Source organism: Simochromis diagramma, unplaced genomic scaffold (assembly GCF_900408965.1).
Source record: "Simochromis diagramma unplaced genomic scaffold, fSimDia1.1 OVJJ01000734.1, whole genome shotgun sequence".
NCBI classification, from domain to species: domain Eukaryota; kingdom Metazoa; phylum Chordata; class Actinopteri; order Cichliformes; family Cichlidae; genus Simochromis; species Simochromis diagramma.
In genome coordinates this window covers 3928-75856 of record NW_024387513.1, presented here as the reverse complement: position 1 = coordinate 75856, position 71929 = coordinate 3928, and the positions used below count along the sequence as shown (strand labels likewise).

General features: G+C 42.8%; 2 protein-coding genes and 3 long non-coding RNA genes across 9 annotated transcripts; 2 read left to right on the top strand and 3 right to left on the bottom strand.

Annotated features, from left to right (window-relative positions):
* Window positions 1-2805: 2805 nt before the first annotated feature.
* Window positions 2806-4255, bottom strand: LOC120725807. The gene is made up of 3 exons (XR_005694220.1): window positions 4046-4255; window positions 3908-3969; window positions 2806-3293 (listed from the first exon to the last, which is right to left on the bottom strand). It is a non-coding gene; the product is annotated as an uncharacterized LOC120725807 (long non-coding RNA).
* Window positions 4256-15281: 11026 nt separating this feature from the next.
* Window positions 15282-22604, top strand: LOC120725801 (butyrophilin subfamily 1 member A1-like). 2 transcript variants are annotated; one of them, XM_040018842.1, is made up of 5 exons: window positions 15282-15465; window positions 20524-20862; window positions 20959-21240; window positions 21347-21469; window positions 22052-22604. In XM_040018842.1, exons 1-5 carry the CDS (start codon window positions 15297-15299, stop codon window positions 22168-22170), a joined length of 1032 nt encoding a protein of 343 aa, XP_039874776.1. In that variant the 5' UTR covers window positions 15282-15296; the 3' UTR covers window positions 22171-22604. The 2 variants fall into 2 exon arrangements, with proteins under 2 accessions (XP_039874776.1, XP_039874777.1); XM_040018843.1 differs by lacking the exon at window positions 21347-21469 and having other exon boundaries at window positions 22052-22600.
* Window positions 22605-28430: 5826 nt separating this feature from the next.
* Window positions 28431-28780, top strand: LOC120725797. Its single transcript, XR_005694216.1, has 2 exons — window positions 28431-28613; window positions 28733-28780. It is a non-coding gene; the product is annotated as an uncharacterized LOC120725797 (long non-coding RNA).
* Window positions 28781-51603: 22823 nt separating this feature from the next.
* On the bottom strand, window positions 51604-57644 carry LOC120725824. 4 transcript variants are annotated; one of them, XM_040018874.1, is made up of 3 exons: window positions 52480-57644; window positions 52139-52198; window positions 51604-51705 (listed from the first exon to the last, which is right to left on the bottom strand). In XM_040018874.1, the coding sequence occupies exon 1, from the start codon at window positions 57609-57611 to the stop codon at window positions 52983-52985; it is 4629 nt and encodes a 1542-aa protein (XP_039874808.1). In that variant the 5' UTR covers window positions 57612-57644; the 3' UTR covers window positions 51604-51705; window positions 52139-52198; window positions 52480-52982. The 4 variants fall into 4 exon arrangements, with proteins under 4 accessions (XP_039874808.1, XP_039874807.1, XP_039874806.1 ...); XM_040018873.1 differs by having other exon boundaries at window positions 52139-57644; XM_040018872.1 differs by having other exon boundaries at window positions 51604-51760; window positions 52194-57644.
* A 4175-nt stretch (window positions 57645-61819) lies between these two features.
* LOC120725826 lies at window positions 61820-62584 on the bottom strand. Its single transcript, XR_005694223.1, has 2 exons — window positions 62414-62584; window positions 61820-62336 (listed from the first exon to the last, which is right to left on the bottom strand). It is a non-coding gene; the product is annotated as an uncharacterized LOC120725826 (long non-coding RNA).
* Between the last annotated feature and the right edge of the window lie 9345 nt (window positions 62585-71929).

The window sequence follows — 71929 nt, the reverse complement described above, 5'->3', positions numbered from 1 at the left end:
TTAGTGTGTCATTTATAAATACAAATAGTTATTATTAGCAGTGATGTAAAAACAGTGATAGATGTACATTGTGCATACAAATACAAATATCTGCATTTAGTAATGGCGTACTAAGGAGTACAGTGCTACCAAAATAATTGTAATCATCAGAGCTTCCATTGTTCCCTGAAGACTATACTGAAATGTACAAGCCTTTATACTGGGAGGTAGAGGAGATGACTGGTTAAATATCTCACTTTGATTCATATTTTAGGATCTGAATGAGTTCCACTGGTGTCTGTTAACCAGTGAATCATCATTACAACATTTTAAACAGCACTGAATCTTTCCTGCTGCTTTGTTGCAGACACATCAGAGTCAGAATTAGATGACTTTATTTATCCCAGAGGGCCAATTAACAAACAACCGAGCAGCATAACATTGAAGATGAGGACAATAAGAACAGGCAATAGGAGTGAGATAATAAATACACAGAATATACAGTGTATACAGTTTTAAAATTACACCGTTTTAAAAATTAAAGTGACTGAAAGGTGAATAAATAACTGTAAGTGATTAAAAGTGAATAAAGTGTCGGCAGTGTAAAAAGAGTGCAGAGTAGTTTATGTTTATGGGTGGAGTTAAAAAGCAGGGTGGCTTTGGGGACAAAGGTGGCTCTCCTCCTTCAACCAACCATATGAACCATGATTTGTGCCCTGATTCAAAACAAGTTGGAGCTTTGTAGAAAATGTAAATAAGACGGTGATTTTCAAATCGCATAAACTCAGATTTGATTCACAACATAGAAAACAGTGTTTAATCTAAGACGTTTCACTGTTTATTTAAAAAATGTCAGCTGATGGCAGCAGTTAGTCGAGAGCAAAAATAGTTTAGAGAGTCAGAGCTTCATCTGTCAGCAAAAACCTGTTTCTACTAATTGTGGGACAATGAATGAATGAAATGAATGAAATTCAGAATGAAAGTGCAAAGACTTTGAGTTCTCCTTCAGTAACATCTACTGTGTGAGATGTTTTTATCTTTATGTGGAGGAGGACTGATCACGGTGCTGCTGCAGTGGGTTTCTTCATCCTGCTGATCCTGGGTGGAGCTGGTGGATACTGACTTAGACGGAGGTCAGTCTCTATCAGAGCACTTTCATCAGATCTTACAGTTTCTGTTGTTCCATCTCTGCTCTGAAGTTTGTTTAACTTGTGATATTCAGTTTTTTCTTTAAACAGAGTGACTCCTGCTCACACCAGTGTAAAGGCCTTGATGAAGAGAGCCTCAGCATTTGGAAACCAACAGCTGGACACGGAGTCAGAAGGAGAGATCCTGGAAGCTGCTGAAGAGAAGACCTGAAAATTTCTTCTTCAGTAGAAGTTTGGATTTTAGCTTGTATCTCGACACCAGTCACTCATTAGAAGCTGTGAGCTGATGTCAGAGTCAGGAATGAAAGGAAGGAAACACAGATCCTGATCTGATCACAAAGACCTCTGATGTTTGTCTTTTGAGGTCAGAAACTTTGCCGATGACCTGGAGCTACAGGCTGGTTCACCTGAAGACTTCAGAGGCTGAACAAGCAGAGCTCCAGCTGTGCTGTGTCCTTTCGGTGCAATACCAGAGCAAGATGCTAGAGGTCACTGTTTAATTTCTGTGTCAAAACATTAAACACACTGACACTGACTTGTTCCACACATGAGTGTGAGTCCTTGCTTCCAGCATATAAACATGTCTCTGTGTGACTGCTGCAGGCAGAGTGGGAGTTCTTACTGTGGGTGAAGGTGCTGCAGGCCTGCAGGGGGCGACAAACAAACTGTATCTAAAAGCACTTTTAAAGTATTTTAAAATAAATCTTATATACTTGACATAATTTTGAGTATAATTTATATGAGTATATTTTCTATCTATATGGACATGTGCAGCATTCATTTGATTTTAAGTAAAAAAAATCATATCAACTTTGTTAATAAATATCTTCGTCATGGAAAAATGTCACCGATATAGAGGCAGCAGAATTTGAATTACAGATAAAAAAATACATTTTATGAAAGTTTGACCATATTTGACCGTAAAGAAGAGATCAGAGTTCCAAAGAAACCTGATATTTACAATCCCCCTACATGCCTGTATCTTTCACCAGCAAAGATACATAGTTTAAAACATAGTTTTAAATAAACAGCTTTATATTTAATTATATAAATATTATATATAATTACTTTGACTTTCAGGTTGATCTATTGGCCTTAGGGTGAGTTCAGAGGTAAAATGTGACATATTTTAAATCTTTATACGTATAAATGTTGACATTACACAGTGCGCTTTTAAGGAGGCTTTTTGTCAATCTTTCAACAGCAAGTCATAAAGTTGACCATGAAGACCTCGGTGGATGTAAATCAAACTTTATTGGATCATTATAACATGATCCTGCTACAGCACAGAGTTTTATCAGAATACATTCAAAACTTTCAGAGCTGTTGTGTTTACAGACAGAATGAAATGCAAATTCTACGAAAAACGTGAGTTTTTTTTCGTTGAAGATGAGAAGAAACTGCTGAAACCATTTTAAGCTAATTTTTGGTTTACACATGATCTGTACTGATCTGACGCAGTATGTAATAAAGTGAAACCTTCCCTGCGTTTGTCATGATCAGTGTTTACCTGATGAATAAGCCTTGCATCAAGGAATGTTAGAAACTGATCTGACCTGAATGTCTGGTGTAGCGCCTCTACTCAGCACCAGTACACACTCACTTTAAATAGAGACCCTAGACATCTTTCTAGGTTCAGGAGGAGGTTTTGTTTTGGAGACTCACAAAAGGAGTTGGCTTGGAAGTGAATAACTGGGACCTTTATTGCCTCAGTACCATTTATACACATATACAACACAATAACCCAAATTGCACACTAATAGTGCATTTTAAAGGTGACATGTAAAACAAAACAAAATAAAGACACTTAAATGGAAGATTTATACTGAACAGTATCAGAGCTCTTGGGAATGAATGAAACAGATTAAAGTGTTCCTGTTGTGAAGTTTGAATTGTCCAGTCTGAATTGTCCTTTAAAGTCGTTGAAAACCCAAACAGGTGTACTGTAGGGGAATTGTCAGTGTGCAAACCCTATTATCCGGGTAGGAAAAGTAGTGCATAGGGCTTATCTGTAATCCAGGGTTGCTTGAATCAGTTTCTCAGGCAAATCCCACAATCCGATCGCATGGCTGGCCACACCATTTCACGATCATCCAGGATCTCATTTGGGCTGTTCTCGCCGTCAGTGGTTCTCCAGAATCCTTCTAGTAGTTCAAAAAAACCAATCTACACAAACAGTGCAGAACAATCAATTTATTTTCCCATTTTGTGTTCTTAACATGAGCTCATTAACTTCTTTTCCAAATGTATTAATCACAAATGGCATTCCCTTTAGCTTTACCAAGTTACACGAGTTACAGTAACTTGTTTGTACCATTATCAACAATTTTACCAAAATTATATCACAACAAAGAACATCAGCAGCTTAAACAGTAATGTAAACAGTCATAGCAATGAAAGTGACATTCATCCTTAAGGCTGACAAGCAAATGTAACTTAATTCAGTGCAAATACTATTAAACTTGAAATATGAATATGCTCATTCTAATATAAACAGAGCTAGTGCTTCTACTTGAATACCTCCCCCCGATCGGAATATGGCTTCAGTGGGGTGGGGTGGCTAACAGCTATTAGCAGCTAGCATCGCATCTAGCATCGGCATCGTTTAGCTCAAAGCATACAACACTTATAACACACTGTAAAAAAAACAACAGAAGTAAAACAACACGCCAGATTCTCATAGCTCCCGATTGGTTTTTGTTCAAAGGTTTCTGAGCTGAATCGGCTAGTGAAATACATTATCTAACTTAACAGGTAGCTAACGAAAGCACGTGACTCACCGGGATTTTCAGACACAAATAACTTGACAGACGTTATTCCCTTTGTGGTCAGAGTTCGGGACCTAATAAAAGAGTACCTTATTAGCATTTATACGTAAAACAATCTGGTCTCATTAACCGGGTTGCAGTATTGCATACCAAGATACTTTTTCCATGCGCTCCGACACGTACTTGACCGCCGTCAGAGGGAAGATCTCACAGGAAGAGACAGGTAATACTTCCTGCGCACTAGACGCAAGGTCGTCAGAACACAAGACTGCATCACAGCGCCCCCTTGTGACAATAACAGGCTATAGCCTTAGATTACAAAAAGGGATTTTGCAGCCCTGTATTTCACATGGGTTACACCCTCCCCCTTTGACCCAACATGAGCCCCTTCATGCGTCACGCTGTGGTCTACAGATGAACTCTCATAGTCACCTATTGTGTAAAGTGCTTGGTTAAAGCTCTCTATGAGGCTCTGCGCAAAAGAAATTAAGGGATTTCCCAACTCAGGATAATGGAAGTGCCCTGGTGGTCGACGTGTCCTTTCTGACTTACGAACATGATCATTTTTTTCTCCACTGTCAACAGTTTCCTTATGCTCCAGAGCTACCTCAGGGGTTTGTGGGTTCAGATCAATGGTTTCCATAGCTATAGGAGCCTCTACATCAATGGACGGTACATCAATGCTGTCTTCGGCCACAGCTGATTTTTGATTAGTCATAGTTGGTAAAGTTACATCGTCTTCAGTAGGGTGTTGCTCAGCCACAACATCTGGCTCCTCTCCTTCAGCTACTTCAGGAGGCACCCCTACAGGCTCTGCAGGCAGCAAAGGAGAGCTGCCTCTGCAAGGCTCATCCTGAGGCTGAGGGTTTACACAGTCTGCTGGCGTAGCTGGTATACAACTACCCTCCGGTACTGTTTTTCCTGTTTGCTGTCGTCTCTTCGGGATTTCAAACACCTGAACCAACTTTCCAGGAATGACAGAAGACTGCCTAGGATAGACAGGTGAGTCATCTTCAGATTCTGATTGCTCCTCCAGTAACAGAGGCTGACTGCGCCTCGTTCTTGGCCTGCAACTCTTTGGCTTGACCTGGTCAACTTCCTCAGCTTCAGATAAGTCACCACAAGGGAGTAAGAGATCCCTGTGAAGAGTTCGAATAGGACCATCTCCATTCATAGGCTGTACAACATACACAGGTAGGTCTACCATCTTTTCCACCACTCTGTACATGGTTGACTCCCACTTATCTGCAAGTTTGTGTTTATTCCGAAGTCGCAGGTTCCGCACTAGCACTTGATCACCTTTCTCCAAAGTTGACTCCCTGACAGTTTTGTCAAAACGGCGTTTATTCCGTTCAGCAACCTTCTGAGAGTTTTTGGCAGCGATCTGATAGCTCTCTTGAAGGCGAGCCTTCAGAGCTCTCACATACTGAGAGTGAGATGTAGGAGAGCCATCTTTAACTGGCAGGCAGAAAGCAATATCCACGGGAAGCCTCGGCTGGCGACCAAACATTAACTCGTATGGGCTAAACCCAGTGGTTTCGTTCTTGGTGCAATTATAGGCATGAGTTAGTGGTTTCACATAATCGCGCCAATGAGTTTTCTCTTTGTCTTGTAGAGTTCCTAACATGCCAAGAAGAGTTCGGTTGAACCGTTCAACTGGGTTTCCCCGTGGATGATAAGGACTGGTGCGCACCTTCGTGATACCAGCTAGGGCACAGAGCTCTTTAATGAGTTGGGACTCAAAATCCCTGCCCTGATCACTAAGCAGGCGCTCAGGAAAACCATAATGCACCAGAAACTGCTCCCAAAGACACTTCGCAACTGTTGTAGCCTTTTGGTCTTTTGTTGGCATAGCAACAGCGTATTTGGTGAAATGATCAGTTATGACCAGAATGTCTTTGGTGTTGTGACTGTCAGGCTCCAAGGATAAATAGTCCATGCATACCAGTTCCATGGGACGGGTTGTTTGGATACTCACAAGAGGTGCTGCTCTTTCAGGAAGGGTCTTCCTTCTAACACAATGTCCGCAAGACTTAATCTTTCTCTCTACATCAGTTGCCATTTTAGGCCAATAAAATCTTGACCTAACCAAGTCGAGGGTTCTTTCCAAACCCATATGCCCCATGTCGTCATGAAGGCAAGTGAGAATGGTGGACCTTAAAGACTCAGGGACGACAAGCTGAAAGGTGACATCTTCACCTGATTTGCGGGTTCTGTAGAGGAGACCATTTTTCAGTTCCAAACGTTTCCACTCTTTGAGCATTAGTTTAAGCTCTAAGGATGCAGAGTTAGGATTGGAATTTGCTTCACCTCCATTTTCTAACATGTTGACCACATACCCAATAATTGGGTCAGACCTCTGATGTTGTTGGAGTTCTACCTCACTATAGGTAGGTATGACAGAACAACCTAATGTTCCATCATCTGCGTAGACGTCTGGCACCGCATCGGTATGTAGAGCAAGGGACTCTACCAAAGTGATAGATGGTAGGCTATTGTCAGATTCACCTAAGAGATGACGGTGGCACAAGACACTGAATGTGTCAGCTGTCACATCTTGTCTGTTGGGAGATGAAGAGAGATGATGGGAAGCGAATTGTTTCATTCGCTCTTTTTCTTCAAGAGAAGCATAGTCATCATCCACAGTATCATGTGGCCGCCTAGAGAGGCCATCCGCATCTTGATTGCGCTTACCAGCACGATACTTAATATTAAAGTCGAAGGTGGAGAGAGCGGCCAACCAGCGATAGCTGGCAGCATCAAGCTTGGCTGACTTCAAAACATAGGTCAATGGGTTGTTGTCCGTTAAAACCGTGAATGTGTTCCCGTAGAGATAATCTTGGAATTTCTCTACAATGGACCACTTTAATGCAAGAAATTCCAGTTTATGAGCTGGATACCGCTTTTCACTGGGTGAAAGTCCTCTACTTGCGTAGGCAATAACCCTCACTTCACCATCCTGTTCTTGATACAAGGCTGCCCCTAACCCAGAGGTGCTCGCATCAGTATGGAGGACGTATGGTAATTTTGGGTTAGCATATCCAAGCACTGGAGCTGATGTCAGTTTCTCTATGATTACCTCAAAAGCTTCCTGACAAGCAGGTGTCCAACGGCTGGAAAGAGGCTCTTTAGGGTTCAAGTATCCGCTAGGACCGGGTGTCACCTTTCTGCCCTTCCTGTATGGTGGGTAGCCTTTGGTAAGATCATTCAGGGGTTTGACAATTTTTGAATAGTCCTTCACAAACCGTCGATAGTACCCTGCAAAGCCTAGGAAAGACTTGAGGTCACTGAGCGTCTGGGGTCTTGGCCAGGTTTTGAGAGCTCTGACCTTCTCAGGATCGGTCTCTACACCTTTGGTAGACACGATGTGTCCTAGGTATCGCACAGAACTTTGGAAGAAGGAGCACTTTTTGGGAGAAAGTTTCAACCCATATTCTCTCAGTTGCTGAAGGACACGTAGAAGCCTGGTTTCATGTTCCTCCAAAGTGCTGGAGAACACGATGATGTCATCTATGAACACCAGAACTTCTTTCAGATTGAGGCTGCCCATACACCGTTCCATTAAGCGCTGGAAGGTGCTGGGAGCGTTGGTGATCCCCTGGGGCATACGGTTAAACTCGTAAAATCCCAAAGGGCACACAAAAGCTGTCTTGGGCTTATCACATTCCTCCATCTCAATCTGGTAATAACCAGACTTGAGATCCATTACTGAAAACCATTTGGATCCAGCAAGGGCTGAGAAAGCCTCTTCAAGGTTTGGAAGTGCGTACGCATCTCGTATTGTTAACGCATTGAGCTTACGATAATCAATACAAAGACGGACCTCTCCATTCTTCTTTTTAACCACCACAATCGGTGAAGCATAAGGGGACTCTGATTCACGGATTACTCCTGCATCAAGGAGTGCTTGCAAGTGCTTCCTCACAGCTTCATAATCATTTGGGTGGATTGGCCTGGACTTTTGCTTAAAGGGTGCTTCGTCCTTTAAGTTTATGTGATGTTTGACTTTAGATACATGTCCAAGATCCAAATCATGCTGGGCAAAAACATCAGCATAGGCACTTAGACGCTGGGTAACCCTCTCTTTCCACTCCTGCGGGAGGGGAGAATTGCCAAAGTCAAATGTCAAATCTGGGTGAGCAGGTTCATCAACTGGCTGTGCAGTAACATTATAACATTTCACAGTGTCATCGTTTTTGGTTGAAATGGGTGATTCGTCATATATCTTTGCAGGACTATGGAGCTCTGCAATGACACATCTAGAAGGCAGTGTCACGTCATGCTCAGTTTCATTTCTCACCCATATAGGTAACCTATGAGGATGCTTCTTGGGCAAAGTGACAAGACAGCACTCCACAAAAATTCCCCCTGGTAAGATGGATGTCGTTGGCTGTTCAACAATGGCACATTCACCAGCACTGCTGGATCTGACACAGCCTTCAAGGAGAACCCTCCCTTGAGCTGGTACTACGTGTTGCACCTTGCCCTTAAGAGTTACAAAGCCATCGTTTCCGGCTAGGTTTATCTCTCTCCTGACCTTGAGTGTACGGAGGATTTGCCTGTAGCCATAGACCGACGACAAATCATTGGGATCTTTACCTTGACAATATTCGTCGTACAGAACATCAAGTGCATTTGTCCCAATCAGCACAGGCAAGTCACAGTTAGAGCGTAAGTCAGGTACTACTAAAGCAAGGCTAGAAACCTCAGGCTCAGTTTCAATAAAGCTTTTTGGAAACTTAAGGCTGATGGGTATGTATCCCAAGTAAGGAACATTTTGGCCACTAGCAGCCTCAACATCCAGGCCACTGATAGGCTGAATGGGATATTCTGAAAGATTGGTGTTGTAAAATGAAGCGGACACTGTGGTCACTTGAGACCCAGTGTCAAGGAGACAACTGCAATTGACTCCCGACACGATAACATTTGCTGTACATTTCTGTCCTACAAGTCCCTTGGGTAACCTAATCTGGGGTCGTGCTGCACGAGAGAGAGAAGATACTTTGCTCTGAGGTTCCAGTTTGGGACGTTCATGATTACTTTCAGTTCCTGGTAGTCCCTCCCCAGAAACTGATTTTAGTTTAAAGCTGACATATTCTGTTCCTCCCAGACTTGTAGTTTTTGGTTGAACTCCTTACGTTTCATTTCAACTAGTTCAGGGTTTGGTTCATTGCTGCAAGAGGCAGCAATATGACCATCCTCGCCGCACCTGAAGCAGTACCATGGGCGTGGCTTCTTAGTGAGCTTAGTCTCGCTTGGGTCAGATTTCTCTTTAGGAAGAATCTTGAACTTAGGTTTGGTTTTCTTATTTGGCTTATCAGAGTTCTGGCTTGAACTGTCAATAGCTGATGCTTTCAGTGAAGCCACTTGGGCTTGTAGCTTTGCAAGTTTCCTTTCTAACTTATGTGCATCAAAAGGCACTAGCCTATCATTAACAGCTGATACGTCTGTATCATCAGTGACATACTCTCCTACTTCAAGGGAGTTCAAATGTGCCTTAGGCTTAGAAATGCCTAAGTGCTGTTTCATTCGGCTGGACTTTGCCGCTTGCCGGTCCTCCTCAGTACGTAGCATGAGGAGCAACTCTGGAAATGAAGGTGGCTTGTCCTTCTTCTGCTCAAGCTGCAAGGTTGTGATCAAGCTGTTATTCCAGCAACCTCTACAAAACTGTTTAAGCAGTTGGCGATCTGAATCATTTGTAGTGATGCCACCTCTTTTAATGACTTTACTCAGGGTTATCTGCAACCGCTGTAAATAGGCAGAAGGCTTTTCACCTGAGTTCTGGTTTGTGCTCAGGAATTTGGCAAAAAGCTCATCCCCATCATCAACAGTACCATACGCTGAGTCAAGAAGGCTGAGATAGTCATGGGGAGAAGCGTTAGGACCAAGGTGCTTTACAATGTTAGCAGCTGGTGGAAGAAGGCTCTCAACTATTTTCCTTACCATATGTTTGTCAGATATGGTACAATCTATGAGGTGGAATTCAACATTGTTGCGCCACGTATCATAATCAGCTTCGAAAGTAGAGCAAGGGGTTTTCCCCGAGAAGGGCCTGAGCTTTGCATGACCTTGAGAAGGCATTTCATTGTTCTTAATGACATGCTCAACTACTACTCTCTGTACTTCAGGTGTAGTGAGCTGTTCAGGTGGTAAGTAGATAGTGGTTTTTCTGTGCGAGGGAGTCACTTCTACACTTGGAGAGGATGAGTGAGAGTCATGCTCAGGCAAGTGGGTTAAATCACTGCCCAGTTTAAGAGGACTTTGATGCTCTATGATGGCTGGTTCATCTTGGTCTGTGTCACTAGTGAGCTGCAGATTCTGATTAGGCACGGTTACATTTGGTCCAACTGCGGGATCACTCTCAGTGGACTTCTTCATTCTGGCCAGCTCATCTAGTAAAACCTTCTCAAAATCTGCACCACTCAGTTTAGCAAGCCCTTTCAGTTCAGTTAGGTAAGAATGGGTTAAACATGAACCCCTGTCTGCAGCATACAGCGCAGACAGAAGCTGGATATGATGGACAACACTTGGGTTACGGCTTTGTCTTTTGCAAGGCAAGCTATCCTTAAGGAACTGGACTGGTTCACCTGATTGGAACTCCACAATGGCTGTGTTTTTAAACTGTGCCTCTGTGCTAGTTACTTTGATTACTCTTCCAACAGAACCAAACTGCCCTAAGTAATCAATAACCTCATTGTCAACCTCGTCGCCTGTTAACCCTCCTACTAGGACAGAGTTAGGTACTTTGACACCTTCACTTTGGATTACATCCATGTTGTCTTATTGCTCCAACCCAGAATGTCATGGACAATTGTAATGATTTGACCCAAAAGGCATGAAAGCACCAGTTGCTCAACTTCCAAAAATAAAAGGAATTAAACCTCCTGGCTGGCTCGCCACGTTTTGTGTAGCGCCTCTACTCAGCACCAGTACACACTCACTTTAAATAGAGACCCTAGACATCTTTCTAGGTTCAGGAGGAGGTTTTGTTTTGGAGACTCACAAAAGGAGTTGGCTTGGAAGTGAATAACTGGGACCTTTATTGCCTCAGTACCATTTATACACATATACAACACAATAACCCAAATTGCACACTAATAGTGCATTTTAAAGGTGACATGTAAAACAAAACAAAATAAAGACACTTAAATGGAAGATTTATACTGAACAGTATCAGAGCTCTTGGGAATGAATGAAACAGATTAAAGTGTTCCTGTTGTGAAGTTTGAATTGTCCAGTCTGAATTGTCCTTTAAAGTCGTTGAAAACCCAAACAGGTGTACTGTAGGGGAATTGTCAGTGTGCAAACCCTATTATCCGGGTAGGAAAAGTAGTGCATAGGGCTTATCTGTAATCCAGGGTTGCTTGAATCAGTTTCTCAGGCAAATCCCACAATCCGATCGCATGGCTGGCCACACCATTTCACGATCATCCAGGATCTCATTTGGGCTGTTCTCGCCGTCAGTGGTTCTCCAGAATCCTTCTAGTAGTTCAAAAAAACCAATCTACACAAACAGTGCAGAACAATCAATTTATTTTCCCATTTTGTGTTCTTAACATGAGCTCATTAACTTCTTTTCCAAATGTATTAATCACAAATGGCATTCCCTTTAGCTTTACCAAGTTACACGAGTTACAGTAACTTGTTTGTACCATTATCAACAATTTTACCAAAATTATATCACAACAAAGAACATCAGCAGCTTAAACAGTAATGTAAACAGTCATAGCAATGAAAGTGACATTCATCCTTAAGGCTGACAAGCAAATGTAACTTAATTCAGTGCAAATACTATTAAACTTGAAATATGAATATGCTCATTCTAATATAAACAGAGCTAGTGCTTCTACTTGAATACCTCCCCCCGATCGGAATATGGCTTCAGTGGGGTGGGGTGGCTAACAGCTATTAGCAGCTAGCATCGCATCTAGCATCGGCATCGGCATCGTTTAGCTCAAAGCATACAACACTTATAACACACTGTAAAAAAAACAACAGAAGTAAAACAACACGCCAGATTCTCATAGCTCCCGATTGGTTTTTGTTCAAAGGTTTCTGAGCTGAATCGGCTAGTGAAATACATTATCTAACTTAACAGGTAGCTAACGAAAGCACGTGACTCACCGGGATTTTCAGACACAAATAACTTGACAGACGTTATTCCCTTTGTGGTCAGAGTTCGGGACCTAATAAAAGAGTACCTTATTAGCATTTATACGTAAAACAATCTGGTCTCATTAACCGGGTTGCAGTATTGCATACCAAGATACTTTTTCCATGCGCTCCGACACGTACTTGACCGCCGTCAGAGGGAAGATCTCACAGGAAGAGACAGGTAATACTTCCTGCGCACTAGACGCAAGGTCGTCAGAACACAAGACTGCATCACAGCGCCCCCTTGTGACAATAACAGGCTATAGCCTTAGATTACAAAAAGGGATTTTGCAGCCCTGTATTTCACATGGGTTACACTGGTTTGCAGTGACACGTTTATCCTTGTCTAAGTTCCTGTTACCTAATCGGCTCCAACAAACTCGTTTCACTTTCACAGTTGACAGCTGTGTTTGAGTCTCGGGTCTTTATTTGTGGTAAGTCTTTGTGTTTATTCCCTTGTTTGCTTGTTTTTTTTTGTTTTTGAGTTGGAGAAATCAAAAAAAAAATGTCATGGAAAAATAAAGTGATTTTCTTTCTACATGTTACTAAATAAAGTCAGACTGTTGTTTCTCTGTCAAACCATACAAGATGACAAATGTATCTGTCAGTTGTTAAAAGCTCCCACAAAGCTCCAAATGATGACATCACAGTGATTGACCTCATCAATGACAACGATGAGGCCGCCTACAGGGAGGAGGTGGATCATCTGGCTGAGTGGTGCGACACAAACAACCTGCTGCTTAACACCGAGAAGACCAAGAAGCTCATCGTGGACTACAGGAGGAATGCTGACCCACATCCACCCATCCACATTAAGGGGACGGCTGTGGAGCGTGTGAGCAGCTTCAAGTTCCTGGGAGTCCACATCTCCGAGGATCTCATCTGGACGACCAACTGCTCCAAGCTGGTCAAGAAGGCTCACCAGCGCCTCTTCTTCTTGAGGACTCTGAGGAAGAACCACCTGTCCTCAGACATCCTGGTGAACTTCTATCGCTGCACCATCAAGAGCATCCTGACCAACTGTATAACAGTCTGGTACGGGAACTGCTCTGCCTCGGACCGGAAGGCGTTGCAGAGGGTCTTGAAAACTGCCCAGTTCATCGCCGGAGCACCACTTCCTGCCATAAAAGACATCTACAGGAAGCGGTGTCTGAAAAGGGCTGGGAAAATCATCAAAGACCCCAGTCACCCATCACATGGACTCTTCACCCTCCTGCCCTCTGGGAGGCGCCACAGGAGCCTCCGGACTAAGACCACCAGGTACCGGAACAGCTTCTTCCCCACAGCTGTCAGACTCCTGACATCTGACCCACGTTAAACTCATGGACTGAACATACACACACCCACAACCACCTACACACACACACAATGGACAAAAACAAACAAATGGCCAACTGTATCCTCATACACACAATAATAACATGGACTGAACCACCACTCACAACCACTAGCACTTTATATAGCCTCTGTAGGAATTATCCACATAATTCACTTAACTGCACTACTGTAAATGCTGTATAGACAATCATTCTGTACAATACGATGATTATAATTCTACAACTGTTTATAACTTGCATATTTCATATTTCTGTATAGTTTTCATATTTATATCCTGTTCATAGCCTGTACATACTTATAGTTATAGCATATTCATAACATACCTTCATACCGTGTACATTGTAACATACCCATAATCAGGGCTGGACTGGGACAAAAAATCGGCCCGGGCATTTTGACTATAGAGACCGGCCCACCAGGTATTATAGGAAAAACCATAAAGCCTTTGAATGAAAACAAACGCTGTTGTCACAGTGATGTACACTGTCTTGTTGGTATATATGTATCAGTCTAATAAACTTAAACCTAACCCATCCTCCCTATTCTGGTATTCTAAACAGTACCCAAAAGTAGACTGCTTGGTCGAGTTAACCTCCTAAACTATCTACAACACATGGTGAAAACCTGAAATTAAGACAGAGAAGATTAGAGGTGAGACATGATCATTACTGGATACTGATGACAGATTTAGATATATTTTCATAAACCATTCATTTGCCACATCAATAAACAGCATGGCAGGGCAAAATATTTTTTCTAACATGGCGACCTTTAAAAAGTGAAAGGAGCAAATGCCCGGTGGGCCGATGGCCAGTCCAGCTATGCCCATAATAGACCCATATTTTGCACCTTCATACCTATAACAGACCCATTTCTGTAATATATCTATATTATGGATAAAACACTTTCTGGATGGATGCAAACTGCATTTTGTTGACTGTACTTGTGACATGTGCAATGACAATAAAGTTGAATTCTATTCTATTCTATATATTAAATTGTATTTATTTCCTCCAAACAATTACTGTCTTTTAGACCCCATTCCTACACAACTGCTCAGAGTTGTCCTGCCTTTACTTAATACTTCAGTCTTAAAATTGATCAACCTTTCTCTAATTGGCTGCAGGAGAATGGACTGCTTCCTTCCATTTGCACAGTAGCTCTAAAATGAGATATATCCTGTCTCAGAGTGACGCTGAAAAACTAGTTCATGCCTTTATTACTTCTAGGCTGGACTACTGTAATTCATTATTATCAGGATGTCCTAAAAACTCCCTGAAAACCTTTCAGTTAATCCAAAATGCTGCCGTTATTTTATTAAGTGTTATCTTATGTTATTAAGACAACGTGTCTTTAAAGGTTAGATGCTAACGATACTATGGCAATCTTGAGGTGAAATCACAAGTATTTGTTTGTCATTTGAGTTATTCCTCCTGGCAAATGTGCCATCTTTCTTTAAAAATATTCCACATTTTTGTCATAAATTTGCCACTTCATTTTCAAAAATGTTCTTTTCTCAAAAATCCACAAAAGACTCATCAAAAATCTTCTCGGAATTTTATACCTCTTGATTTTTTTCCTATCTTCAGTGGCCCTAAATTTTGTAAGCTATTACATCAAGCCACACACAGCCCCCATTGATTTTATTAACAATGTTCATTTGTTTTTTGTGTAATGTTTAATAACAATGAACAAAATTAGAAACATTTACAAAAATATCAAAGTGAATTTCTAGATGTTGTGCCCACAGCCTCAAACTGGAGCTGTGGGATTTCATAAAGTGGACAAACAAACAAGCAAATGATTCAAATAAAGAAGAGCGCAGGTATTTTCGTGGTAACAAGTAATTTCAAATAGTAGTTTTTATGAAGTGATGTCCCGCATCATTGCGCACGTCCCATAAAGCGTCATGACGCATGTTAAGGAGTGGCACCCTGAGAGCAGCTCAGCAGTCCCTTTGTCAGTCTCTGCACTTGTTACTATGCGCGGGTACACCTCGCTCTGTGAGGAGTCTTCTTGCACTTTTCCACTCTGGACTTTAATCCTGTGCTCTGCTGTCGTCTTCAAAAATGTTCAAGGTAGACTGAAGCTTTACTTTTTTTTTTACATATAAAGTATGTATATGTGTTTCCTTTCCGACGGGAGCGCGTACTGCGCGGCAGAGCAGATCCAGTTGACTCCGCCTCAGTTCCAACGAACTAGACGCGGAAGTAGTGACGTTTTACTTTGGTGAAAAGGTGAAAGGTGAGTCTCGTTACATTAATGCTCAGCTTGTGGGCTAAAACACTTTAAAAAGTTAAGCCCAAAATTATTCGTAATGCTGTCAGATCTAGATTTCAAGTGATTTTAATTCAAACAAGAAGTATGCAAAAAAGCCAGGTATCTCTCAAAATACAATCGAACAATGTAAAAAGAGTGGAAAAAAAATCTGTTTTTCTTTACATTGTATTGAAAAATGGCATGTAGAAACTTATTTATACTTTTCACAATAATTAATGGGAGAAGTTTTGTTGATGTTCAAGCATTCAAACTTGCTGACTAGCTTTTCCATGTCTTTACGGGTAGTTTGACATTTTTCTTTGGTGAAGAGCACCAAGTCATTCAGGCTGGAAAGTGGGGCTGCACGATTTTGCATAAAATGAGAATCACGATTTTTTTTGGCTTAGAATTGAGATCACGATTCTCTCACGATTTTCTTTTCCAGTATAAATATTTATTGCACTTATTAACTGCACATCAACTTCGTAACAGTTGAGACTGAACATAAAAATAATAAATAAACATAAAAACAATAAATAAACATAAAAACAACAAATGTCTCACGTTTTGTTGTTGCCGCAAAATGTTGTACTACTTGAAATTCCGTCTCCACCGTTGCTCGACGCTGCGTGTATAGAGCAGGTAGTGCAACAATAGAAAAATAGTTGCGAGACGGCACTGTGTAGCGTTTGTATAGGGTGTTGATCATTTTCCTAAATCCCTCGTTTTGCACAGTGTTGATGGGAGCCATATCTTTGGTCAGGTGATAAGTAATAGCCTCCATAATTTCTTTGAGTTTGACGGGTATAGGGAAGCGCTGTATAAGGTTCCCGTTATTGATGTTTGGGTGGTTGACCGGGACGGATTTTCTCCTGTCACTTTCTCATTATCCCTGACGTGCTCTCCGTTGTTTTTTCCCTGCTAATTTTAGCATCACACGGCACAGCTTCTGTACCACGTGGTATAAGGCTCCGCCCTTGTCATTTGTTGAGCAGGAAGAGTGAGCGCTTGTTTTCATGCAGATTACGTCCCGGATCAAAATGCGGTACAATCGTCGTGGTCTTTTTTTTTTTTTTTTTTTTTTTTTTTTTTTTTTTTTAAATCGTTGTCATTTGGAAATGAGAACGCACATAAGTATGAATCGAGATTGCGATTTTCTAACGATTAATCGTGCAGCCCTACTGGAAAGCCTCCTTGTCATCACCAAAATCTCCAACTCCCTGCACAGATTCTCTATAAGATTCAAGACGGACTCCAAAATGTTAAGATTACTTCCAGTCAGAAGATTACTTTAAACCTAAATATAGCAGAGGGATGAATCATTTGGGGCTTAACTCTATATTTGTGTCACATATTTACACCTTTAAGCATCCACACAAGACACACAACCTGTTTATGTTATATTCTCTTGAATAAACATAGTGTCTGTTCTAACATTAGGTTTCTTTATTTCATTCCAAACTTCCAGAATCTGTAATCCCCATCTCCTCATCTCATCTAGCATTTTAAATTACATATCTTTAAGATTACTGCTCTTAATCTTTGTCTAAATCTTTTTAAATCTTTCTGCCCCAATCTTGCAGGAAGCACAGTCTTACACGCCTCTCCTCCCATTATCCCCCGAAAGCCCCAAACACAAACCAGCAAAAAAAACCACTTAAACATTAAAAAACACAAAGAAAGAACAATACGGTATCCACATCTGAACCAAAGAGTAAAACATTCAAATGTGGATTATTAAACATTAGGTCTCTTTCTTCTAAGCCCCAGTTGGTACATTAATTAATATTTGATCAACCAATTGATTTGCTCTTGCATAGAAACTGAACATTTATCATTGTTTCCTGAAAAGCCCTCTTTGGTCTGATCATTTCCTGATAACATTTAAATTTAAAATAGTTGATTACACAGCAGTGGGGAGTAGACTTCATCACAGCAGATGTCTTTCCAAAAGTTCTGTAACTAATTTAAGGATATAATTAATATACTGTTTTTTCCTTAATATCTTGTGCCAACAACGAATGCTACTTCAACAGAGGTTCATTATCTTGTAGGGCTGCCACGATTTGTCGACTAGTCACGATTACGTCGACTATCAAAATCGTCGACGACTGATTTAATAGTCGACCTGGCGTTTGAAGCTTTGTAAGATCGCAAAAGACGCAGAAGTAGCAGGATTTAAGAGTGTAATAACGGACTGAAACAGAAGATGGCAGCACTGCATGTACAAGGATGCCAGCTGCCATTAAACCCCGAAGAAGAAGAAGCAGCTGTGTCCCAGAATTCATAGCGCGGCCCAGCTTAGTTTCCAACAATGGCGGTAGCTAGTTAGTTTTAATATTACTCTTATTATTCTTTCTGGGTCACAAAATAAACGTTTAACATATTTTCAGGCGAGAATGTAGCTGTGTAAACCTCAAATATCGGCTCAGTTTATCAGGACACCACATATTTTCAAAAGCGCTCCGACGTTTTCGGAGACGTCTGTTACCCACTAGCTCGATAGCTAGCCGGGGGCTAGGTCACTAGCGCCGTGAGAACACCGGACTCCCGGCAAATTGTTTTCAAACCCACCGCCGTCTTTCACTACTCAGGTTAAATATATATGAGTCACTTAGATAAATTAAAAATGTTGTTGTTTGGCTTTTTTTTTTTTTTTTTTTTAGTATTTTATTTGTTCCTGAGTAAATCGGTTTGGCTGAGATTAAAGTTATCGTTTTTACACAGCTGAATAAACGTAAAGCAGACAGCTGATTATCAGAAGTGTGAGATGCTGGAGAATATACTCCGGTGTCCTGTTATATTTTAGATAGCAAGGAGTTTATTAAACTTTACCGAAACAATCTGCAAATTTCATTAAAATTGAATAAACTATCATCTTGTCTTTATTTTTAGTTAGCACCTTAAAAGCTTAAAGCTGTAAGCTAATGATAGTTATATAAGAGCAGATGCTGCTGGTGCAATAAGCTGTAGTTTTACGTCCAGTGGATGATGATCTGATTAGTCGACTAATCGCATAAATAATCGGTGACTAGTCGACTATCAAAATAATCGTTTGTGGCAGCCCTACTATCTTGTTAATTTTTTTTTACCTGTTTACTATGTATGACTCTGGATGCTATAGCTCCCGTGAAAAAGAAAAAAAGCCTCAAATATGAAGTACTTGACTCTCTAGTATAACTGTCAAAGGTACACCTTGAAGCATGTCATGGTCTGTGACCCAAAAATGACCCAGAACCATGGCAAGATAATTTGTAAGCTTGAGAGGAATGGCATGCCTTGAACCTGGTAATAGTTAAACTGTTACTTAAAAAAGCCTTCTCTTCACTCAGCTGCCTTAGGTTAAGTACAGGCCAAGCTTCAAACCTTCCTTTTTATCTAAAAACAAAATTCAGATAATCTGCTGAGGAATGGTTTATTGGAACAGTTTCAGTCAGGCTTCCGGACTCATCATAGTACAAAATCAGCTTTAGTGAAGGTTACAATTGATCTTATGGCCTCTGACAGTGGACCATGTCTTGCAATTAATCTGAATCAGTGTTTTTGATATCGCTTCTATTTGTTACAAACTGAAACATGGGTAGATCAGTGTCTAAAAGAAAACAAAACAGGAACTTTAATCATTATTTTTCTGTAGATCGTGAAGACTAAAATATATATTAACTGTTACTTAAAACACAGAGATCCAATGATTACATAAATAAGTTGAATTACTGTCACATAGACTGGATATGTGTCTATGTGCTGTCAAATTATATCTAAGGTACTGTGCAGAATTCTTGTCCCACCTCATATTTCTTGGTATTTTCAGGGGGAAGTGAAAAATAGAATCAGTTTCTCGTGCAAACACTTGGGAAATACAGCATAGAAGGCAGAAACAAAGTTTGTACAATTCTAACAAGCTTTAAAGTCAATATTTATTATGACCACTGTTATTGTTCAGCACAGTCTGAACTCTCTTAGCCAGCTTTCTTTTCATTTCTTCTAGTAGTCTTCAGGAATAGTTTTCAAGGCTTCTTAAAGCTCATCTTTGGATGTTTGCTGCCTTTTATTCTGTTCTCTGCCAAGGTAGTCTTACACTGCTTCACTAATGTTGAGGAATGGGCTCTGGGGAGGCCAATCCATGACTGATAGTGTTTCATATTGTGTTTTTCTAGCAGGTATGCTTTTCCTGCATTAGAAATGTGTTTGCAATCAGTGTCATGGTAAAATGGTACCCTTCCTGGAGAATGGCTTCTGAAAAGCCACTCTTCTACTGAGACAACTATTTTTCTTGTGGAAAAAAGACAATTTTTAGGAGGCAAAAATAATCCCAGCCCACTTTGTTAAATGATCCAGTCTTTGTATGAAAATGACTGTCTTTGGGATTTGGTTAACCCCAGACTGAAATGAGACTCCTCCACTGACTGCATTAATGCACAACAAAGAATGCATGTTTTAAGAAAATGTTGGGATTGTGTTAGGAGCAAAGCAAACACCAAAGTGACTAACAAGAGCCATCCACCTGGCTCCTCTTTTAATCTGTTGCAACGGGCAATATTGTGTCATTTTGTTCCCAGAAAACAGATTTTCATTATTATTCCTCAAATTTTGTAAACACACCCCTGGTCTTACCAGTACATCTCTCAAGTTCAATGAAAGTGTCAGCATCATCAAATTTTGTATCTTTTATGTTGGTGTGCGTTTCGTGTTTGGGTATAGAAATATCATATATTTTCTACTTCATGATTTATGCTGTCTACTGCAATTCATTGTCCCTATGGAGACAAATGAAACTTTTTTTTTTTTTTTTTTTTTTTTGTTCTTTTTTTTGTTCTGGAGCAACTAAATACTCATACAAAAAAGCCTCTACATCTTTATCTGTCTCTTCCTTGCAGGAAAATCTCATCTGGTGTGTCCATCTCAGGTTGTAGCCATGATGGGTGATGATGTTGTTCTTCCATGTCAGCTTAAACTTGCTGTTGATGCAAACTCTGAGACTGTGGAGTGGACAAAACCCAGTGTGAACCCAAATATTGTCCATTTCCATAAAGACGGACGGCTGGTGTATGAAAATCAAAACCCATCTTATCACTTTCGTACGCGAGTCTTTGTGGATGAACTGATCAAAGGAAACGTCTCACTCAAAATATTCAAAGTGAAACTCTCTGATGAAGGAACGTACAGATGCTTCATTCCCTGGATACCTGAAGAAGCTTCCATTGTTCTCACTGTTGGTGAGTCAAAACGTTTAAACAAACCTGATTTAAAGTATAAAGAAGCTTTATAATCAGTGGAAAGATGTTTACAATTCCTTCTTCCCCCTTCATCAGCTTCAGTATCTACACCCGTCATAAAGGTGATGTCAAATGTCAGCAGCAGGGTGGTGTTACAGTGTGAGTCTGCAGGCTGGTATCCAGAGCCTGAGCTGCTGTGGTTGGACGGTGAGGGAAACCTCCTCTCTGCTGGACCTACAGAGACCCTCAGAGGTCCTGATGACCTCTATACTGTCAGCAGCAGAGTGACTGTGGAGAAGAGACACAGCAACAACATCACCTGCAGAGTCCAACAGAGGAACACCAACCAGAGCAGAGAGACACACATACATGTTCCAGGTAATAATGACTCATGTTTAAGAAACAAATTTGCTGTATTATAAAAAAAAATTGCCTTGTGACCAGTTTTATATAATTTTCTTTTTTTTTCTTTTTGTCTTTTCAGACAATTTTACAACTGATACTATAACCGCTGTTCAAGTTATCATTCTCACTGTAGTAGTGGTTGTTTGCTTTCTGATTTTTCTTGTTGTTTCTATTAAATGGAAGTTCAGACCAAAGAAAACTGGTAGGTTGTTAATTAATTTATCTTCATTTATCTTCTCTTTACAAGAAACTCAGAATCTGCAACACACTATTTTGCTTTAGTACTACTATATGTCACTGAATTACATAAAGGCCGGTTGAAATTTGTTCCTCTTTATTCCAGCTTTTTTCTGATTTGTGTTTCCTCTGAAAAATCATAAAATGCATACGTTTCAGTCGATTGCTGTGAAAGGATCTTTTTTTTGTTATTTTTTTTATTTACAGTGCTATTTAAATCAGTGTTTGCAAAAGTTATTTGCCATGGGTGGAATTATGATATTTTACTAGGAAATCTCAGGTGAGGAATTAAAAGCAGAATGAATGAAGAGGAACCCCTTGTGAAACCACGGAAGACTATACTTAAAACTGACTTGAAACTTTGTTCTAATTCTCATCTGTTATTTCAGGAAAAATGAAATAATGCAGTTTAAATTTTCTCCTATTCATGTTTATGACCATTATGAAAAAGCTATTTACACTTAATTCCCAGATTACAGCAAACAATATCCAAGTCTAGCAAATATTTACACAAATAGTAACTCTGCTGTTTATCTGTATTTTTTAGACAACAGGAATGATGGACGTCAACAGAAAAAAGAAGAAAATGACATCCAATCCTTGATGAGTATAAAACTAATCTCAACAAAGGGACTGCTTGAGAAATTTGAGAAAAAAATGCAATGAGTGAGGTAATCAAAGAAAATGACGAAAATGAAAACAGAACAGAACCCATCTTTTCTTTTTTTTAGTGTCATCTAAAAGCTAAATGTTTAAATCCAATCCAATATGGTGTATCAAGTTTAGTTGTTAACAACTGATGTCAGTATGCAGCATTGAGCATGTCACTGTATGGATTACTGTTACCTGGATCAGCTAATTCTGGTGGTTCCAAAGTCTCAACTGAATGACCAGAATGGCTTTTTCACTTATACCCCCTGACCACGTTAATATGCCACTGCCTGTTATATAAAATGCAGGATAAAAATAATTTTCTTCCTTTGCTTTTAACTTCAAATGAGCGATGTCTACTTACCTTGTATTTATTGTTGTTTTTATTGTTTTGCTTTTCAATTTTTTTTAGGTTTTGTATAGCACTTTGTTGATCTTGTTTGTTAAAACGCTCTATAAATCAAACTGAATTTGACTGATTTTCTGTTGGGATGCTTTCTTTCACATTTGACTCAACACACAACTGAGAACACACACAGAGTCTACATATAATAATAGATTGACTGACACATACCACATGGTACACAGAGACCTAACTATAGACCTAACACCTAACTACCGTATATAGGCAGAGTGGCTAAAACATATTCTAATGTAAACGCTGTATTCTGGGAAGACATAGATGATGTGTGACATTTGGGGGGGCTACATATTCATGCTGGATAGAAGTTGTCTATAAAGCCAGATGCTCCAGAGGTGTTTGGGTTAAATGTAAATGTGAGAGAAACTTTGCTTTGTCTGATGTTCAGCATCCAACTCTGCTTACGAGCATGAAACAAGCATTTCAAACTGACTGGTAGGTTATCTCTGTCTTGTTGATTCAATGGATACAATAAACACACATCACTACAATTTTATTTTCTTAGCGTTTATATGGTGCAATTTGCATGAACACAGGAGCTGGAGGAGAGAGGACCAAGCAGCAGCACATAACTCTTAACAAGCATAACTCATGGGAACCTGCAGGGAACAATACAACAATAATACAATGTTACAATTATTTAAACAGCCTGACATTTGTTCCACACATTTTACTGAAATAAGAGAAAATATGACAAACATAACACATCTTGTTCTCTAGGAACCAAGTGAGCCAACAGGCAGAGTGAGAAGACCGCAGGACAAATTAAACTACTCTAGCTAAACACATTACTTTATGTATTTATGTATGTGTTATTAATATTGTTTTATATGATTAATGTATATCCCTTTCATTAATGTAGCATATGTTAAAACAAATATTAGCTGACCCAAAGCACTTTCACGTAAAAGTAGAGGAAACAATCAAAATCCTGAAACATCCATCAGTAGCTATTGGTTCATCTTCAGCTACAGAACATTTTTTTTCTGTACCTAAAACTCATCATGTATTTTAATTTTTGATGAGCTTGTACAGAGAAACAGCAGGAATGAAAATCAGCACTTACAAATCTCAGGCCATGATCCTAAGCCAGAAAAGAGTCAAGGCCTCACTCTGACTCTGGGATGAGTTTCTGCTCCAAGTGGAGGAGTTTAAGTATCTCTGGGCCTTGCGGGGGAGAGGGGCACAGGAGATCAATAGACAGATTGGGACCATGACTGCAGCGATGCGGATGCTACAATGGTCCGTCGTGGTGAAGAGAGCTGTGCATAAAAGCAAAGCTCTCAATTTAGATCCCTACTCTCACCTGTGGTCACAAGCTTTGTTTGCCTGGTTTTTGGTCTGTTTCTGGTGACCATGTTTTTTCTTTTGAGCTGTTTGAGCAGGTCGATCCAGGGTCTCTGTGGTCGTCAATGTCATCGAAGGTTTTGCTGCATATTTCTCTCGCTACATTTTTCAGAAACTAAAATTAAGAAACAAACAAACACAAACGTGATTTAAATTTGTTCATGAATGCCTCGTCAAAGGGGTCAAAGGTCATCAGCCAGGCTGGTCAGACACAGATGGAGACTGTTCGCATTAACACCTGAGAGCATCTTAGAGCAGAGATCCAGGTCACCATCAAACTCCATAACATGTGACTTACGGACAAGAAATCACCATGACGACAAGTCGCTGAGCTTTTCAACATCTGAACATGAAGTAAAAATATTCTGATCATTTCCAGCTCTGAGTTTTTATTCTGTGAGTCTACAAGAGTAACTCTGAATGATTCACAGCACAAAACATTCTTCTTTATATTTATCTGTGTCTTTGTGAGGAAATGAAAAGAAAAACAGCCTGAATGGAGGAAGTGAGCCGAGGAGCAGAGATGTAAAAATGGTTTGAGATCACGTTTGAGGAAGTCATGTGGAAGAAAGTCCTGTGATGTGATGTGTTTGCAAAGTATGAAAAGCATGTGTGTCCTACAGGTCCAGCTGACCCAAACACTACACCACCCTGTGTGGGGGAAAAAATTATCACTATGTGGAAATTATAAAAAGCGATTTAAGAAACTTTTTTATGAACAATTATTACAATAGAAACGTTATTTATAAGATTGAAGATTGTTTCAGCTGCATTAACTTAAATTCAGCACCAGGAAATTTAACATTTTATTCTACAACTTATTTTCCGCCATTAGTCAAAGGAAGAGAGTTGTGTAGTCTTTAGGTTGAGGGTAACTTGTTGTTTTTTGATTTTGCTCTTTTATTTCCTTTCTACAATAAACCAAATGAAAGCAGCCAGCATGGCAGACAGAGGAGCTGTTAGTGCTGTTAGACCCTGTATAGTGCTCAGCATGGTTTTTCCCCAATTCTTTACTTCTCCACTCAAAGTTGATCTCTGAGGTTGGACCTGATCAGCAGCTGTTAAAGACCAGAATGAAAATGTCAGCCATCTGGACTTTCATAATATTAAATATTACAGTTATAAATGAATCATACAGTTAAAGCTTCATAAAATCTGTTGTTCAACAGCTCAGTCACTACAGCAGTGATACAGATGTACAAAAAATTACTATTATTTTTCTACTTAATCATCTCACCAGTGACGTTGAGTCGACATCTTCCAACACTGAAGCCATAATCAGTGTTGACCTCACACAGGTACAGACCCGAGTCATCAGTCCTGAGTCTGCACAGTTGAAGTCTGATTCGTCCTTCTCTGAGGGCGTCTTTGTCACTCTGGACTCGTCCTGAAAACTTTTCATCCTGAGACTCTGACACCTCAACACCTTCATGAACCTGATACAGGACTGAGAGTTCATCACTGATGAAGAGTTCACAGAGGATGTTGAGAGTTTTGGTGGATCTGTCAGGTTTGGTGGTGAACGTCCACTCCAGTGTGATGTTGTGGTTCTCCTCTGCCTGATAGCAGGTCTGTGTCACATTGACTACAAATGATCCTGTTGAGGAGACAGAGAGGGAAAGAGAGGAGCAGACACACTGAGAACTGGAACAAATCTGTTGTTGAGCTTTATTTGGAGTTCATAAAGTGAAGCTGTAAACTAGCCAGAGACACATGAGGTGAGGATGATGAGCAGCAGGATCCTGCAGATCATCTTCTCCCTGTGAGAGGAGACAGAGGTGAAGAGTCATCAACACATGAGGTCAAAGGTCAGTCAGTACAGCTAGAAGAAGGAAAATCTCCACTCACAAGACTTTCTGATCCAATGAGCCTGCAGGCAGCAACAAACCATTCAGAATTTATTTAATGTTTTTGGTTTTCATCAGCTGTGAAAAGCACTGAGTGTGTTTCAGGTAAATATGCACATATTTAATTAAATTCAAAAGTTATTGTCATACATGTATAAAACATGTAAAGTAACACTTTTAATCAGAGTGTAGCATCAAGCCATTAAAATGTCTGAGATGTTGATGTGGTCCCTGAAGTAGCAGAGTGGGTTAATAACGAAATGAGCATCAGGAGCCCAAGAGGGTCAACCAAAAAAAACGTTTAACCCTCTGGGGTCCAGGTTATAATTGGCCATTTTTAACTACTTTTGATTTTCCCTCCACATTTCACCTTTAAAAACTATTTATTTTGCCTTGTTTGGTATCATCCTTTTTAGCACAACCTCACGTGTCTGAATTTACAGTTATGTTTTCATTTTGACATACTGTATTAACACAACTGATCTCAATTCAAACACTAGGTACAAGATACATGAGGACCTATGATACGGTGATACTTTTGGTAAACAACCATTTGACTAACATGTCTGTCTCACCTGCTCTTGTTCCCTCTCTTTCCCTCTTTGTGCTGACAATCAAGCCAAACACCAACATCATCAAATATACAGTTGAAACCAGATATTTATGTACTCTTCAGATAAAAACACTTTTTTAATTGTAACATCAAATCAGACTAAATGTTTATTTTTTTAGATTGATAAATATAAAAAACATATTTGTTAACTTTAAGAGTAAAGAGAGAAACTATCTGTATTTCTTAATTGTAAATGGCACCAAATTGTATTCGAACTTGAGCCACACTTATGGAGCTCCACAGTTCTTTTCCTGGTGTTTTGGTTGACATCTCTTGATTTTCCCATGTCAAAGAAACAGGCTCTGTGTTTTGCCTTACATGCATCCACAGGTGTGCCACCAGTTTACTCACATGGACTCTACTAACCTATCAGAAGCTTCTTCAGCTCAGAATGGAATCGTCTGGAGTTTTCTTATTAATTAACAATAAACTTAGTGTATATGTACTCCTAAATTTGATGAAAGTGATAAAAATAGACAGCTCTGTCTCTCTTTATTCTGACATTTAACTAATTCAAAAGATATTTCAATATTTATCTAAAACAAAAGTTTACTCTAAATTGATGTTGTACAGTAAAAAAATGTTCTTATGTTTTCCATAAAGTGTATGTAAATATCTGGTTTAAACTGTGAATATACTGCTGTGTATTGAAGTTCCTCTTGTTTTGCATAGAAATATACTGAACAACATACAAAGCATAATATATAAAATAACATCCCGTACGTGGGGCTGGACGGCCAACACGTTAACGAGCTAACTGCGCTAACACATTAGTTCCCACCCATGTAATTGAGCATTGTGTGGCACATCCAACATACTGTTTTACTTTAGTCCATGACGCGCTTACCTTCAGGGTCATACGAAAACCAAAATAGTTCCAAACGCCAGATCTGAATGAGAGTGGGGGACGTTCAATTTGCCATGTTGCAAGTGTAACGGGTGTATTAAAAAATAATTTATATTTCACCAAAGATCCATCCTGCAGTGTTATCTTGCTTTGTCAGTATTGGTTATGTATATGTGTTTATTTATATATGTTTATTTTCTGTATTTATATTTTGGGAGCTTTTATTTTGTTTATGTGACCTTTGACTTCCCACGAAGTCACTTCCTGTAGCTGCGCGCTATTTTCCTCAGTCGCCTCGAGGCCCCGCTGAGGAGGAGAAGGGTCTGGCTGCAGGCTGCAGCCACTGTGGAGCTCCACAGTAACCGGATACACGTGACCTCCACACTAACCGGAAACACGTGACCTCCACACTAACCGGAAGCACGTGACCTCCACAGTAGCCGGAAGCACGTGACCTCCACAGTAGCCGTAAACACGCATGGATACCGTGGAAGTCTTGCAGGTTGATCGCAAAGGTTGGTTAAGTCTTTCTTAAATAAATTTGCCGTTAGTGATTTCATAATTCTAGGAATCGTCTAGTTTTCTTACAATGATCATGTTGCCACTTTTTTGCGTTACAACAACATTCCTCCTTATTTTAATGTTTTTTCATCGTGCTCCATGCCAGAGAAACACACAGATATGTTTTTTCCTGGGCCTGGTTTAAGTAAGAGAGCTGGATTAACGGCTTCTGTGGGCGAGAAGAAGCAAAAACCACATTTTGCATTAGAGTATGATTTATTGTTGGCGTCAGAGATGCAAAATAACGAATACTTCAATACTGTACTTAAGTAGAATTTTCTGGTATCTTTACTTTACTGCTGTACTTTTTTGTGCCTACTGTATACTTCTTTATACTTCTCACATTTTAGCACGCGTATCTGTACTTTGTAATCCGTACATTTGTAAATCAGCACGCGTGCTTTGGATGCAAGATTACTTCAAAATTTTGTACATAAATTATATTTTAGACCCTGTACTTCTTACTTCCACTTGACTAAAAAGTCGAGTCGGTGCTTTTTAAACAGAGGTATCTAAACTGTAGTAAGGAACGTGTGCCGCATTCCTCCGGCAGTACTCTTCGAGGAGCCCCGTCTCCTCCCCAAGGTTTTGTCTTCGGTTTCTGAGTCTTTGTTAGAACATTCATTGGCTCTACCCTCTGTGTTCAATAAAACTGCAGCTGACGGAAAGTCCATGAAAATGACATGCCCTCACTGTGGCCTTACTCTTCGTAGCTCTGGCAAGCTATTTGCACACTGGAGAGAGGAAGCCAAAGCTGTGCTTGAAGGACAACACGTGCCCACTTTCAGACTGAAAAAGCGCAAGTTCCAGGAAGTCAGTCAGGTCAGTATTCACTTTAAACAGTAGTGTAATTACATGGTTATTGACATTTGAATAAGTGTTAAAAAACTGTTCTGCAACAGAGAAATAACTATGTTTTCATCCCCATTTGCCTGACACAGGAGCCAGCAGTTGTTGAAGATCTGCGTCCTGCTGTGCAGTGGGTTGTCCAAAATAAGGCACTTTTCCGTGGACACGTAACAATGCCAAAATATCTGTCCTTAAATCAAGGGGACCAGCAGAGGGTCTTAAGAGACATGTCAGAGGAAGAAGACACTGGAGCAAGGGACTTGTTCCTCTTTGTTTTTCAGTTTGCAGAGGACATGGAGCTCTTTTTGAAAGCATGTGCGTATGAGCAGGGACTAAGGGTCAGTGCTATGACATGTAATGGACAAATGAAGGCACTGGCTGTGTTTGTTTGTTTGTTTGTTTAATATGTTGTTGTTTTTTTGTTTTGCTTTTTGCGTAGTACAAAATTCCAATTAAACTTATTTCAAAATGTTGTTCACTTTATTCTGTGTCCATACTTATAATAAAGGATTACAGTGTAACAGCATTAAATGTAAATGTAACAGCATTTTTTTAAACTTGTATTTTCAAAATAAAAAGCTTATTGTTGATATTAACAGTAAAGAATTGTAATCAATAATATTTTTATACATTTTAAACATTAACACTCTGGGCTCTATCCTGGCCATTTGTGGACACTTCACTTATTCTTTTTTTTGACTACTGCACTGCAGTGGACCAAAACAATGACACGGGGTTGATCTTAAGGATCTAATAGTTGTGTGTGTTGTGCATGACATTGCCACACAAATATGTATTTGCAAGATAGAGTAGAATAAATTATGACGCATGAAATATTACATAGGCTGCAGTGAATTTCTGTTGATGCAGCCTATTGAGCTTTGAGTTTCCCAGTAAAACTTAGCTTTGAAGCACCTGCTAAAAACACTTTTACTCTTGTACATTTCATAACAAGACACCATAGCCAAAATATTAACAAAATATATATTATTAAAAAATTCAAAGCTGCAGCACATACAGCAACAAACACCGTTAGTAAATGTGTCCTGGAGTTTATGCAGGTGCAGAAAGTGCTGCTGCTGTAAGTAAGCCTAACAGCTTCCAGATCAATTATTTTTCTGGAAAGATGGTAGGAAGGGCATCACTGCTCATTTCTACAGTCTCCCAGATCTTGGAATACAATCCCTTTGTACCATGAAACCACTTCGCAGTACTAGGATTCCACTAAAACCTATAAAGAGAGTGATCCTGGAAGAAATGGGGCACACACTAGTGACCTCAACAATTGCAAGACAGCCTTTTCCCCGATGCTCAGATGGGGAAAAAAGTAAGTTTCATGAAAACATTAGGACTTTATCACTGTTTTATCTGAAAAGTTAATGGTAATATATAACCTAACTGGCTATAAAGAGTAAAAAATTTAGATACAATTTTGATTTTGGTGGTGCTATTTTAAAGAGTCACGTCGGTAAAAGTAGAAAAATGTTTTAAGAAATCTACATTTTATAGCATTTTGTGAACATACACAAAAAGTGGCCATTTTTGGCAACAAACAAGCTGAGAGAGTTTTATATTTTTGGCTCTCCTTGAACAAAAATATTAGTGCATAATAATCAATGTTGATGTTAATCAATTAGATGTCCCAGACTCTACTATTATTAATACAGCAGCCCCTCGTTTATCGCTGGTGTTACGTTCTAAAAATAACCCACGGTAGGTGAAATCCATGAAGTAGCCAACTTTATTTTTTACAATTATTATAGATGTTAAGACTGTAAAACCCCTCACTACATGCTTTATACACTTTTCTCAGACAGGCATGAACATTTTCACACTTTTCTCTTTTGTTTAAACACTCTTAGAGTTCAAACCTTCGTAGAAACATAAGTCCAGTATTATGGAATGAAACCTAAAGGTGCATTTGAGGGTGCAAAACGTTTCGTCGGCATTGTTGTGTTTGTTTGGGAGAAAACTTACAAACATACAGTACAGCACTTCAGAGTTACACTGCTAGCGATCGAAGATTTATGTAAATTCGACAAGCTAAACGCATTCTGTACAGTAGGAGTCCCCAACCTTTTTGCACCACAGACCACTTTAATGTCAGACAATATTTTCAGGGAACGAGCTTTAAGGTGTCGCGGATAAATACAACAAAAGAATAAAAAAAAGAAACTGTGGTATTTTGTAAATATAATAATAAACGTGACTTGAGCTGTGCGCCAACAACAACGACAGTGACATCCTCCTCTCTGCTTTTTAATGCTCTCTGGTCGCTATGGTAACGCGTAAATAGTTCTTTCAAAATAAGACACACAACTACAACCATACATTTCACACCGGAGGATCAACTCTCGCGGAACGGTACCAAAAGACTCACGGACCGGGACCGGTCCGTGGGCCTATTAGGAACCGATCCTGTACAGGAGACACTGGACTAGATTGATTGACAATGGTCTACAGCAATCAGAACGCACAACGCGATGTACTGTAAAAAAAAACTAAATCAGCGAAACAGCAAGTGTCACTTTTGGCCACGAACAATTTAGGGGATGGTGAATTTTTTTTAACAAACCCAGGGTGTTAAAAACCCCACTTAAAACCATTTTTTTCTCAGCAGCATCAATAGTAACAAAAACGCAATTTAGTTTCCGCTGTCAAAGTCGATTTAACCAAAGTTACGTGTTTACGGAAAGTATGGAGGTCACGTGTTTCCGGTTACTGTGGAGGTCACGTGTTTCCGGTTACTGTGGAGCTCCACAGTGGCTGCAGCCAGATGCTCTTGCTGAGGAGAGGTGAGCGTATGCTAGTGTTCTCAGTTACAGAGTGAATAAACACAGTTAAAGTAACTAAAAGTAATTCAAACACTGCTCGTTCCCTTTGTGCATATTGTCTCATAGTTCTGTTTGATGTTTTAGTGTGAATTATTGTTTCTCTGTCGAGTACAGCACTTTATTGTAACATGCTAGTTAGCATATCTCAGATGAGAGCATAGGAGCGTGGTCCGCTATCCTTCTCTCTCCCTTGAAGGTGTTCATGCAGAAGTCCAGTAAAGTGAAGTTGCTGTACTTTTTTGTTTTTATTTTAAACAGGTATGTGAGCTCCCTCTTTTATTTTTGTGTTATGTGAACTGGTTATATCTTCTGTTTGTTTGTGATTCATGTTCACTGTTTCAGCTTACTGTAAATATGTAAAATTATCACTGGTAAATGAAGTCTCCCTAAAGTATAATTTTGTTGATGAGGTAATTGTCACTATATGTTCACGATGCAGCGCATTTTTGTTTGTTATATATGAATATAAATACATTTTAGCAGTATTATTTGGTAATTGGATTTTTTGTGATGTTGCATCTCAGTCGCCTAGAGGCCCCGCTGAGGAGAGGTGTTCATGCAGAAGTCCAGTAAAGTGAAGTTGCTGTACTGTTTTGTTTTTATTTTAAACAGTTCTGGGAGAATAAATCCACCCAGCTGGCAAAGTGAGAGCTGACTCCTCTGGTCATTCGCATAACACAACGCAGAGAACTAACGGCAATAAGAGTTTAAGGCCAGTCCGGCTACACAAGGAGAGTTTAACTTCTGTCTCGCTAGCTTGCCCTGCGCTCAGTGAATCTGCATTCGACTACTCCACCTAGGCTGCACTGTCGAGCGCAGATCCACTGAGCGCTCAACACAGACAGCATCATCAGAAGGAAAGTTGATAAAATAAATTAAAATTTTTGTATTGTTCGATACATATGCGTACCGAACCGAAAGCACTGTATCGAACGGTTCAATATCGATACGAGTATCGTTGCACCCCTATCATTTAGGTGTACTTTCTATTGTATTGAACTGCAGTTTGTACAGGATAAACAGTGTAAGTGTGGTCATTTTCTTTACTGTTTGGCTCATGAAGAAGTAAAGGTGCTCTATGACATTTAAATTACAGCAGATTAAATGATGGAAAAACAGACAGTCTTCAGATAGCACTTTCATTTCATAGCGAGCTGTTTGTGCATGTCCAGTAAATATGCATGAACCCTGAACTAGTTTAGTTCTGTAGGACTACAATTTCCTTCACTATCATTCTTCAATTTTGTTTTTGGGGGGCTTGTCATGATAAAACACAAGGCAGCTGCACTTTAACTTTATTTGCACGTCTTCCAATGAAATTCCATTAAATGAACAGTAGATGTCAGTAAACACTGACTGTTCACATCATTCAAAGTTTGTGTCTAAGAGCACATCCGGTGATTTTACCTCGTGTGATATTTCAGACTGGATTTCGCTGCAAATTTCTTGCAAATCATTAACATTTTTTTTACTAACTAATCTTTAAATTATGAGGGTAACTATAGCAACATTCAGCAGTTATTCAATGTGAGTAATCCTTCTTCCCAGCAGCTCCTTAAAACTCCACCCTCACTGCATAGCTGGACTGGCCATCGGGCATACCGGGCATTTGCCCGGTGGGCCGCTGGCGATTTTTTGTTTTTATGGGCCGAGTAGAACCGTGTAGAACGAAAGACCATCATACAAACAAACGTAAGTTTACCAGTCTCGCAAATCGTCGTCATAAATACACATTCGTTAACCGTTTATTAATATAACCTTTGAGCTCAGCGGTAATTAATTAGTAGTGGAAATAATTTCTGGTTCATTACAGAAATGTAGCAGTGACAATAATATTGTATGTTGTAATCGCAATGGACAATTAGTGATACAAAACAACTGTTTTATCCTGTGAATAAAAGTATATGTTTTTGTCAATGTACCATGGTAATAACAGAAGCGAAACGCAATATTGTGTCAGGACAATTCACTATTTATGCACAATAAACAAAGGAGCATAGCGCGACAATTTCTGTTCAGCGCCAGACTTGCTTGTAACCTATATCACCAATTATGTTACGAAAAATGACGCATTAACTACAACAAAACACTGACCTTTGTGGGAATGCTTGGAGCAGACTAACCTGTGAGCTGGAGTGTTCTGGGACGTTATATTTGGTATATCCAGACCATCCGTCGGCTCTTACTTCGGAAACATGGCTTAAAAATTTTTCTCTTCAACGACGTAATCCGATAAAAAAAAAAAACGATCTCTTTACCCGTCGGCTTCCCGTGGCTGTCATGCGACCGGCTATTGCAGTTAATAATACAACAGCTTCTTGCCATTTTTTGGGTTTCTTTTTATCGCTGTGTAACTGAGTTCAATTGAAAGCCTGCGTGCGCTAGTACCTCTTGCCACAAGTTCCCAGAATTCTTTGCTGTTTTACCCCGAATGACATCACATTTTCAATCTTTATCCTGGTGGGCCGGTGTCTAGTCAAAATGCCCTGGCCGATTTTTTGTCCCAGTCCAGCCCTGCCTCATTGTCAGCATATTTGGTGCATTCATTGCGATGTCATGTCATAAAAACACCAAAATACATTATCTTAGTGTCTCTAGTAACAAACAACTAATTAATGCATAAGCACATTTTATGCAAAACTTGTATTTTAATCTTTCCACATATAAAATCATTTGTTCTTTTATCCTTTAATTTTCTTGATATTTTTGACCCTTTAAAGGACTAAATGTGAGCGGTGAAACTGACTGCTTGAGAAAAGCAGTACCAGAATCTGGACACTAGATGTCACAGCTATTTACACCACTGGTTACATACTGGTCTGAGCATGCCCACGTTCTTTTCAGCATCTCTTCTAAACATTTGTAAGGTTATATATATTTTAAGCAATGTTAAGAACTGTGTGGAACCATATATTATATTATATTATATTATATTATATTATATTATATGGCATGGTGGTTAGCACTGTTGCCGCACAGCAAGAAGGTCCTGAGTTCAATTCCACCATCAGGCCGGGGTCTTTCTGTGTGGAGTTTGCATGTTCTCCCCGTGTTTGTGTGGGTTCCCTCCGGGCACTCCGGCTTCCTCCCACTGTCCAAAGACATGCATCTTGTGGGGATAGGTTAATTGGATAATCCAAATTGCCACTAGGTGTGAATGTGAGTGCGAATGGTTGTCTGTCTGTGTGTTGGCCCTGCAACAGACTGGTGACCAGTCCAGGGTGTACCCCGCCTCTCGCCCTATGACAGCTGGGATAGGCTCCAGCGCCCCCCGCGACCCTGAAAAGGATAAGCGGAAGCGGATGGATGGATGGATATATCATCTGGAACAACCACATGAATATATGGTCCACCAACAGGATACTGGTGACACACAGAGAGTCCAGAAGTAACCATAAGTTAACAGAATAGACACAACAACAATAACTGAGCTGAACCTGACTGTGTTAAGGCTGCTGAAGCTGTGAACCAGGATCTGGTCCAGCCAGCAGGACATGACTCACAGGAAGCTCACAAACTGCCCACACAGAGTAAAAAACACACTGGGGATCATATTCACTGTGACCCTCCATGTTCAGGCTCCACTTTCCTCTAAATCCTCATTTAACACCACATTGACCACACCATCTCAGGCACCGCAGCTGATAGGTTACTAGCATAAACCTATTCGCTGGAACGTTGAAGGCAATATGATTACACCGCAAAGCAAGACACAAATAGGCAAGCTTCTTCATGTTACTCGTGCATGGGAGAGAACCGGACAAACGCCGTTCCTTCGCTTGGCCCCAGTTGCTCTCGTCCGTCCTCCTGTACCACTGTCCTTTTATTGAGGTTACATGAATATGCATAGGTTCATTAACATATGACGTCTACATACACACAAAGAGTACCTTGCCTGTGTGTGTGTGTGTGTGTGTGTGTGTGTGTGTGTGTGTGTGTGTGTGTGTGTGTGTGTGGTCGGTCAAGATGTGACCTTGTGAAAACTCCCCAAAGCTGGTGCCAGGAAGTCTAGCAGATTTACAGTGGGGCAAAAAAGTATTTAGTCAGCCACCGATTGTGCAAGTTCCCCCACCTAAAATGATGACAGAGGTCAGTAATTTGCACCAGAGGTACACTTCAACTGTGAGAGACAGAATGTGGAGAAAAAAAATAAATAAATAAAAATCCATGAATCCACATGGTAGGATTTGTAAAGAATTTATTCGTAAATCAGGGTGGAAAATAAGTATTTGGTCAATAACAAAAATACAACTCAATACTTTGTAACATAACCTTTGTTGGCAATAACAGAGGTCAAACGTTTACTATAGGTCTTTACCAGGTTTGCACACACAGGAGCTGGTATTTTGGCCCATTCCTCCATGCAGATCTTTTCAAGAGCAGTGATGTTTTGGGGCTGTCGCCGAGCAACACGGACTTTCAACTCCCGCCACAGATTTTCTATGGGGTTGAGGTCTGGAGACTGGCTAGGCCACTCCAGGACTTTCAAATGCTTCTTACGGAGCCACTCCTTTGTTGCCCGGGCGGTGTGTTTTGGATCATTGTCATGTTGGAAGACCCAGCCTCGTTTCATCTTCAAAGTTCTCACTGATGGAAGGAGGTTTTGGCTCGAAATCTCACGATACATGGCCCCATTCATTCTGTCCTTAACACGGATCAGTCGTCCTGTCCCCTTGGCAGAAAAACAGCCCCATAGCATGATGTTTCCACCCCCATGCTTCACAGTAGGTATGGTGTTCTTGGGATGCAACTCAGTATTCTTCTTCCTCCAAACATGACGAGTTGAGTTTATACCAAAAAGTTCTACTTTGGTTTCATCTGACCACATGACATTCTCCCAATCCTCTGCTGTATCATCCATGTGCTCTCTGGCAAACTTCAGACGGGCCTGGACATGCACTGGCTTCAGCAGCGGTACACGTCTGGCACTGCGGGATTTGATTCCCTGCCGTTGTAGTGTGTTACTGATGGTGACCTTTGTTACTTTGGTCCCAGCTCTCTGCAGGTCATTCACCAGGTCCCCCCGTGTGGTTCTGGGATCTTTGCTCACCGTTCTCATGATCATTTTGACCCCACGGGATGAGATCTTGCGTGGAGCCCCAGATTGAGGGAGATTATCAGTGGCCTTGTATGTCTTCCATTTTCTGATGATTGCTCCCACAGTTGATTTATTCACACCAAGCTGCTTGCCTATTGTAGATTCACTCTTCCCAGTCTGGTGCAGGTCTACAATACTTTTCCTGGTGTCCTTCGAAAGCTCTTTGGTCTTGGCCATGGCGGAGTTTGGAGTCTGACTGTTTGAGGCTGTGGACAGGTGTCTCTTATACAGATGATGAGTTCAAACAGGTGCCATTCATACAGGTAACGAGTGGGGGACAGAAAAGCTTCTTACAGAAGACGTTACAGGTCTGTGAGAGCCAGAGATTTTCCTTGTTTGAGGTGAACAAATACTTATTTTCCACCCTAATTTACGAATAAATTCCTTACAAATCCTACCATGTGAATTCATGGATTTTTTTTTCACATTCTGTCTCTCACAGTTGAAGTGTACCTCTGGTGCAAATTACTGACCTCTGTCATCATTTTAAGTGGGGGAACTTGCACAATCGGTGGCTGACTAAATACTTTTTTGCCCCACTGTAGATCCAAACGGGACACACAGAAAAAAAAGAAAAAAAAGAAAAGAAAACAGTATGTAAGCACATGCAAAATGTCCTGTACGTACAAAGATTTTTGGCAGTTGTTGTGTCTGAGTGAGAAAATAATTCATGAAATTTGAGAGATGTAGTCATTGAATGCATTTTGTGCCAAAACAATGATAACTGATCCTCAGTTTAGCCCACATAGACTTCTGTTGTGCTCACTGTGTGAGGAGTTTTGCAAAAGTGACCTAAGTATTGAGAAATGTGTCCTAGCGTCTGTAAAAAACTGTAAAACCGGCCTCATCTACAAAAAGTAACTCATGTCCCATTGCATCTGCTTCTAGTTCCATCACTCTCTGGACAAGACAAAACAAATACAACACATCAGGCCCATGCACAGCACTACAGTATGCACTTCCAAATTCAGAACCAATGACACTAGATTACCTGCACATAGTCATATCGCAGTTGCTTTACACGTTCTGTGTTTCTGTCGAAAGGAACTCTGTAAATTTGCTTTATTCTTATTCTGTGGCGCGCAAGTACACGACTTAGTGCAGAAATGCTTGCACTGTGTATATTTTGAAAGATGGTGTCATTATCAATTATGCGCTGCTGTATTTCGCGCAGTCTTATTACATTATTGGCAATCACCATGTTCACTATATGGGTCTCTTGCTCTTGAGTGAACATTCTGCCTCTGCCCCCAACATCTGGACGTCTAGCAATTCTGTAAAGTAACAATTTCAGTATTTTTGCATGTATGGTACTGTTGTGTTTCTCATTAGAGTATGGCAGTGCTACAAAGTACTTACCGATTCTCATTTCGAAATGTCCTAATGATGCTTGCCACAGTGTAGCGGCTCAGTTTAGGCTGAACCCGTTGGCCAGCTTCCCTCAGGGTCATCCCATGGTTGATGACATGGTCCACTATTGTAGCTCTGATGTCATCAGTTATTCTGTTTCTTACTCTTCTTACCCTTCCTCTTTCCCCTCCTCGTCCTCTTCTTGCTCCTCCTTGTCCTCTTCCTCTAACTTCCTCTAACCCTCTTGCTTTTTCACCTCCACGTCCTCTTCCTCCAACTTCTTCACCTCCACGTCCTCTTCCTCCAACTTCTTCACCTCCACATCCTCTCCCTCAGCCTCCTCTGATTCTCACTCTTCTCACTCTTACTGCTCCTTCCATTGTACTCCGCACACACAGCTTACCTGTATTATAGTGCTTAGGCTGATTGCAAAGTGGACTAATTATCTAAAACAGTTTTCACATGTGAAAGTGTGCCAGACAGTTGGCAAAATAGTGTTAATGATAGCCATACATGTGTATAATTTTGCTAGGAGTGTGTTGGAAATTTGGTAATTGAGTGTTGTGCAGTGAGTTGTGTTTAAAGTTCTGCAAAAAGAGTGTTGTGCAGTGAATTGTGCCTACAGTTTTGCAAAGTGTGTGTTACAAAATTGCAAACTGAGTGCAAAGCAGTGTTTGTGCTTTTAGTTTTGCAAACTCAGTGAGTGGTTTTGCTATAAGTATTAACAGTTTTAGGAATTGTGCTATAAGAATCACAGTTAGGGTTAAAGCCATCAGAAAAAACTGTAAGGGCCAAGACAGAATGACCCTCATTCTCACTATGACCTCAGTATAAACTTTCCAGTTGGCTTCATGATCTCCAGGTGCAGCTATCTAAAATTTTTGATATTTATAATTGTTTATTTTGCAAATTATGGGTTCTAGAATCAAAATAAGGCAATAAAGTCAGGATGCTTGGGTCTGCTTCGAATTCCTGATGAAAACATCCATCCAACCTCTTTAAATCCAAGTCAGCTTCAAACTCCATTACTTAGACTTAGACTTAGTTCCTCCTACGCCGAGCGGCGCATCGGGCAGCTAGTGATCTCCATCGATGTCGGTCAGCAGCGACTGCTTCAGCTTCGTCCCAGGCAATGTCGACAGTTCTCAGATCGTCCATAAATGTTCGACGCCATGTGGTCTTTGGTCGGCCTTGCTTTCGCTTGCCAGTGCATGGACGCCATGTCATGGCAATCTTAGCTGGGCGATGAGGGGGTAGGCGTAAAATATGTCCCGCAAAGCGAAAGCGCCTTTCTGCAACAACATCGGCTAATGGGCGGGTGCCTGCTCTTCGTAGGACCTCCTCAAACTCCATTACACTCATATAAACCTAAAAATCATCCCACATCCGTCTCATGTGCTGCTCCCATGTAGGAGGACAGCGGTGTTTTACAAACATTACTGACAGCATTACATCAGTGCTACACAAGAGCCTCACAGATACACCTGTTGTCACGGACCCGGCTGTGGGGACCCAGGGTCCATGAGCAGTGAGGACTGTTATTGTTATTATTTGGTGCCTGTGTCGTCCGCACTGCTACTGTTCTCTGTTCACACTTGTATGTAGGCAGATGTGTCTGTGTGTGTGTGTGTTTGTGCGCGCGCGTGTGTGCGCGCGCGTGTGTATGTGTTTGCTTCTCCCACTCTCTCCCCGGTCCCGGTACGGAAGTGCGCGCCGTGGGAAGGGCGTGACTAGGCGACTGTCGTCATTGGGAGTCCCTCCTCGCTGTTACCGGCCCACCAGCAGCTGATTACCTACCAGCTGTTGGTAATCCTCCTCCTGGCCAGACAGAGGTATTTAACCTGGACTCGCGGCGACAGTCGACGTGGGATTATTGAGATCGATATATGAGATATATGAGATTTGTAGCTGCCGTCATAGGCAATCGCATTTAAGTTCATTTTATTAGATATGTAAGGTTGAAACAATTAGTAGTTGAAATATTCAGAAATAAGAAATAAATAAATAGTAATTCATATTTTGTTCATTAGATTTATATGTTTAAATGTGTTATTTGTGCTAATTGTGCAATTAGATAGGAACCTTTTCTATAGTTCTGTCTGTTGTTGCTAAGAGGGTATTTTTTGGCTGTCACACTCAGCAAGCTAATTGAGAGACGAGCCACGAGGTTTGCATATCTACAGTGCACTCCTTTTTTGGACCTCCCCACGACATAAGGATTAAAGTTTTATTCCCTTTGAGTGAGGCCAATGAGGTAAATGTTTTCTTTTGTTTATTATCGTTGTATGTAAATACGCTAGTGTTTTTTTTTTTGTTTTTTTTTTTAACTGCATGAAAGTTTAATTGAAGTGGATGAACATTAAGGTTACATGCGTGGTCATTTTGCAGTCTTGTTCCAAGCAAATAAACAATTTACTGGTGTCCTACCTGAATGTTACAAACAAGCTGAACAGTGCTGACTGCTATATTGTGCATGTCCGAATTTACAACATTATCATTTAGTTCCCTCAGTAAGTTTATACAGGTACACATGTACAACATGTTTTTAATCAGTTATTTATTCAATGATTCAATTGTTTAAATAAATTAAACATTTGACTCATACTCATACTGAAACTGAAACATCTACAGGGAGTGCAGAATTATTAGGCAAATGAGTATTTTGTCCACATCATCCTCTTCATGCATGCTGTCTTACTCCAAGCTGTATAGGCTCGAAAGCCTACTACCAATTAAGCATATTAGGTGATGTGCAACTCTGTTTTTTTGTTTTGTTTTGTTTTTTTGCCTGTCCCGTTTGGCTCTTTTGCCATCAGAATTGTTGTCTAAAGGCAAAGAAAGATGCCCAACGGATTTACTTTACCAAATTGACCATCCCAGCCTTGCCGTAATGGTCCATTTGATTCACCCTTTATTGTTTATTTTATTTTCACTTACTGAATACGGGACAGACTTGACTGGGGGAAAGAAGGGGAGAAAGAAAGAGGGAAAGAGAAACAGCTGAGAAGAGGGACGGGGGAGAAGGGCAAAAGACAAAAACCAACAGAATGAGCGGAGAAAAAAAAGAAAAAAAATGCATATATCAATCACCTGGATTACCTGCTGAGAAAGAAAAAAGAAAACAAGCAGAAGAGAACAAGAGTAATAGAATAAACAACATCACAATGATATATGGGAATATGACAGTAAATACTAAATATTAAACATTATTGTGCATACGCTAGTGTTGCGTGATATTCTAGTGCAATTGCCGCAGTGTGAGGTGTAATGTGTATTTTATTGATCGTTTTGTTGGAATGTTTCATCATATATAATGCTTAAGGGCTTTATTAAGAATATTCATTTAAGTTTGTATTTCTTTTTAGTTCTGACGGCATTGTATCGGCTGTGGTTGGACATCATTACATGTTAAGGCATGTCGAAGAATCCTCCTGTCCGAAATAAATGTCAGTTAAAACGCAAAGAACAAGTTGAGCTTTATTACGACTTGAGGGGAGTAACAGTCAGAACTCAGCCTGCTTTGTGCTGGAGGAGAGAGAAGGAGAAAGAGGAGCCGAGTGCAGTGGAGCTGAGCTGAGGGTCACGTAGTTAAGCTCGCGTCTCTCTCAAGCATCAAAGACACTCAAACACACACAGACATCTCATAAGGTAACCAGAGTCCAGTGGTGCAGCTTGGTTAAGCTACAAAGAAGTAACACGTTTATACAAGTTAAATGTGGAGAGTAGATTTCTTTAGCTCATCTTAAAGGGACTCTGTCAAGCAATGAAAGGGGAAGTGTGGTGGTTTGGAGTAAAAGTTTAAGTTCATGTTATTAGTTGTTTATGCTAAGTAACTGTAATTAAGGTGTGTTTAAGTTGATTATAAGGGTTTTGCTTATTTTTAAGACTGCATTAGATATTTAAAGGTCACATTATAGTATTTTGTTTGACATTAAAGTTATTTTCTGTTTTACTACAAGTGAAGGGCAATTTACTATTTTGGTTTAAGAATTGGTGACATATATTTAAGTTGACTCTTTAAAGTAAAGCAATTTAAGTTCCTAGGTGCTTCATAAGGTGACTGTTCACGTATTTAAGTTAACCTAGGTGACTTGAGTGTAGTATAATACCTTTGACTGTCTGTGACATGGAGCAAGAAGGCTGTGACACTAAAGCTGTGGAGCAGCAAGAAGCTTTTGAAGAGCAAGAAAGTTTGCACGAGCCATGCACTAGTAAAGCTGCTGAAGAAGGAAGTTTGGGGTCAAAGAGTTAAGAAGTTCACTGAAAGGGGCCAAGCACTACATGATGAAAAGGTGAACAAGCTTCAAGCTCGCTTTAAAGTCAGTTATGAAAGGTGAAAAGTTGTTGCAAAACAAGGCAAAAAGGAACTTGAAAAACCTGTAAGTGCAAAACTTAAAGAGCTTATTGACCGAGTTGAACATACCTCGGCAGAAGTGAAACAAGTTTATGATGAACTGCGCAATCATGAAACTCCTGATGCAGACACTCGCTGCAGAGTGGACACCTGTGATGCGGTTTCTCAAACGATGATAAAGCTAGCTCAAGAAAAATTAGCAGCAGAAGAAGACGAAGAACTTTCTGAGAGATTGGTTCACTGGAGTGATATAGGATCAGCATTCGATTCTGCAGCCTCTCAAAGATCCAAGGGTTCAAATAGCAGGCAATCAAGATGCTCAAGTAAGTTGTCTGTAAAAAGGCAAGAAGCAGCTGCAGAGCTTGCGGCTACTGAAGCATCTCTGAAGATTATGGAGGAAATGGAAAGTGAAAGCAAGGCACTTGAAATCCTTGAAGCAGAGGATGCTGAGAAACAGAAGGCCTTAGAGCAAAAGCGAAGAGAGCTTGAAAGGCTAGAAACAGTAAAGAGACTGAATGCTGCTAAAGCACGTCTGAAAGTGTACAATGAAGAAGGAAACTCAGATGAAGAAATATCAGACCTTCTGCATGAAAGGAGCAAACGGAGAAATGTCACATCTAAACCGATGAATCAGTTTGCACATTCGCAACTTAATGCAAATGCAGAGCCGTTTGATATGCCACAAGCCAACTCAAGGTCACAACCAAGAGAAAGCAAACAGGAAGATAGTACCACAACATTGGCCCAAGCTCTAGCTGAGTCCATTCACATAAGTCACCTACCAGTACCAGAACCTACAGTCTTCAATGGAGAGCCTCTCAAGTACAAGGATTGGAAAATGTCGTTTTAAATGCTGATAGACAGAAAGAACATCCCAATGAATGAAAAGATTTACTATCTTCACAAGTATGTTGGAGGACTGTCGAGAAAGGCTGTTGAGAGTTATTTTCTGCTGGGAACAGAACGTGCTTATTACTCAGCATGGAACATTTTGGAGGAAAGATATGGAAGTTCATTTGTAATCACCAAAGCTTTCAGAGATAAGTTGACATCATGGCCAAGGATTGGTAACAAGGATAGCGTTGAACTTCGAGAATTTTCAGATTTTCTCAGAGGATGTGAAGCGGCCATGCTTCAGGTTAAAGGTCTTGAAGTCTTAAATGACTGCAATGAGAATCAGAGAATGCTAAGCAAGCTACCTGATTGGTTGACAGCAGGGTGGAATTGGAAGGTCATTGAAATTGAAGAGCAAGATGGTTCTTTTCCAACATTTAGCCACTTTGTTGACTTCATTGCGAGAGAAGCCAAGATTGCGTGCAATCCAGTAACATCGCTTCATGCACTCAAAGCAGGTGACTCAGAGAAAATGAAATCTTCCAAGACAAGAAGTGTTGGAGCAAAGGTGCTAGTGAGTGCTGCAGAATTCAAGGAGAATTCCTCTTCCCATGACATACACAAGAGAGTTTATTCCTGCGAATTTGAGTCATATTCCCACACAAAGGACAGCAAGAGCGTGGCCACACTTAGAGCACCTGGCTGAAGAAATTGCTCCACTGATTGAATGTGAAGTAGGCTTGCTCATTGGTTACAAATGTTCACAAGTGTTGGTACCCAGAGAAGTAGTGGCGGGAAAAGATAATGAACCTTTTGCCCAAAAAACAGACCTTGGCTGGACAATAGTTGGAGGAACTAATCCATGTGTCGACTATGGGGACGTCATAGGATGAAGCCACAAGATCATTGTCAAGGAAGTGACACCCAATCAGTCAGCTGAGCAGTTGGTCAAAGAAGTGCAATACATCTGTCGTACACAAGTCAAAGAGGTGGTCACATCCGCAGATGTAATTAAAGTGCTCGAGTCCGACTTCAATGAAAGAAAGGTGGAAGATTCCTGTAGGGTAATTTCCAATAAACCAAGTTCAAAAAAGAAGAGTCTATGGCTGACGCGTGTTCCTGGTTTCCAAAAGAAATGCTTCCAGTTGCATTATGATTTGAAGACTGTTTATTTATTACAAACTGAAGATGTAACAATGAACTCCTTCCTAAATAAGCATGAAAGTTCCAAAAAATAGCAGTTATCCAGAACTAGCTGTGCACACGGTCAGAAAACCATGAGACTCCTAACCTCTCTGTCCATGCTCCTCCCCTTCCCTCTCACACACGATTTCATGCTACTATTACACTTACATACTTAAAGTGAGAGGTACCCCCTTTTAGGTTCCAATCCCAAAACAGTGACTTAAAATTACTTTATGTAAACACATATATTTTCACATTTATTAATCCTGAAAAGATGACTTATGTAATGATTCTATGAATTATAAAACAAACATGAACTCAATCGTAAATAAAAATATAAAGCAGACGTCTGGCGCTTACATTACCGGCCCCTAATTGTTCTAATAATGTATTGCCTTAGAACAATTACCACATTTTTTAACTTTACAAACTTAATATGAACCATGTTAGACATATCCAATGTTTAAACACATGACAAAATATTATTTATAGACAAATGAATTGCCCAATACTTTGCCAATCAGCTTTGCAAAGTATATTAGGGCTGGATTCTGTCCATTTCCAAAAGAACAGATGAAAAAGAATAAGAAAGAAAAGAAGGAAAGAGAGAAAGAAGGAAAGAGCCAGAGGTTGCTAGCACATGGCTCATCGTAGGGGCTTAGTCTTTACCACTAGCCCATTCAGATTCCACAAGCAGACAAATCTTGGTGATGGGTCTGTCCAAAACATTAGTCTTTGTCTTTATCCGTACTCGGCGAACGAGACCCTTCTTGTCTGGAACTGTTTTGATGATCTTTCCCATAATCCATGAGTTTCGTGGTGCACAGTCGTCCACATGAAGAACGACATCTCCTTCTGCAAAGTTTCTTGATGCTGTGGCCCACCGCTGACGTTCCTGAAGTTGAGGTAGGTATTCTTTAGTCCATCTCTTCCAAAATAGATTGGACATATATTGCACCTGTTTCCATCTACGTCGTGAGTAGAGGTCATTCTGGTCAAACAATCCTGGAGGCAATGAAGGTTTTGTTTTCAACAACAAAAGATGATTAGGTGTCAGAGCCTCCAAATCATTTGGGTCGCTTGATGCCCTGGTGATTGGTCAGCTGTTGATGATCGACTCTGCCTCACATAAGACTGTATGAAGGCATTCTTCTTCCAGAACTTGTTCTCTCACAGTAGAATTCAGCACTTTTCGTATTGATCTTATCAACCTCTCCCATGCTCCGCCATGATGTGAAGCAGTGGGAGGGTTAAATGTCCACTTAATTCCATGCTGTTGAAATAGATGCTGAAACGGTGAAGTGTTCCAGTCAGTGACTGCTTCCTTCAGCAACAAAATTCGTCCCATTATCTGAGCGAATCTCCTTCACTTGTCCTCTCCATGCTATGAAGCGCCGGATTGCATTTATGCATGAATCTGTGTCTAATGATGAGGCCAGCTCTATGTGTACTGCACGAACCGCTAAACAAGTGAATCCACGTCTTACTTCGAATGGGCCGAAGTAGTCTACACCAACCCGAGTGAAGGGTGGATCATCTGGCAACACTCGCTCTTGTGGAAGAGCAGCCATCAGTTGTTTCCCAACTCTCCCATGCAAGCGGCGACATGTCACACACTTTGCGATGATCTTTCTAATGGCTGTGTTGGCACCAGTTTCTTCATGTATCTGTTGGAGGACTAAGTCAGAAATGTGAAAGTCTCTAGACAGAATAATAGGCTGCTTAGCGATTTCCGGCATAGCTGCCCAGCTCAATCTTCCACCAACTCTCAACAGATCTTCCTGTAGTACAGGGTTCAGTTTGTATAAGTGGCTATTGCGCTTCACACTTTGTTCCTTGTGAAGAGCTGAAACCTCTTCCGAGAATTTCTCCTTTTGGCAAAATCTGATTATATCGAGCTCTGCTTGATTCAGGTCTTCCACTGAAATTTGTGTAGGCTTGAAGCTTGTCCTGAAACTGTCAATCTGACTTTGCCTCAGCTGTCGATCATTGTCAAGGCTATTCTCCACACTGGTTACGCATAGCTCTTTACGTTTTTGACAGAGACTCCAAAGTAAGGCTTTAAGTTTCAGGAACCACACCACCGCTCTTTTCAACTTTGTCCATGATGAGAAGTAATTCATCAGTCTCTTGAATGGAGCAACATTTTCTTCCACCTCTATTTTGTTTACTGTGGCTCTCTTGATCTCAGGATCACCAGAAGTGATCTCCGAACAATTCAGTGGAGTGTTAGGCCAAAACTCTACTGGACTGCGAAGAAAATCTGGCCCAGACACCCACGTTCTGTTCTTCATAAATTCATCTACTCTTTGCCCTCTTGAGGCGCAGTCAGCAGGATTCTTGTCTGTGCTGATGTGTTTCCACTGTTCCACATCAGAGCCTTTCAGAATAGTTGCAACTCTGTTTGCCACAAACGTACGAAAACGCGTGGTCTCATTCCGGAGATACTGGAGCACCACCGTACTGATTCTGCAAGGTTCAGTTGTAGTTCTCTTCTCAGGACACTATCCATCCTAATGGCTACTGTAGCAGCAGTCAATTCCAGGCGGGGTATGGTAGGAGGCCTGAGAGGCGCCACTCTGGACTTGCCCATCATAAATGCACATTGTGTCTCATTGCTCGTGTTACGCATGAGTAGGTAGCTGACTGAGCCATATGCATCCTCACTTGCGTCTGCAAAGTGATGTAGTTGTGCAAATACATTATTTCCAAAATCTTTGGGCTTGAAACATCTTGCAACTGAGAAGTGTTCCAAAGCAGGAAGGCTGGTTAACCAGTCAGTCCACCGCCTCTTTATGTGCTCAGGTAAGTTGTCATCCCACCCGATCTTCAATCTGCACAATTCCTGCAGGATAATCTTTGCTGGCAAGACTGCTGGCGCCAAAATGCCTAATGGGTCATACACTGATCCAATGACAGAAAGAAGTCCTCTTCTTGTGAATGGGCGATCCTTGATGTTGATCTTAAATCTGAATGTGTCTGACTCAACACACCAATTGAGACCAAGGGCCCTCTCAAGTGGAAGTTTGCCATGATCCAGGTCCAGGCTTTTCATTTCTGCTGCCAGTTCAGACTTTGGGATGGAGTCAAGCACCTTCCTTTGGTTGCTCACCCATTTGTTGAGACGGAAGCCTCCGTTGGCACAGATTTTCATTAGATCTTGACACATTGATATAGCTGCCTCCTCCGTAGCGACAGACTTGAGACAGTCATCAACGTAAAAGTTCTGCAAGACTGTTTGAACAACTTCAGCTCTGAACTGCCTACTCTGGTCTTCAGCACACTTCCTCAAAGCGAAATTGGCACAACTGGGTGAGGATGTGGCCCCAAACAAATGCACAGTCATCTTGTGCTCAGTCAAAGCTTGATTGCAGTCGCCACCTGTCCACCAGAGGAACCTAAGTAAGTCAGAGTCACCGTCGGGCACCTTCACCTGGTGAAACATTGCTTCAACGTCTGCCATAATTGCAACAGGTTCCTGTCTAAATCGTATGACAACACCAATGAGACTGCTGGTCAAATCTGGACCCTGAAGAAGTTGATCATTCAGGGATGTGCCCTGATAGGATGCTGCACAGTCGAACACAACTCTTAATTTCTGCTTCACAGGGTGGTACACGGCGTGATGGGGTATATACCACACTTTTCCTTCTTTGTGCGCCAGTTCATCATTTGACAGTTGTACTGCATAGCCATTTTTAAGAAGGTCTTCCATGAAGTCTGTGTACTCTTGTCGGAAGCAGTCATGCCTGAGAAATTTAAGCCTCAAGTTACGTGCTCGTTGTTCAGCGACTGAGCGATTATTTGGCATGTTGACCAATCTGTTCTTCAGAGGTAGACATATTGTATAGTGGCCATCCATCAGTTTTGCAGATTCCATGGCCATGTCCATAAACTGATGGTCCTCTCTTGACATTTCCACTTCATCATGTTTTCCTCCCTCTGGAAAATCCACCATGAACTGTTGAAGCCACAGGTTCTCTAAACGGCTCACTGATATGCGGTTTGCATTAGCCTTGGCTGGGTTTCTCTTGTCTGCATGACAGCCAGTTTCTCTCAAAGGTCCATTCACAGTCCAACCTAGTTTGGTTCTTACAGCATACGGTCCATTACCTACACTGCTTACAACCTCCCATGGCTCCATTGCTTTAGGTACATTTGCTCCGATAAGCAATCCAATGTCAGTCTCAATTCGAGGCAGTTTTACTTCTTTAAGGTAAGGCCACTTTTCGAGGTCCTTCTGTAGGGGTATGTTTTCTTTTCCTACAGGTATTGTCCTTTGTGTGAAGACATCTGGCAGATCAATAAAGTCGTCACCAGATAAACTACTGACCTCCAAGCCTGACACTACATGAGTACAGACAGGTTTCTCTTCATTCATAGTTTTCAGTAGTATATCAGTTTTCCTTCCAGTGATCTTCAATTTGTCCATTAATGTCTCTGTACAGAATGTGGCAGAGCTTCCTGGGTCCAAGAAGGCGTAAGTCTGCACTACTACACTTCCCTTTTTGGCTTTGACCTGTACAGGAACTATTGCAAGTGTGCAGTCATCTTCCCCGGCCCCAGTTGGCCCACAATCCTCAGACTCTGCACAGACAAAGGCACTTAAGATCGTTTGACTTTCACTGTTCTTAGTTTTCTTCTCTGTGTCAGCGTCTGTGTCTCTTTTCTTGATATGCAACAATGTATGATGAGCAAGAGAACATACCTCACAGCTCACCTTTCTCTTACAAAGTTTGCTCATGTGACCTTGCTTCAAACAGCTAAAACACAGTCCTTTGCCTTTCAAAAATTCCAACTTTTCGTTGTGTGGCTTGCCCTTAAACTTACCACACAGGTCTATGATGTGCCCACTGTTACAGAACAGACATGCCTGTGGAGTGGGTTTCACATAATTTGTGTTTTCCATTGGCTTTGTGTCTTTCTCCTGAATGTCCAATGGTATGGCACTGGTGGTGAATGACTTCTTCATTACAACCCTTTTCTGATCCTTGTTACTGTTTTGTTTAATGGTGAATGGTTTAGCAGTGGTGCTATCCTTTATGTCACCAAAAACAGGGTGAAGTGCAATTTTGGCTTGTTTATTAATAAACTCCACCAAATCCTTGAACTTGACTCTTCTGTCGCCTCGCTCTTGCATACCACACACAACAGATCTCCACCTTTCACGTAACCTGTATGGAAGTTTTGCTACAATGGCTTTCAAGCTTGCGACGTTATCAAGTTCCTCCATGTAACTCACTTCAGCCATGGTGTTACAGCAAGCTGTCAGAAAGAGTGAAAACGCATTTAAAGCTTCTGCATCTTCTGGCTTGATAGGTGCCCACTTTGAGACCTTGTTCATGTAGGCTACAGCAACTTTGTAGTCATTTCCAAAATGCTCTTTAAGGAGCTGTTTAGCCTTGTGATAGCCTACATCTGGCTTCATATGAAGGCAGCTCTTTATTAGCTCTTTCGGCTGTCCATTAGTGAACTGCTCTAAGAAGTAGAGGCAATCCTTAGGACTTTCAGTGCGAGACTCTACTCCGTGCTCAAAGGCGCTTACAAATGTATTGTAATCTAGAGGATCACCACTGAAGGTAGGGATGTCTAAAGGTGGCAATGTCATCATTTTTTGTTGTTTCACCATCAGCTCCGTTATATTATTCTGACATGTCATAACAGTACAGAGTGTTTCAACTGCTTGCTCATCTGCTGCAAAATCCACTCTAGACTGCTGCGTACCAATAGGGTGATTTTGTAAAGGCATGAATTCCCCATATCCATTTTCTGTGTTGGTGACTGGAGTTTGACTTACAGGTAATGGTATGAATCCAGAATCAATAGTCGTTGGGTATTCAGGACTCACATGTGACGAGCGCTCATTTTCAAAATTCTCTAATACCTTTAATTTAGCATCAGAGGCGGCAATAGCAGTTTGCAGATCTAGCTGCTCTCTTTTTGCTTTCAACTCAGTTTCCTGTCGTTCAAGCTCTTGTTTTTGTTTGAGAGCAGTTGCTTGTGCAAGCAATGTGGCTCTCTCCATTTCAGCTTTGAGGCGTACTGAGGAAGCAGTGGACACTTGGCTCCCAACGGCTGACCTGCGCCTCCTGCTTTTACTGCTTAATGCAGCGGACATCACAGAAACACTGTCGGAAGGCTGGATGTCTGCATCACACTGTTTAGCTTGTTCTGTGCGCTCCTCAGCTGCTTTAACCCACGTTTCCACATGTTGCATAAATCCACGAATACAACTAGCATTAGGTTCATACCAAGCACTTTGGTCCTTTTCAAATTCTTCCTCATGCATTAATACTCTCAAACTATCATTTATCTTACACAGTTCTCCAAATGAATCTTGGTAGTCTAAATGCAATTTCTGCTTAACAGCATTCACGTTAGCATCATCTTCCATTAGCCGTTCGAGCTGATTAGCTTGGCTAGTTAGGTGGCCTAGCTTAGCCTTTCTAGACTGGGTCAACCTGTGCAGCTTTTCCTCGACAGCCTTTTCTGTCATTTTTGATTCTCTTTTTCCACACACTGGTTCTTCATCACTCTCATGCATTATGACAAATTTCCACAGTAGCAAAGCTTGTTTTCACTGCTTACCGTGATTCTTCCTCCAAGTAGGCTATTACCTTCAATCCACAGTGCACGGCGTTGCTAAACATGATCCTTTTCAGTATTCCTTCTCCCAAAAAAGGAGCAAGAGGGTTTTCTGACTAATGTAGGGTAATTTCCAATAAACCAAGTTCAAAAAAGAAGAGTCTATGGCTGACGCGTGTTCCTGGTTTCCAAAAGAAATGCTTCCAGTTGCATTATGATTTGAAGACTGTTTATTTATTACAAACTGAAGATGTAACAATGAACTCCTTCCTAAATAAGCATGAAAGTTCCAAAAAATAGCAGTTATCCAGAACTAGCTGTGCACGCGGTCAGAAAACCGTGAGACTCCTAACCTCTCTGTCCATGCTCCTCCCCTTCCCTCTCACACACTGTTTCATGCTACTATTACACTTACATACTTAAAGTGAGAGGTACCCCCTTTTAGGTTCCAATCCCAAAACAGTGACTTAAAATTACTTTATGTAAACACATATATTTTCACATTTATTAATCCTGAAAAGATGACTTATGTAATGATTCTATGAATTATAAAACAAACGTGAACTCAATCGTAAATAAAAATATAAAGCAGACGTCTGGCGCTTACAATTCCCACTTCTCACAAGAAGATTTAAGCTTCATCTCCATAATGGAAGAAGGAGTGAAGATGAAAGCAGATGGACACTGTGAGTTACCTTTGACATTTAAGGAAGACGGACCAAGTGTAACCCGTTCAAGTGTTACGCCTGTTGTTCTTGCGTTGTGTTCTGGCGTGAAAGTAAGAGGCAGGAGACAGTACTGGGTCTTTGGCTGTTTACTGCACATCTGCAACACAGAAATATGTGTCTGATCTGTGTGTGTCACGCGACTGCCAGTACACCTCTCCTCCGGCCATGCTGAAAGGAGCTGTGCCTGCAGCTTCATTAATACTATAATAATATAATAAATCAAATACAACAAATTGTTTTAAAACATTCACTTAAGCTCTCAAAAACAAAAAGCACAAAATAAATAATATGTCACTGAAAAAACATCAAAAACAACTTATAAGACTAAACAAAATAATTCAAAAACAAATTAAACAGTCAGATAAATACAATTCAATAACCAGGACCCAATATTCTAGTGCTTATAGTTCAAACATTATACTTCAGTACAATCATATTAATAACCGCCATCTAACAGGCAATACAACACTGTAATTATAAAAACAATGAATGAAAGACTGCATCTCCAAAACATAAGAACATCTCCATACCTGCAACACAGAAATATGTGTCTGATCTGTGTGTGTCACGCGACTGCCAGTACACCTCTCCTGACGAAGGGAAAAAGAGTGCATGCTGTTAAAAAAAAGACTGCCGCGAGTACGCTCTCAAGCCGCTAGCGATCAGGCTAACTTAGCATGCTAGCATTTCAGCTGCGTTCTCGGCTAAAACTCATTATAAGTGTATATTAGCGAACTCCGCCCTCCACAAAACTTATCCCGAATGAGTCTCTTAATGACAAACAAAAACGCGGCGGTTCGGCTGTATTCACATTGCAGCTTGGGATCCGAACAAACTTTAATTAGCTGAGAGCAACGTGGCAGTGACTTACCTCCGGCCATGCTGAAAGGAGCTGTGACCGGGGCACACATGCACGCGCCTACGTCATCACGCAGCGCACACCCACACAGACTCAGATCACACAGGTAGGAGAGTGAGATGCCAAAATGACATATTTAATCCAAAAAAATGTGTTTTGGGTGAAATTCACAAGTATTTAACACATATGTTACATTCACCCCTCCTGAATTTCACCAAAATCACTACACATCTGAATGGTACTGCAACACCAAGAGGCACAACGATGCTGAACTACCATCACCTCCGGACCAGGTAACCCAAGGATCTTATCCCATAGTTCAGTTAAAAAACTATCCGTAAATGGATTAAAAGAAGTTGGACAGGTTGATCAGGCCTCCAACCCTTTCAGAACACAAAGGTGCAGCCTACACCTCATCAAACATGGTCCCATTAAAGACGCACAGGGCGGGTGTCATGATGCCCCAAGGAAATACAACACATTCATAATACGCAATGGGATGACCAAAAAACAGTCTATGTCCGAGGCCGAGCCTCCCGTGGTGGTAACAGGCCCCATGTAATAGGCTTCTGGACCATGTTTTCTATCAGCCTGTTGACTGACTTTACCACCCGACCTGCTCTGGTAACCACTCTGCCTCGAACATTGGCATGGTCAGGGTCATGTCTTGGCAGGTTGGACGGCTGCCCAGTATACGGCTGACCAGAGGTCTGATTGATGTCTGAGCCAGAAACAGGAACAGTCTGCGGAACAACAGCGTCCCCATGACAGGCACCTGGAGCAGAATCTGTGCCAGACTGTGTCAAATCAGAGGTAGCGGAACAGTCAACCGGAGTAGGAAGAGCAAAGTGCTGGGCCTGACCAGAAGGGCTTGCTGAAGTGTGCGTTGTGCAAGTCTGAGAGTCAGGTAAGGCATTGTCCACATCCGCACCATCACATGAACCATGCTGACGATCCGTGGACTGTGAGGCATGTTCTCCTGCCACAGAATCCACATCCACTCCATGGCTCAAATCCGAAAGGACCCACAAGGAAGTCCTTGCTGCGGTAGACTCTGTCTCTAGACTGCTAGAGTCCTCCAGATCCCCACAAGCACTGAGATCCCCCTCACTGGAGAAAACGTCCAGGGACTGACTTCCCAATGAATCCTGGACAGGAAGGAAACTCACGTCCAACAGAAGGTTTCTGTGTACAACCTTACTCTGGCCTGAAGAGTCACTGATCCTGTAAATGTGGGTCCTGGAATGACTCTCCACAACAGTATAAACCTGAGGCTCCCACTTGTCTGCAAGTTTCTTCTTGCCCCGCTCGCCTTTATTGGCAAGCAGGACGCGATCCCCAACATTCAGAGACACACCTTTGATTTTCTTATTGTATTGACGAGCCTGATGCTCCTGCTCATTGCTGGTGTGCTCCTGGGCGATCTTGGCAGCCTCAGACAAGTATGACAGAAGAAGCTTGGAGTAGCTGTTAAAGTCCACCACAATGGGATCATGCAAAACCGACTTGAACATAACGTCGACCGGTAGTCGTGGGACACGGCCGAACATCAAGTAGAATGGGGCATATCCAGTAGTCTCGTGAACAGTTGCATTATAAGCAAAGGTCAATGTCTGAATCTGCTGCGGCCATTCCTGTTTGGCTCTGAGAGGGAGAGCTCGCAGCATGTTGCCTAGTGTGCGGTTGAACCGCTCCGTGCCACCATTGCCCATAGGGTGATAAGCAGTAGTGTGAGACTTGGCAACGCCCGAAATCTGCAGGAGTTCAGAAAATAATTCACTTTCAAAACTGGGACCTTGGTCTGAGTGAATACGCTCAGGGAAACCATATACACAAAAAACACAGTCCCATAACTTTCTGGCAACCTGCTTGGCAGTCTGATTCTTGCACGGGAAAGCAAAGGCCATCTTCGTGAAGTGGTCAGTCGCCACAAGCACATCAACAGAGCGCTTCTTTTTGTCCTCTGCTGACCAAAAGTCAATGCAGATGAGCTCCATGGGAGCAGAGGTCTTAATGCTCTCTAATGGGGCTCGTGCTGCAGGCTCTGGAGTCTTGGCAAGTATGCACCTTCCACAGCACCAAACATGCTCCTTCACATCCCTCTCCATATTGGGCCAGAAAAAACGTTGCCTTGCTAGGTGGAGGGTCCGAACTTGACCCTGGTGCCCTGCCAAATCGTGGACACCTTTCAAGGCCTGCGCCCGTAAATTCACTGGCAACACCAACTGGAGTCTCTTTGTTTTGCTCACAGGGTCTCTCGTCTCCCTGTAGAGAATGCCATCCCGAACCTTGAGCCTCTCCCAGTGCTTCAATAAGGCCAGTGCCCTGGAATCCATATCATGTCTCTCACGCCTGGAAGGGCGTCTCCTGCGGGCTACGAGTGGCAGGACCGCGGAGATGATAGGATCTTGAAGTTGGTGGTCCTCCAACTCATGTAAGGTAAGTGATGGCAGTACATCATTGCCAACTGGTTGCAACTGCTGAACAAGGTGGAGAAGGGAGGCAGCTCTATTCTCCGCAGCGGTTTCCCAGTAATCATGGTGAACCAAGGTAGCCGTGACTTCCGACGAACTGTAGGAACCTTCTGAGGTCAAAGCTGGAACAGGTTGTTGGGCAACCTGAAGATTTTGGACACCAAACCTGAAAGCGTCCTGCACCTCATGAGCCGCCGCACCTTCTGCATTCCGCACCAAGTGCTCGTAGGGCTCCTGAAGCAAGCGCCCACCAATAGAATAGGTGAAGGGGTCACGACTGAGTGCATCTGCTACAACATTCTTTCGACCTGGGATGTACCTCAAATCAAAGTTGTAGGATGAAAGCTTGGCCACCCACCTTTGTTCATAAGCGTCCAGCTTGGGCTTGGTCAATATATGAACGAGCGGGTTGTTGTCAGTCCACACTGTGAACTTGTGCCCCTTCAACCAGTGGCTGAACTTTTCAGAGATGCTCCACTTCAGGGCCATGAACTCAAGGCGATGAGCTGGGTATCTCTGCTGTGACCTGCTTAGCGCTTTGCTCGCGAAAGCAATAGGGCGTGCCTTATCCCCGTCGATAGGCAATTGTGATAAAACCGCTCCCAGTCCATCCAGAGAAGCATCCACAGACAAAATGAATGGTCGTGAAAAGTCAGGATGAGCCAACACGGCACAGTTAAGGAGGTCGTCCTTCAGTTTATGAAAGGCCTTGTCACATGCAGGGCTCCAATCCGCAGCAGTCAACTTCCTGAACATGCCAGCACCCCTCCCAGCCTGACTAGTCCGTCCCTTCCTCTTCTGGCCAGCCGTCAGAGCAAACAGAGGCTTGGCAATGGCAGAGCAACCAGGAATGAAACACTGATAGAAAAAGACCATTCCTAAAAAGGACTTAATCCTTTTCACAGAAGGAGTGCAACCATCCTTCTCCATTAGAGCCTCCTTCGGCATCTTGGAAATCACTTCCACCTTAGCTGGGTCCACAGCGACTCCGGTCTGGTCGATGACATGACCAAGAAACCTGACTGACTTCCGCAGCAGATGACACTTCTTTGGACTCAGCTTGAGATTGTTGTCTCTCAACCTTTGAAAAACAGCTCTGAGCCGGCACAGGGCTTCCTCTTCAGTGGGGGCAAAGACCAGGAGGTCATCCAAGTAGCAGAGCAGACTGGTGAAGTTGAGGTCACCAAAGATGTTCAGCATCATGCGCATAAATGAGGCTGGGCTATTGCAGAGCCCTTGTGGCATCCGGTTGTATTCGTACAGGCCAACAGGCGTTGTGAAAGCGGTGTACTTCTTATCCTCCTCACACATTGGAATGTTGTAAAACCCAGAGGTTAAGTCCATCGTGCTGAAGAAGGCATTGCCCCCAAGCGCGGCAAGGCAATCCGCTTGGTGAGGGAGTGGGTGCGCATCCTTAAGAGTTCGCGCATTCAACCACCTGAAGTCCGTACAAATCCGCAATCCACCATCCTTTTTCCAGACCATGACGAGGGGGGATGCATACTCGCTGATGGATTTGCGAATAATCCCTTTCTCCTCCATGTCAGTGAGTACCTGCCTTAGTTGTTGGTAATGAGCAGGGGGTACTCTTCTGTAAGGCATGCGGAATGGGCGTTCATCAGTCAGGTGGATCCGATGTACAAAGCGTTTAGCTTCGCCACAGTCAAGCGGGTGTCTAGAGAAGATGTCCTCATACTGCTCAATTAGCTCAACAAGCTCTCTCTTTGAATGTAAGCTGGCATGGCATGAGTCAATGTCAAGATCACCCAAACCTAGAGAGCACAACCTGTCATTCAAGACAGCCTCAGTAGCGGCTGGCCCACTGGCTGGTACCTGGGCCATACTCGCCATCTTGCAGGAGTCCTGCTGGAAATCAAGGTCCTCCACCGCAAGGCAAGATGAAACAACAGCAACCCTCGAGTTGCGTTTCAAGGTAAGTGGTTTTGAGGAGAGATTGGTCATCTTCAATGGCACCCACCGATCACCCCACATGGATGTGATCACCCGGCCAACAAGAACGTCTCTCGGCCCAGACCCAGAGGTGCAAGGTTCCACGATGATCGTGCTGCCTGGAGAGACTGGCACATTGCTGGGCAGCCTGCCCCATACCAGATGCTCACACTGTGGGTGTAGTGTCACAGCACGAGGCAGTTTCACAGTGCCAATTTTGTCAGGAACCTCCTCACCCCTCCATCTGGTGGTGCACGACATCATGTCCAAGAAGTGCTCATAGTCAAGAAGCGAGTGCTTGCTTCCCACAGACACAAGCTTCCAATAGTCATCAGAATGTTTCATAACTCGCATCAGGTACTTGAGGACATTGGAGCCAATGATGAGCTCATCACGCTGGCCCGACACTACCAAAACTGGTACAATGCATTTCACACCGTGGACAGTAAGTGTCAAGTCATAGACGCACTTTGGGTGGGTCTGCTTCCCACCACAGCCAACCAGCACAATACGTTCGGCCGACTGCGGTCCACTCACAAGAGCTCCAGCCTCTCTAAGTGACTTCTCGGCCTCTTCACTCATAGTGCAAGCCATGGACCCAGAATCCATCATGCCCCTCAAGTTAACCTTGTCGTTCACTGCAACTTGGGTGTAGAACAATTCACTAAATGTAGGCACTACTGCTGGTCCCTGAACCACGACACGGTATCCCTCTGGCATTGTTGAACAGGTGTTGACATAAAGAAATTCAAGATCCGATTCATCATGATCGAGGGTATTAGGTTCATCCCCCACACTGCCCCTCTCCAAGTGTGGGTGATTCAGTTTTCCGAAGGCCAACTCTGCCTCGCGACAGCTCCAGCCTCCCGTCCCTCACGACGACTGTGACAGTCCTTTTTCCAATGACCAGGAGCAAAGCATGCAAGACAGAGATTCTCTCTCCTGCAGTGCATGTGAGTGGAATGACCAGTGTTGCCACAGACCTGACAACTCTTCTTAAGGAAGGGCCCGCGGGTAAAACGCTGCGAAGGTGCAGATGCAGGGGCTGCAGTCTGCACATTCTGACATGCAATCACGCGATCCAAGAGGCTGATCAGAGCGCGCATGCCAGTCACATCAAAAGCTTGGGTGTTAGTCGAACCAAGCTCGCAACCAACTGACTGCTGACTAGACTGAGTGGTCACAGGGCATGTTGGTGACTGTTGGAACTGAGGAGTAGGCGTAGGCACCGGACAAGAAGACACTGATGTCCCAGAAGGACAGGTTGTCGAAACATCAGCTAGAACAGGAGTGAAGCAAGCTGCTGTGGGCGAAAGCTGATAAGCGAGGTTTGAGACTGGTGCTGTAGGCTGAGACTGCAGGCCGACACTGGCCTGCACAGGCTGTGATGCCATCGCTTCTTGAGGCACAATAGAGCAGTTGTGGCTAACCTCTCTCCTCTGTGAGGTGTGGAAACTGCCCTGACTGCGTGCCCTGAGTTCACGCTGGAAGCTATCAATACGCTCTTGAACCTCAGTGGTTGTCCACTCCTCAGCTGCTTTGATGCTGAGCCTGTTCAAGAGGATGGGGTCAGGGCAATACTTGATGAACATCATCGAGACCTCACGCCCTGGATCCTCAACATTACGCCCCTGCCTACGCAAGCACTCGTCAGCAACGTCAATAGCATTGTTTAGCCTTATCCAATATTCCATCACTCCCTCATGTTGTAATGGTTTGGTGTTATAGAAGTCAGCCATAGGCATAGACGAGTAAGTCAATACACTAAAGTGCTGTTTCAGAATGTCAAATATCAATTCAGGAACCTGGACATGGTCAAGTGAGGGGTTGTGACGTAGGGTAACCCTCACTACATCCTTAGCCTTCCCCATCAACCTAGCCAATATGTCACGTGATCGCTGATCTGTTGGTGTGTTGCGTTTTACAAAGTACATTTCCATCATTTCAACCCATTCATGAATGGAGAATTTATCACTGCCATCACCCCTGAAAACTGGTGGCTCTTTGACATCTGATTGCAAGACAAGTTTCACCCCAGACAAATTTAGCTCAGGGGGTCCCTGCTCAGCCTTAGAGGTTTCAGTAGGCATACTGGTCCCCTTATCACCCTGCAGCTGGGCTGCAATGGACTGACCAATCTGATTGGCCAAATCTGAGATGAGTGTACTCAACTCAGCATTGGCAGCTGTCTGCGGGGTCTGAATGTCACAGGGGGGAACCTGGAGACGAGTGGAACAAAACTTGGGAGCAAATGACACACCAACTTTAGGTGTCTGAACCCCATCCCCAAGAAACCACCCTCGCCCCAAACCAACATTAGAGGAAACCTCCCCATCAAGAACGCCAGTTGCCTCTGAACCAGATGCTGACTCCATAATGATGAATAAAGCACAATCACAAAAAAAAACAAGATTCCAAATAGTGCAACTGTACAAAAGCAAACACAGTCTTCGTAACTAACACTTAATGTTATTCAGGATGAGAATTGAGCAGATTAAATGTCCAAGCTCATTCAAAAAGTCCCACACAAGTTAGGAAAAGCAACCAACTTGGAGCAAGGGCAATTGCGAAGAGCTCCCCACGGTGATCGAGATGACGTCGATGCTTGATGAATCCAAAGGGTCACGGCACCAATGTAACCCGTTCAAGTGTTACGCCTGTTGTTCTTGCGTTGTGTTCTGGCGTGAAAGTAAGAGGCAGGAGACAGTACTGGGTCTTTGGCTGTTTACTGCACATCTGCAACACAGAAATATGTGTCTGATCTGTGTGTGTCACGCGACTGCCAGTACACCTCTCCTCCGGCCATGCTGAAAGGAGCTGTGCCTGCAGCTTCATTAATACTATAATAATATAATAAATCAAATACAACAAATTGTTTTAAAACATTCACTTAAGCTCTCAAAAACAAAAAGCACAAAATAAATAATATGTCACTGAAAAAACATCAAAAACAACTTATAAGACTAAACAAAATAATTCAAAAACAAATTAAACAGTCAGATAAATACAATTCAATAACCAGGACCCAATATTCTAGTGCTTATAGTTCAAACATTATACTTCAGTACAATCATATTAATAACCGCCATCTAACAGGCAATACAACACTGTAATTATAAAAACAATGAATGAAAGACTGCATCTCCAAAACATAAGAACATCTCCATACCTGCAACACAGAAATATGTGTCTGATCTGTGTGTGTCACGCGACTGCCAGTACACCTCTCCTGACGAAGGGAAAAAGAGTGCATGCTGTTAAAAAAAAGACTGCCGCGAGTACGCTCTCAAGCCGCTAGCGATCAGGCTAACTTAGCATGCTAGCATTTCAGCTGCGTTCTCGGCTAAAACTCATTATAAGTGTATATTAGCGAACTCCGCCCTCCACAAAACTTATCCCGAATGAGTCTCTTAATGACAAACAAAAACGCGGCGGTTCGGCTGTATTCACATTGCAGCTTGGGATCCGAACAAACTTTAATTAGCTGAGAGCAACGTGGCAGTGACTTACCTCCGGCCATGCTGAAAGGAGCTGTGACCGGGGCACACATGCACGCGCCTACGTCATCACGCAGCGCACACCCACACAGACTCAGATCACACAGGTAGGAGAGTGAGATGCCAAAATGACATATTTAATCCAAAAAAATGTGTTTTGGGTGAAATTCACAAGTATTTAACACATATGTTACACAAGTCTGGCAAACAACCGGAGCTGTGCAGAACACCGACTCAAAAATTTGAAGAGAAGATTTGAGAAGGACAAACAACACCACAACGACTACACAGAGTTCATGAGAGAGCCTATAGAGCGTGGTGATGCAGAAAGAGTTCCCTCTGTAGACCTGGACAAAAGCCCTGCCTGGTACATTCCACACCATGGAGTGTATCATCCTCAAAAGCCTGGCAAAATAAGAGTGGTGTTTGATTGTTCAGCAAAGTACGAAGGGGTGTCCTTGAACGACTGCCTGCTTACAGGGCCAGAGTTAACCAACTCTCTGGTGGGGGTCCTGTGCCGATTTCGGAAAGGTCCAGTTGCAGTGATGTGCGACATTGAGCGCATGTTTCATCAATTCAGAGTCAGAGAAGAAGATCAAAATGGAGACTTCAACTCTACTCCATCTGTCTATCGCATCAAAATTGACAGATGTTACGTGCCAAGAGATTTTCAAACAGTTCAGAAGTACGAGCTTCACCATTTCTCAGACGCAATTGTTTCAGGGTATGGTGTTTGTACGTACCTGAGAGCTGTCAGTGAAGCAGGACAAGTCCACTGCGCTCTTGTCTTTGCCAAGTCCAGAGTAGCACCCACGAAGGTTACTACGGTGCCAAAATTGGAGCTGTCTGCAGCAGTTGTAGCAGTGTGGATTAGTGACATGCTCAAAGCAGAGTTGGAGATAGAAGATGCTCAAGAATCCTTCTGGACAGATTCTCAAGTTGTCTTGGGATATATCAACAACGATGCGAGATGTTTCCATGTTTTCGTTGCAAATCGCATTCAGCGTATTAAGGAAAGCACTCAACTGATGCAATGGAAGTTTGTGGCATCAGATCTCAATCCAGCAGACCATGCGTCGCGCGGACTGAAGGCCAAATACCTCATTACCTCCAACTGGTTTAGCAGTCCAAGTTTTCTTTGGCAAGAGAAACTTCCCCACGGAGAAGTAAAGGTGGGAAAACTTGATGCAGAGGATCCAGAAGTACGCAAAGCTGTTGTACTCCATACAACTACGGAAACAGATTCTTTGGCAGAACGTTTTCTGAATTTCTCCAGTTGGTCAAGGTTGGTCAAAGCTATGGCAAGACTTCTCAGATTTGTGAAAGAGTTTAAGGGCTTGGAAAGGAGAAGCAATAAAGCCACTAACCTTGAAGAAAGTGTGACCCGTGGTAGGTACCTATTTAAAATAGGACAGAGCCGTAGGCGCACAGTCAGTTTAAAAGAGTTTAATTTTTAATACAAAATAAAAGAAACAGTGTAACAGCAGCACCTAAAAACAATTGAAAACGTTACCTTATTAAAAAACGATAAGACTGTACGATTGCCCGTGAGGCAGGACAAGCGCTGCGGAGAACAGTTTAAAAACAAATCAGCATAGCACACAGGTTAAAAATGGACGGCAACTCACACATGACCCCAAATGGGTAAAACACTATAGAAAAAAAGGCAAATCTTCGGTGCTGTCTTCACTCGGGCCCCCCGCTGTGCATGCAAGAGCGGGGAGACAAAAAAAGGATTTGTTTTCCCTTCAGCGCCTTCACCGCCTGCGAATCAATATCTGTGGTGCCTACTGATACAGAAAAAGTAAAACACAAAACCAAAACCATCGACAGCCGCAGCAGTCAGTCTGTCGGCTTACACCAGTTTAAAACAAATTAAAACACACTGATGTGTCGGGTCCTTTGCCCGCAGCCAGAAATCCACCTGGCAAAGCAGCAGCTCGGTACTCTGTGAATAAAAGGCAGGAGATCACTAGCTGGACAATAAAACACAGGAATATTCCTCCACTGAATTGGTTTTGTTACCTGTCCACAAGTTCGTGTCACACCCTAATAAATGTGGGTCAGTGGCGATGAAGTCCACTATACCGTTCTCACGGGAGCAATGTTTCCCACCTACAAGGGTGCAAATAACTGTAAACCTCTGCCAACAGCCAGAGCTCAAGTGGTACATTTTTGTGTAACCTGCCGTTATAACAGAAGTTTAGGGGAGGACGCGTATCAGACTTTCATAGTTAAGAAACACCAACTTGCCCAACTCAGACCAAGGACTCGCAGCTTCAGGTTTGCAAAGGAATACCCAATTGCCCACACCTGCGCTTATGAAAGGAGCGAAGACCAGCTCCGCCCACCAGGGGCGGTCCCAAGTCTCCAGGTCTCACCTGTCACAAAAGGAAAGAAGCCAAGCTTAAAATCATATCCATTGTACAAAGATCAGTCTTCTGCAAGGAAATCAAAGCACTTCAAAAGCGAAAGGATCTACCCAAGGACAGAACAAATAGACTATCGACTCGATCCCTTCCTGGATGAGAAGGGTGTTCTTAGAGTGGGAGGTAGATTAGAGCGTTCTACATTGCAGCCACACGTCAAGCACCCAGTCATCTTACCAAAGACTTGCCATATCGCAAAGTTACGGATTGATCACTATCATTAACGAACTAACTCTAATAGTCACTAATTTGAGGAATAGTTCTAGCTTTGAATTGTTTTGGCTTGGGCGACCCGAGCAAGGAAAGTTCGGTTGCTCTCCTAGAGGTTCGTGCTGCCTGTTTTTTTTACGCATCGGGGGTGGGCTTTCCCGTTGATGCTTTTGGCACAATTGTTGGAGCTTGAAAAAAAAACAAAACAATTGTTGGACCCTCCAATACAGAAGAGACATCGCCATCACCACCTTATCCACCCACTCCTGCGGTTTCAGCCCGGTCAGCTGGCCATGGACCGACAGCATTCATTACACGGCCCTGCCTTCACAGAGGAGAAGGCATCCTCGCAAGCAGTGTTCAGCCACATCTACATTCACTCCCGTGGTTGTTGAGGACTCAGGACCAGCAGCTCAGGACGCCACAGTGAGTAAAATGGACTCTGCAAAGGTTGTAAATTCCCTGCCTGAAAACATGGAAATAGAGACTATAGCTGCTATGGCAGTAAACACTGTGAAGGCCTTCACAGTTTCACCATTGGGTGTAACTGAACCCCCAGTGGAGATTTTTGGATTTTTGGACCACCAACAGATGAATGTTGGTGGTCCAAACTCTGCCCCTGCTAATTCTGGGGCAGAGTTCTGCTTTGTCAGCCCAGAAGTAGTTAGCTTGGAGTCAGAGAGGTCAGAAACTGTTTGCTCTACCTCCAAAAACTCAGAAAATGTTCACTCTGAGACTGTGAGCTTGGAGCTAGGGAGCTCAGAGCATGCAGACCCAGATGACTTTTTGGCCCAGTCTGGCCACATGGAGACGGAGGTTCTCCCCAGGGCTTCCCCAGAGGCCGAACTGGAGGCCTCAGTTGCCTCTGGACCCCTGGAATTTGTTGAGCCAGCTGTAACATTCTCATCCTCTCCACCCTTCATGATAGCCATATCACCCTCAACTCAGTCTGCTGCCCAGCTAGTCGTTCAGCTGTCATCTGTTCCACCTTCCACATCCACTACTCTGCCACCCCATCCACCGCCTGCTGCTGACGTGTCACTGTCATCACCGCCAGATGAGGAGCTCGGCGAGCCGGAGCAGGAGCCCGCGCCACAGCCGGAGGAGCTCCGTGAGCGGGAGGAGCTCGCGCAGCTAGCTGAGGAGCTCTGTGAGCCGGAGCGGGAGCTCGGCGAGCGGGAGAAGCGCGCACCGTTGGCAGAGGAGCTCAGTGAGCGGGAGGAGCACGTACCATCCAGAGAGGAGCACGGCGAGCGGGAGGAACGCGCACCATCGGGAAGGAGCTCGGCAAGCGGGAGGAGCGCGCACCGTCGGTAGAGGAGCTCGGCAAGCAGGAGGAGCATGCTAAACGGGCAGTGGAGTTCACCAAGCCGGAGGAGCCTGTGTTGGCCTCGGATGAACGATCCCACCAGATGGACCCAACGGACTTTTCGGAGACGTTCAGGAGGGAGGTGACAGACAAGGTAAATCGTCTGTGTGACCTGTGGCTGGAAGCGCACGCGGCGGGTTTACGTCGCGCTGCGGAGAAGCGGTTGCAGGAAACACTGACTTGTTTTCCCTGGGTGTTAGACAATCTTTTTTCCGATTGTGGGATCGTTGTGTGAGACTCCACATTAGTGTCGATTAATGTCAAGTCCAGTGAGTGCATGCCTGTGGTAGTCGAGTGTCCTGACAAGTTGCCTCTTTGTTGTTTTCTCCAGGAAGGAGCAAGGAAGACAAGAGCAGCGAGGACGGGGTGCGGGGACACACAGGAGCAGAAGAGCACGAAGCACGGATTTGTGGGTGAAGACACGACACGGAAGTCAAGGGCATCTGTCTGAAAATGCTACATCTCCTCGTTCTCCAATTATCATGTTCACAATGTTGGGTGTCCATTTGGCTGACCCACTGGAGTCATGACAACACCCCATCAGCCTTCATGGTGAGGTGGAAATCTGATTTAAGTCTCATGTTGGTCAATATTTATTCCAGACTGGAGAACGAGTCACAGAAAGTCAGAGTTGTGATATTTTAAATGTTCACATGATGTGAAAACTTCTTGACACAGAATTCAATTGAATTGAATTTTAATTATTTTATATTAATGTAGTTTAAATATTTTAAAAATATTATATATATACTGATCGTGGGTTAGACACAGGAAATATCAGGGCCCTGAGTCTGTAGACTCCATGGTTTTTGTTTTGATTATAATTTTCTTATGTTTCGGGTTCATTCTTGTTTTCTTGTTCTTTGGTTTTGGTTTCAGAATTATAGTTAAAGCTCTCTTTGTGCCTGCCCTGGTCCCACGTCTCTGGGTTCCCTCTGTTGTCATAGTGTTATGTCTGTGCTTATGCATGTATGTCGTACTTGCTGTTTTACTTTGAAGGTCCGTGTCTGATGTCAGTGTGTTCATTTTACATTTCCCCTGTCACGTCAGCTCTTATTTCTCCCAGCCGTGTTGCCCTCCTGTCTCCCATTCCCTGATTGTCCCTCTGAGTATATAAGCCCTGTGTTTTCTCCTGCTTGTTGCTGGTCCATCTGTGTTAAATCCTTGAGTCTGTCTGTGTTTCTGCCATATGTGGGTTTCCACTCAGTTTTGTACGTTTTCTCACTTTAGGTTTGTCTTAGTTTCACTGTATGCCCTTCTCCGTTCCTCCTGTACCCTATTTACCTCACACAAAAAAAACGCTCACTCTCCGCATCTACATCAGTGCCTGCGTTTGGGTCCTTACTTCACCTCCACAGGGCCTGCCTCACCAGCTGTGACAGGAAATTGATTAGCTGCAGGTTTAGAGCAGCTCTATCCTGGGAAAAACTTTGGATTGGGAACATAAACCTGACCAAGATCTTGGAATCTTTGTGAGGAACAGTTCACTGATGAGCTGACACTGAAAAATCCAAGAAACAAATCCAGTTTCTCTCATAAAACACACATTTATAACAGAATCTGCAGCTGTGCTGATTAGATGTATTCTGAATGTCACAAACTGATGAATCTTTATGTGAGTCAGACTTCTTCTCACTGAGGTTTCTGCTGTTTTGATGTTGCATTAAAACGAGACACGAGTGTAAGCTCAACTACTTTTCTTACTTTTCTTTTTTAGCACACATGAACAAATAAGAAGTACAGAAACAAAAGTGATAAAAAAAGTTTATTAAACATGAAACATGAAGCTCCATCCTGTTAATGCTGTTTGTGTTTTACCTCAAATTCAATTTATCCTGTTTTTATTTTAATGTCTTTTGATATTTACAGCTCAGATGAGTTGAAGGATATCAATATAAATATATCAATATTGGACTGAAGCCCTGAATTCAATTCTTTTCTCTCGAGTTTGTTGTTGTTTTTCTCCCTCTGTTGGCTCTAAGGTCCAACTTCTGAAAAAGTCTTCATCAATATCTCCCTTGCTCTGCGGGATGGAGACTTCCTCTGTTTAAAATTGAAGACAAAAGATTCACTGAGTTATACTGAACACAAGTTTAAGAAACGTTTCAATCGTGACAGAGCAAACGATATGGTGACACAAATTGTAAAAATTTGTTTTGATAATTTTAAATTTACAACACTTAAAACCAAAATAATTTTTTTCTGACAGACTTACGTTTCATTTAGAATTGTGATAACACATAGATCCCCATGAGATCAGAGAGATACAGATGAATACAGCCCCGACGATTGCTAGCCGGCCTGACAAAGAAATTCCTAAGGTACAAAAACAGTAAAAACACAGTTCTGTGTTAATGATGTAAATTTGCACATTTAAAAGACAGGAAGTGGAATTAACCATTAAACAACCAATATTACTCTGGGAGGTGAACACCAGACTTTATTTACATGTTTCTGATGCACAGAGAATTTCATTTATCACCACTTACAGTCTGGTGACCTCCAGGTTACATCGGGCCTTTTTGCCCAATGACAGCCAGGAAAGACTCGAGGCCCCAAAACCCAGAACTGTATAAAACTGATATTTGACATTTTGAAGCAGAACCTCAGTATGTTTACCTGAAAGAGCTGCAGGTTTATGGGAGGATTTTACTTTGTTGTTTTCCAGATTTTCAAAGATGACCTAAGATGAAAACTGTTTGTATTGCTAGCCTGATGCTTCATTTCCTACCTACCATTACCTTTCATTAGCCCAACACTACACAGACTCAGTTTCACTTCTATAGAACGAGCCTAGTCTTGGACTCTCTTTAGTCTGAGACTGAACGAAATCCATTTGTAGAAAACTGGATGGGAGTGTTTCTGTTCTGGTAAATTAACTCAGTTCTAGGATTTGGCCCATATCTCCTGACTGAACTGTATATAAGCAATATAGTGAATGACATTTAGGTCTTTGTAAACTGTAAAGACTTTATTTTTTACCTTTGGTCTCTTCATTCAGATTTGGTGGTTGGAGACTTCTAGGTTACTGAGTTGTTTCTGTCTTCTCAGGTTTTGATTCTGAAATAAAGTAAAATGAAATAAAATAATCCATCCATCCATCCATCGTCATCCGCTTTGTCCGGGGTCGGGTCGCGGGGGCAGCAGCCTAAGCAAAGAGGCCCAGACCTCCCTCTCCCCAGCCACCTCCTCCAGCTTGTCCGGGGGAATACCAAGGCGTTCCCAGGCCAGCCGAGAGATATAATCTCTCCAGCGTGTCCTGGGTCTGCCCCGGGGCCTCCTCCCGGTGGGACATGCCTGGAACACCTCACCCAGGAGGCGCCCAGGGGGCATCCTTGTCAGATGCCCGAACCACCTCAGCTGGCTCCTTTCGATGTGGAGCAGCAGCTGCTCTACTCTGAGCCCCTCCCGGATGGCCGAACTTCTCACCCTATCTCTAAGGGAGAGGCCAGCCACCCTTCGGAGGAAGCTCATTTCTGCCGCTTGTATCCGCGATCTCGTTCTTTCGGTCACTACCCACAGCTCGTGGCCATAGGTGAGGGTAGGGACGTAGATCGACCGGTAAATTGAGAGCTTCGCTTTTACACTCAGCTCCCTCTTCACCACGACGGACCGGTGCAACGTCCGCATTACTGCAGCTGCAGCCCCAATCCGTCTGTCGATCTCCGGCTCCCTTCTCCCATCACTCGCGAACAAGACCCCGAGATACTTAAACTCCTCCACTTGGGGCAGGAACTCATCCCCGACCCGGAGTGGGCACTCCACCCTTTTCCGGCTGAGAACCATGGCCTCGGATTTGGAGGTGCTGATCCTCATTCCCGCTGCTTCACACTCGGCTGCGAACCGTTCCAGTGCGAGCTGGAGGCCTTCACCCGATGAAGCCAACAGAACCACATCATCTGCAAAAATCAGAGATGAGATTCTGAGACCACCAAAGCGAAAGCCCTCCGCCACTTGGCTGCGCCTAGAAATCCTGTCCATAAAAATTATGAACAGAACCGGAGACAAAGGGCAGCCCTGGCGAAGCCCATCACCCACCGGGAACGAGTCCGACTTATTGCCGGCAATGCGAACCAAGCTCTTGCAACGGTTGTATAGGGATCGAATGGCCCGTAGCAATGGGCCAGACACCCCATATTCCCGCAACACCTCCCACAGGACACCCCGAGGGACACGGTCGAATGCCTTCTCCAAGTCCACAAAACACATGTAGACTGGTTGGGCAAACTCCCATGCACCCTCAAGTATCCTGGAGAGGATAAAGAGCTGGTCCAGTGTTCCGCGACCAGGACGAAAACCGCATTGTTCCTCCTGTATCCGAGGTTCGACTAACGGACGAACTCTCCTTTCCAGCACCCTGGCATAGACTTTCCCAGGGAGGCTGAGGAGTGTGATCCCCCTGTAGTTGGAACACACCCTCCGGTCCCCTTTCTTAAAGATGGGGACCACCACCCCGGTCTGCCAGTCCACAGGTACTGCCCCTGATCTCCACGCAACATTGCAGAGGCGTGTCAACCAGGACAGCCCTACAACGTCCAGAGCCTTCAGGAACTCGGGGCGGACCTCATCAACACCAGGGGCTCTGCCACCAAGGAGTTGTTTAACTGCCTCAGTGACCTCGCCCCCGGAAATTGGCGGGTCATTCCCCTCATCCCCAGACTCTGCTTCCTCCTCGGAAGACGTGTCAGTGGGATTAAGGAGGTCCTCGAAGTATTCCTTCCACCGCCTGACAATTTTCTCAGTCGACGTCAGCAGCGCTCCGCCAGCACTATACACAGTGCAGGTAGAGCACCGCTTTCCCCTCCTGAGACGTCTGACGGTTTGCCAGAATCTCTTCGAGGCAGTCCGAAAGTCTTTTTCCATGGCCTCTCCGAACTCCTCCCACACCCGAGTTTTTGCTTCAGCCACTGCCCGAGCCGCATTCCGCTTGGCCTGTCGATACCTGTCGGCTGCCTCCGGAGTCCCACAGGCTAACCAAGCCCGATAGGACTCCTTCTTCAGCCTGGTGGCTCCCTTCACCTCTGGTGTCCACCATTTGGTTCGGGGATTACCACCACGGCAGGCACCCACCACCTTGCGGCCGCAGCTCAATGCAGCAGCTTCGGCAATGGAGACGCTGAACATGGTCCATTCGGACTCAATGTCCCCGGTCTCCCTCGGAATGCTGTTGAAGCTCTGCCGGAGGTGTGCGTTGAAGATCTCGCGGACTGGGGCCTCTGCTAGACGTTCCCAGCACACCCTCACTACGCGTTTAGGTGCACCAGGTCTGTCCAGCGTCCTCCCCCGCCACCTGATCCAACTCACCACCAGGTGGTGATCAGTTGACAGCTCAGCCCCTCTCTTTACCCGAGTGTCCAGAACATATGGTCGCAGGTCTGCTGATACGATTACAAAATCGATCATCGACCTACGGCCTAGAGCGTCCTGGTGCCACGTGCACTTATGGACACTCTTATGTTCGAACAGGGTGTTCGTTATGGCCAAACTGTGGTTAGCACAGAAGTCCAATAACAGAGCACCGCTCGGGTTCAGATCAGGGAGGCCGTTCCTCCCAATCACGCCCCTCCAGGTCTCGCTGTCGTTACCCACGTGAGCATTGAAGTCTCCCAGCAGGACAACAGAGTCTCCAGGTGGAGCACCCTCCAGCACCCCCCCCCAGGGACTCTAGGAAGGCTGGGTACTCTGAACTGCCACTCGGCGCATAAGCGCAGATGACAGTCAGGACCCGTTCCCCGACCCTAAGGCGCAGGGAACAAACCCTCTCGTCCACCGGGAAAAACCCCAACGTACCGGCAGCAAGCCGAGGGGATATTAGGATACCCACCCCAGCCCGCCGCCTCTCACCAGGGGCAACTCCAGACTGAGACAGAGTCCAGCCCCTCTCCAGGAGACTGGTTCCAGAGCCCAAGCCATGTGTAGAGGTGAGCCCGACTATATCTAGCCGGTGCCTCTCAACCTCACGCACTAACTCAGGCTCCTTCCCCACCAGAGAGGTGACATTCCATGTCCCTATTGCCAGTCTTGGCAGCCGGGGGTCAGTCCGCCAGGGCCTCCGCTCCTGGCCGCCACCCGACACACAATGCACCCGACCCCTATGGCGCCTCCTGCGGGTGGTGGGCCTGCGGGAGGATGGGCCCATGTCTCCTCTTCGGGCTGTGCCCGGCCGGGCCCCATGGACTAAGGCCCGGCCACGAAATAAAATAATATAAAACATATTTCTAAATATTTTGATTGAACTTAAAAACTGATGTAATATTCTGACAGTGAACTAAGCTGCGCTCAGCTCTGTACACAGTTTTATTTCTACCAAGTGGAAACTTACAAAACTGAAACAAGAAACCAACAATGAAGAACCCAAAAACAAACAAACTGTTGTGATGAGAGAAACAGTTTGTAGCTCTTCAGTGTTGGTTTCCTCACATGTCCTGATGAAGCTGCTCAGTAACAGTGTCACTGAGGTTGGACACTGTGGATTTCTGTGGTCGACTCAGACTCTGAGGCCTCCTTCAGGGATGTTACCTGGACCAGCAGCTCCATGAAGAATTAGCCTCACGTGCAGGGACGTGCAGAGAGGTTTAAAGGGGCGGGTGCTCAAAGTTAAAAAGGGGCACATTGAACCAGGCTGAATAACAACAACACACATTCATCAAGAATCTAATATGGGAAGGGCAGGGCTGTGCTGATCTAAGACTGTAGACATTAAAAAGTCCATAGGAGAGATGGTAGCTGATTAAACAAGTGTCATGAGATAATAACAAAATGCAAAGATTGGTGACAGCACTTGGAACCATAAGGCAACAAAAAACTGACATAAACTCGGCTCTGCCTGTGAATCACTCTTTGCTTCTCTTCTTCCTTCCTTCCCATCATTTCATATATCACTCTCCACTTGCTGTCTATCTGAGAACAAGGGACAACTTGCTATTGCAATAAACTATAATCTAATTATCCACACCTAACAACTCTTGCACTTAATCTATAATAAAATGATGACAGAAAAATGTTATAGCACTGCCTTTAGTAGCCTCAAACAGTGCCTACTGTTTCCTCCTCATGTCCTTACCAGCCATGTCTGCACAATGTTATATCATGAGTAATATTTTTTTAAATCCATCTAAATAAAACACACACATGCACGTACACACAGTGACATTTTAGACCTTCTTCAGAATACTGTATATACTATGGGCATCATGGTGCTGATCCAGAATCCTTACATTATTATTCATTACTAGAGCTACAATAATAAAGCAATGAGGAGGGGGAAGTAATAAATATGAAATCATGTATTTATGATGATTCCATTTGTTTCACTATCCACTCTGTGCAGGGGCAAAGCTTATTACATGTTTAAACTGTAGAGATACAATAATTTTACTGCTGTAAAATCCAACTTTTGTCTTATTTAAAATATAAATCTAATATAATCTGCTTCTTAATGTATGTTCTTTAAAATACAGCGTGTGTTTTTTAATATATTATAATTATAATAATGCATAATTATGTGGACATGCGTATTAGATCGTTTTTTAG

Excerpts from the sequence above, each read along its gene's own strand:
- LOC120725801 (XM_040018842.1), top strand. The coding sequence starts at position 15,297 with ATGACGCATGTTAAGGAGTGGCACCCTGAGAGCAGCTCAGCAGTCCCT. Across the intron at positions 21,241-21,346 it reads GACACACATACATGTTCCAG|ACAATTTTACAACTGATACT; the intron begins GTAATAATGACT and ends TTGTCTTTTCAG. Across the intron at positions 21,470-22,051 it reads GTTCAGACCAAAGAAAACTG|ACAACAGGAATGATGGACGT; the intron begins GTAGGTTGTTAA and ends TGTATTTTTTAG.
- LOC120725824 (XM_040018873.1), bottom strand. The coding sequence starts at position 57,611 with ATGCCAGAGGGATACCGTGTCGTGGTTCAGGGACCAGCAGTAGTGCCT.